This window comes from Pipistrellus hanaki (assembly GCF_964339955.1).
Source record: "Pipistrellus hanaki genome assembly, chromosome: 6".
NCBI classification, from domain to species: domain Eukaryota; kingdom Metazoa; phylum Chordata; class Mammalia; order Chiroptera; family Vespertilionidae; genus Pipistrellus; species Pipistrellus hanaki.
In genome coordinates, this window is record NC_140508.1 from 47,085,674 (window position 1) to 47,157,762 (window position 72,089).

Here is a 72,089-nt window from a genome sequence, read left to right on the forward strand (position 1 = left end):
TCAGATAAACCAATTTTAGAACATTGTTCTCCCTACTTTATTTTTGTTTAAACTATGAATTTTGAGCTCCACCTTAATTTGAATAGAATAATAAGGATCATTCTTAAAAAGTTGATTAAAATTAAGTTTTATTTTATGATCTAATGTTACCATAAAGCTTTATGTCTAGCTGCTTAGCATCTATTCTTCATAAAGTTACAATAAAAATAGCCACTGCACCTAATTCTATATTCCATAATAAAAAACACCTCAAAGCACAAGTTATACTCTAAGTTTTTAATAAAAAGGAAATGCTGATAATTTTATTGCTGTGCATGGTAGGATTCACTGCAGTTGATCATATTACTTAGAATGAAAATTAATTCAAGTTTGGACACAGTTCTTTTATTTGCTTCTCTCATTTTAGTAGCAATAAAAAGTTACTTATATTATTTTACACTTTCCACCATTTTTATAACATTTAAATTTAATGATGAGTAAATGTTGACAAATATTCTGTCATTGCATTGTGACATAATAAAGTTGCATTTTGGTTACATAAGAACACAAATTATGAAAAACTTTTAAACAAAGTAAATAAAATTTATATACAAAGCTGTAATATCAAAAATAATACACACACACACACACACACACACACACACACATATATATATATATATATATATATATATACTATATTTTGATTAAATAGCATATGCCAATTAGCTGTCTAAATGTGAAATCAGTTTTAAAACGTGGTCTTGACAAAGATTAAAAAATATCAAACTAGAATGAATCATAGAATCCATGAAATAAACTTGCTTCTTTATGTAAATAAAATAGGTTTTTTTTCAAGTTTTATATGATTACTCAGATTCTCTTGGTGTTTCAGTTTATCTGAGTATAGTATCAGGAACTTAACACACATGTATACTTTACTCTTACTTGGTAAGATTTAACTAATGTATAAATGAAATACTATTAAGATACTCTAGGTTTAGTGCCTTTCCCACATTAAACATTCAAAATGTTGAGAATTTGTATTGGATGGTACGAGGGAAATGCTAGGAGAGTTTACCAGCGCTGTACTTGAGGCGCCTTGCACTGGCATTTTTCTCCATATTATTATTCAGTGACAACATGTGGCTAGCTTGAAATAACCATGAGTATTTGCTCCAATGAAATCAGAAAACACTATTAACACAGGTCTTATTTTTCTCTCAGAGAAATGGAACCTACAACTCTTTACCAAGAGACTTCCAGTTTGCCTCAAAGCACATTAGCATTTTAAAGCTTTTATTTTGATAAAATAAAATAAAAAGTTTTATTTTAAAATTAATTGGGGTGACATTGGTGAATAAAACCATAGAGGTTTCAACTGTATAATTCTATAATACATCATCTGCACACTGCATCATGCCCTTACCACCCAAAGTCAAGGCTCTCTCTGCCACCATGTATCCCCTGTTCTACCTTACTCACCTTCCGTTTCCCCTGGCAACCATCATACAGTTGTCTGTGTTTCCCCCCACTCTTACTGCCTTAACCTTTTACACCCAGTCCTCCCCCTCTATCCCCAAGCCCTAATTATTTGACTGCATAGCAGAACCAAATGTACGTGCTTATATTTGAAAGGGAAGTTCCAAATCATGAAAGCAATCAAAATTTTCATTCTCACCAGAGACTGATGATTCTAAAGAGCTCAGGGAACCAGCTAATGACCCTGTTCCCTCAAAGGCATAGATCTGCAGGGAGTCCAAAGGATGAGCGTAAGTATCAGTGTTAGCTTCTTCCAGCTTTTCTAAGATGAATTCCTTGATTACAGCATCATCTGGACCAACCTGCCATGACATCCTGCACAAACTTCTAATCTCTGCAGAGGTGGTTTTCCGAGTCCGAGGTTCCCTCATGAAGGTGCTGCACCTCAGTTCTCCAATAGCAGAGGCCTCTGTATCTTCTTCTCTTGTCCCTCCATCATCATATCTGAATATACTCTCTCTGCACTCTTTATCTTTCTCAGGAAAAAGAGTCTGTTTCTTTCGTTGTTGTAGAAGTAAGATCATAAAAATAAACCCTGACAAATAAAGCATACCAAAATATTAATGCAATGTGGCATAACATAACAAGACATATTATGATAAACTTCACAATCCTTGCTTTTGTGACAAAATAAATACATGATTTTATTTTTTTATTTTAAGACAAAAAAGATATATTTGTTGTTGAAAATTTACCAAAGGGGCTTGCAGAAAGATGTGGGATGGATAGCAAATTCCCTGATTGATGATTTAGAGTAGAAAAACATCATGAAAATATAGTGAAATGTTTTTGATGATGATCAATTTAAAACCCCTAAAATTTATTTTTTTTCTTATATATTGAAAATATAACAAAGCAGAATATAAGACTATTTTCCAATCTATTTGCATTTGTCCATTTAGTAACCAAAGAGGCAGGTTAATAGAAATTAAGCACAATAGACTAGTTTAATAGTTCCCATCAAGGCAAATTTGGTGGTATAATTATTTTCTAAGTTAATATTTACTGCTTACAAAGTGTACACTGAGCATTTTTCTGAAAGCTTTTAATCTATTCACTAATTTAATTGTGAGACTCATATGTTATTCTTAATTCCCTATTAAAGTTGAGGAAATGGAAGCCTGGGGATATTCAATAACACAGCCACACACCAAGGAAACAGAAACTTGGCACTCAGTATCAGATAGTTGGTTCAAAATCTGCAATTTGTGATACCATATTAATTTTAGAAATTCCAAACTATCAAGTCTTTTAATCAGAACACTAGTATATCCAATTGCGATAATTACCAATAGGTAATTTTAACAACATGTAGAAACAGAATGATTTTAGTACACTCTAGATTTTAAAGAAAATATGCATGTGTGTGCAGGTGTGTGTGTGTATGGGTGTAACCAATTCTTACACAGTCTTGGATCTTAAGTGGCTGTTCAGAATTTCATAGATAGAACTAGAACAAAAATTGAAGCAATACCATTAACATTATCACAAACATAAATTCATTATGTGATTTTTATATCAAACTTACATTTCAAATATAGAAACACTGCTCTTGACTCAAATAAAGCCATCATGTTTAAATGCAGGTACTATGGTTTAAAATTTATCTGAGCCAGTTGGCTCAGTTGGTTGGCACATTATCCTGTACATCAAAAGATTTTGAGTTTTGTTTCTGGTTAAGTCACATATCTAGATTAAGAGCCTGACCCCAGTTCAGGATCATAGTGGGCAACAAATCCATATTTATCTCTCACCTCTCTCTCTCATCTTTTTTTTTTCTTCTCTCTCTCTTCAAATAAATGAAAATATATTGATTAAAATATATTTTAGGTGGGGATTAAAAAACCTAAAAAAAAACAACCAAACACAGAAATCTCATTTGAGATATATGCATAGTTGAAATAGAAAGAGGTCTAGTAAATAATTTCTAAAGTTATGAACTGGAGACTGTCCTCATGATACTCTCAGAGGAAACTACCATTGGTGGGCCCCACCTGCCTTCCTCTAAATATTATGTCTGTGTATGGCTACCCTTGGTTTACCTGTGGAATTTCAAGACTAGGCTTAGGTCTAGTAATTCAGGACCTGCCAAAACTACACTGTTTTAACTGCTTCTTGATTCTGACGTCTAGCTATGTAGCTCTAAATTCATTTTTATGATTCATGATCATTAAAAATAACAGGAAACACTGAAGCTATGTATAAGAGAATGTTGGGTGGTAAAAGAGGGTTTTGAAGCTTTGAGAAAGTTGAGGAGAGCAAAGGCACAGCGAGTCTTGAAGCATATTTTATGCCAGTTGAGCCATAAGTTTGGGGATTTAAAAACAATGGCTGTTATAATTGCTTTCAAGACTTTGTAAGGTTGTGTTGGCTTTAATACATAGTTATGAGGAATGGAAGAGAAGGGTTTAGATTATAGACACTGATAGATGATGTAAAAGCTTATGCTAAATGAATCATTTGTTGTCTTAAAAGCCTGACTACATAAAACATTTAGGGGCTCATTTGCCTCATCAGTAAAATGAGTATAACTTATCTTCTTTTGAAAACAAAAATAACAGCAACAAACAAGAAATAATGGAGTTATTTGACAGCAATTTCTTTTGTGTTTAGCACATTAAGTAAAACTCTCTTGTTTACATCTGTCCATGCTAACATTTACTCTCTTTTTAATACTCCAAAGCTGAGAGTGAGCTGCAGTGTATGATTGAATCGTGGTTGGTTGTGGTTATGGAATCTCAAAACCTCATTTAGGAGCTATGGCACATAATTCTTTGACTTTCACCCTCTGTCTGTTCAACACAGGTGATAATAGTTACTATAATACTTCGTAAGTTATTCTACGGATCAAATTGCAATATATATGCAAAGCATTTAAGACACTCCCTGGAGTGTAATAAGCACTCAATAGAAGCTCATCACTATTGCTACTAATTTTTACCTAACTATGTATGTTGCAATGTGTGTGTGTCAAAAACATTCCAAACAGATGAGCACATACATACGTACTCATATAATTCAAGAATTGTTTATTTTCAGCTTGAAGTGCATATTCATCATTTTTAAATTTTACTCCACTTGATTTAAGAATTGTAATACATCCAGAAGAGAAATTAAATATGTGAGCACACACAAAGCCATGTTATATTGCTATCATTAAAATAGAAATTATCTATTTTCTATATTTATCATCGTATTTTCAGTAAATGAAGGTATGTTCAGTTCAACACTACTTACCAAGTAATAGCATTATCATAGCGCATATCAGAATAGCAGTCATGATCTCTGTTCTGGATTCCATGAAAAGCATATCTTTATTGTGGCAGATCTCTACACTGCTACTGTCACCGCAGTCACACACTTGGATGGTAAGCATGTTTGTACTTGTAAGGGATGGGACACCATTGTCGGCAATTAAGATGAATATGTAGAAGACAGTCTCTTCTTGAAGGCTAAAACCAGTTCTATTAGTCAAAATTACAGCTGTGTTATCTAAAACAAAAATCCATGTGCATAATTTTTTCAACAATACATAAGAAATTCATACCAGGCATATGTACTAGAGGCAATAGTATAGAAATACCTAAATAACTTTTTTCAGTTCAATTTCTTATGCCTCAGTACTATGTTTTCTTTTTTGTTGTTGTTTTTTTGTATTTCCATCTCCCAAAAAAAATATTTTCTGTAGCAATCAAACAAACTTTATAAGGTAATCTACAAAACTTAAGCAAATGGAAGTCGTTTGAAATGTATGCCTACTTATAACTTTTCTCAAATCATCTTTTTAAAACAAATTCCCCATCTTGCTCTTGAAGTATATAAAACGCTTTTGATTCTAGTTACTAGACAGATATCATGTGATATAATTTACATTTTTCCCAATATATAGTTTATTTGTGATCACAAGTGTTAAGCCAAATCAATTATTTTCTTTGTTTCAATATCTATATTTTGCCCCAGTACATTATTTGTATTAATATAAACAAATCTAAGCTACATATTATTTCTTATGTTGATATTTGGGTTTTCTATCCTACGTTCATTTGAGTTCCCTTCACTGGGGAATTTGATCAGGGCTAAAGGGAGATGTCTGTATTTATTCTCCCAACAAAAGATCACCAACATTAAAGATTAACCTCTGTTTTCTGGAAGGACAGCTGCTGGTATTGGTTACAGATTCTTGAATAATAAAGGCAATGTTTCATACCTTTGGAATATAAAAGAGAATTAAAACAGAAATCCATAGGATGATAAAAATATTTTACGGAAGTTAAAGAAAATATAACATAGTGACTTTATAAAGCTAGTCACTTACATATGGTAAGAAAAGAAATTTTGTCTCTCCACATGAAATCCTTTAGAATCTTTTGTCCTTAGATTGATATATTTATTTAATTTAGAAGGAAATATTATAATATTAAACCTATTTTATGTAGTTAGAGCCAGAATTAATGACACCAAATATCTTTGAATTAATCGAGCTAACATGAGTACAAGTTAAGTATGTATCACTCTGATCCCCAGCATAGATTGAAATTTGAGTTACCTGATGACATGAAAGGAACCATTCTGTCAGAATTGCAATTATACTGCAAAGCTATTCAGACTTTCTAAGGACTTACAGCCACTCATGACTTGAAAAAAGTGCTTCTAATTTCAAGACATCCAGTAGAAGATGGGGATAGTATTTTCAGAACTTGACTTTGGGTTTTCTTTCCCATTTTCATTTCCACTTCTTAGTGCTCTACTGGTATGTCTCAACATTATCAGTATGCAGTTAAAGTGTAAAAAGCAATGCTGTAAGTTCGCTTAAAATCAACCACAATGCTAGGAAAATGGGTCAAAAGCCATCAAGAGTGAAAATAATTACCTTGATTATCTCTGATTGTAAACTTAGAGTTCTCCGTGTCTTCCACAGATAAATTAAAATAAAAATTTGGCCTTTCTATGGAGTCATCTTTATCCACCGCACTGATAGTCTGAATCTCCTAGGGGGAAAAATGTTTTGTTTTGTTTTTTATTCAGGAAAAAGATCCCTGTTGTTGTTGTTAGACTTTTTATTAAAATGGTTTTTACTAAAATCTTTATGGACAATGAACATTGCAGAGGACAACTATCAAATGGATATAGATATTAACATATTTTCTCAGATTAAAAATATCTTGACCTGATCAAAACAGTGTTTTGCTATCACATAGTGAATATATTTTTGTTGATGGGCCAGATGGTTTTCATAAGCTGAGTTTGTTAGAAGTTCTCAAAGCCCTGCAGCTCTGTGTCAGGACTTCCTCCCATTCTCCCAGCCTAGATTTCTCCCTTTCCCATCTGAATGCCAGCCATTATGATTTGCTGCAAGTATATGTTCCCTGCTTGTATTGAGAGCGTAACTATGGAGAAGTTATTCCTTACTAAAGTGGTTGCTAAAGTAATGAGTTTGTTTAAATTTATTTCAGGAAATAGTGCATTTAAAGCTTAGGGACAATGTACACGATTTCCTTTGACCCCTAAAGATTATAGGAAAAGTGTTCCACCTAAGATAAGTTCCTCTATCTTGGATCATGAGAAGTTAAGCAATGCATCTGTGAACAAATCAGATCTCTATTAATTATTTTCTTTAGACATGGATGTGTCAGTCAAGTAGCTCTGTATTGTCAAAAAAAGGAAAAAAAAAGATATGCTGTCAGGGTCAGACAGTGAGATTGTGATTAATTCTGGAAATGAAAAGTTCATTATGTAAATTAACAGTGTGTTTATACTTATGAACACGCAATTTCTAAGTTAGTACCTTTTAATATTTTCAGAAATTACTTTTAATTATAATTTACATCTGATATTTACAGATATAGGCTTAATAACTTTGTTGTGTTTGATTTTATGTGTGCAGGTAGGTGTTTAATTATGGCTTCTTTTTTTATGAGTCATTTGAAAAAAATGATACAACCTGTACTCTACAATTCCTGACTTAAAAGGAGTTAGTAAATTTCAATACCATTAGATGAGTACATGGGCAGAATTGGCCTTTATTAAAAGTAATTTCATTAATATTAGCAGTGACAGTTAAGACTTGTGTCATACATTACAAGTTCTTCACATGGTGCCCATTTCCTTCTTAAGAGATTCTGAATGAGTTATAAGATGTCTGTTACACTCAGCATTGCAGAGAAACACTGTCAAAGTGTGACATCTTTAAAAAGAAATGTAAGTTATACAGAACCCACAACATAAAAGCATGGGATTAACATGTCAGCAATTTCTTATGAGTTCTTACCTGACCAGAGCTTGCATTTTCACAAACATAAGTCTTATAAAGTTCAGGGAACTCAGGAGCATGATCGTTAATATCAAGAACTTGTACATACACAGGAACTTCAGAAGTCTGTTCTTCATTGTCTACAACAAACAGAATACAAATAGATAATGCTATCTTTAGGGGAAAATTTTTTTTTTTTTAAATTAGTATGTAGTATTTCATTTGAATATAAGCTAAATGAAGACAGGTTGTCTATATCATTCATATATTTATCAACAATAAAAGTGGAAAAGAATGTTATCAACACATTTAACTCAACCAATATTTCAAGTACCCTGTACTTTCCATAGATGTAAGAGCTGATGAGAAAAAGTACTAGAGAAATTAGTTATATGAACATCTTCCAAAAATCCAGGAAATTTAAGAAATATTGATATAAATTAATCTAATCATGATGAATATGTGCTATTATCCTTCCCAGTTCTACTGATAAAAGTCATTGAGAAACTGTTTAATTTTACATATTATAGATAATTGACTTTCCTAAGCTCATAGCTGAAGTAGAAAAAGCAGTTAAGAAGCCACCATCCAGTAGTCTCAATGAAAAGCATCATTCAGTATACTTTTAAAAATAAAATATATTTGTTTTTAAATATACTTTTAAAAACAAAAACAGGACATAAGATATAATCTAAATACATGGTAAAATAAGATAATTAAAATAATATCTAAGTATGCATACATTGAGTTGAGAGGATTTTCTTAAATGAGCCAAGAAATACAAAAACCATGAAAGACTGGTAAGATATGATTAAATACATTTATTTAATGGCAAAAAAAATAGTTTTAAAAAAAAAGCCAAAACAACAACCAAACAATAATGATCAGAAAACGTGTTTGCATCACAAAATGAAATATCAATAGCTCACATTTTCAAATCCTGATAAATGATATGAAAAAGACAATTCATTCCCAACCACAAATTCACAAATGAGAAAATTCTAATTATTCATACCAGGGTTTCTTAACCTCATCACTGTTGATATTTTAGACTAGATAATTATTTCTTTTGAGGGGTTATCTATACATTGTAGGATGCATAGCTTCATTTTTTAGTTTCTATTAAATGTTAGTCATGATCCTTACATTGTCAAATGTCCTAAGAGGAAAAATAGCCCACAATTAAGAGATGCTGCTCTACAATAACAATATTCACAGAGATTTTTGCTCACCAGAAGTAAGGAGAATGATTATTTGGCCTATGTAATTTACGTTAAATGTGCAAAACAGACCCAGTGATGGGGGAGTAATGATAAATAATGATGGGAGTGTCCACATTTTCTAGAATGTAATCTGGCATCAGATAGTAAAGTTAAATTACACATAATTAGCTTGGGCACTGTCACCAGAAAGAGACTGGGGACCAAAGTGGGTCTACCCACGTTCGATCTGGAATGTGCAGGTTCTTGGCTTCATGCAGGACCTGAGTGATTTTGAGAGTGCCTTCATTAAAGCTGGGGACACTGAAATTAAGAAAGGGCTTAAGATAGAGGAGGGAAGATCACGGCAACAGGAGTGGGCCTCGGCAGAGCAGCCTTAACCCTTTGGAAAGTGAGGGAGTCCAGACTAGCCTAGACATGACTGCTTTGGCCCTTTGCAAAGAAAGTCATAAGGGGCAGAAGAAGTGACCCAGCTGGGCTGTGTGGACTCAGGAAAACCAAGCTACCAAGGCAAAAGCAGTGCCCTTAGAGACAGGTTCAGGGGTTAGTCCAGGACAAGCTGCTGCTGCCCACTGCTTCCTTGATTGCAATTCACCTGGGAACCTTTATTACTTAGGAAAAAAAAAAAGAAAAAGAAAAAGCAAAGTTGCCCACTTGAGGACAGAAGGAGTGGGGGGACGAAGGCATGGGTATGCTCAATGGAGAGAGCGTGCATTGGGTTCTTTGTCCTAAGGTTTTTATCTGTTTTTTAAAAGTGGGAATTTTATGGGAGTTCATAGGGAAGAATCTAAATAAAATATTCATCAGCTTTCCATGTATGTCTTCTAATATGCTGATTCATCCAGATGAGCATATCCAGGGGTCATGGTCATTCTCTGGTCAGTTTCACCTTCAAAGAAGGTCACCAGCTCTACCCAGTTTGGCTCAGTGGATAGAGCGTCGGCCTGCAGAATGAAAGATCCTAGGTTCGATTCCATCCAAGGGCACATCCAAGGGCACAGGCTTGATCCCCAGTTGGGAGCATGCAGGAGGCAGTCAATCACCTATTTTCTCTAATCAGTGAATCAGTGATGTTTCTTTATCTCTCTCCATCTCCCTTCCTCTCTGAAATTATATATATATATATATATATATATATATATATATATATATATATATATATATTTTTTTTTTTTTTAATGTCACCAAAGAGGGACCAGATGAGACAGGGTTGCCCCACCAGTGTCTGGAATGTGTAAGCCATTTGCTCCTGTGTCCTTGGTTAAGGAAGATAAGACTTTGTGACTTATTATCTGGCTATAAATTGCTCAGCTTTTAAACTATTTGTCTTAGTTTCCCCATTCCACTTGCCAAGGAATTTTTCTAGCTTCTTACTATCCTGCCTCAGCAACAGTATATAAAAATATAAGATTCAATTAATTTATTCCAGAATTGTTTGCAACACACTGAAATAATAAAATAATCCAAATGTATATCAAAAGGAAATGGGCAAAATAAAGTATAACCATACTATGAAATTCTATGTGCTTATTAAAAATGAAAGAGTCAATGTAACAAATGAATTAATATAATGAGCTTTAAAATGGATTTTAATCTTGGTTCTCAACTTGAAAAAAATATTTAACTACTGTTTATTTCAGTTGATTCTCAGTAAAATGCAAATTATACTAGTAACTACTAACAGAACTTTATTTATTTAATAAAGATTAAATAAATTAATGCATACAAAGCATTTAGAAGATCAGTTAGCATATAAAGGAGCAATAAATATAAAATATTATGTTATTTATATACTAACCAGAAGTGATATACATGATTTCTTTTGTGAAATAAAAGTTGCAGGATAATATGTTCTATATTTGTATAACATTATTTTAAATCTTTTCTCTTTTTATTTAAAATGCTGTGGAAAAGGTTCACAAATTAAATAGGAAGAGTAAGGTTATTTTGTTTCCCAATGTTTCTATTTATAACTTACATGCTCTTTTGTTTATGGAAAAGCATTATATTTAAATTTTTAATTTCAATGCAGACATTTTTTAATCTTTATTGTTGAAAATATTACAGATGTCCCCCATTTTTCCTCCATTGCCTCCTTCCATCCAGTTCATTCCAGGCCATCACCTCACTATTGTCTGTGTCCATAGATTATGCATATATGCAAATACTTTTTTGGTTAAACTCTGCCCACCTCCTTTCCCCTCCTCTTTGAGCTCCATCAGTCTGTTTGTCGCATGCTTCTATGCCTCTGAAACTATTATGTTCCTCGGTTTATTTTGTTCTTCAGATTCCACATATGAGTGAGATTATGTGATACTTGTCTTTCTCTGATTGGCTTATTTTGCTTCCCATGAAACTCTCCAGGCCCCTCCATACTGTCTCATAGGATAAGAAATCCTTCTTCTTCTTCTTCTTCTTTTTTTTTTTTTTTTTTTTTTTTTTTTTACAACTGTATAGTATTCCATTGCTTTTTTATCCACTCACCTACTGATGGGCACTTGGGCTGTTTCTTAGATATTGTAAATAGCACTAATATGCCTATATTCTTTATGATTGGTGTTTCGGGGTTCTTAAGATATATTACTATAAGTGGGATCACTATGAAATGGCAGTTCAATTTTTTATTTTTTTAGGAAACTCCATACTTCCACCAGCAGTGTACAAGGGTTCCCTTTTCTCCAAATCCTTGCAAGTACTTATTGATTTATTGATGATAGCTAATGCAAAAGGACCCACCCTCAAAAATGCAAAGGGAATGCACTGTACAGGAGAACATAATTATCATGAGACATAGAATAAGGTATTAATTTCCAAAATATATAAAAACCTCAACAAAAGGAAGACAAATAGTTTGATTTAAAGTGGGCAAAGAAGCCGAAATCGGTTTGGCTCAGTGGTAGAGCGTCAGTCTGCGGACTGAAAGGTCCCAGGTTTGATTCCGGTCAGGGGCATGTATGTTGGTTGCGGGCACATCCCCGGTAGGGGGTGTGCAAGAGGCAGCTGGTCAATGTTTCTCTCTCATCGACGTTGCTAGCTCTCTATCTCTCTCCCTTCCTCTCTGTAAAAAATCAACAAAATATTTAAAATGAGCAAAGAACATAAATATACACTTCTCCAAAAAGGACATACAAATGGCCAATAGTCATATGAAAAAAATGCTCAAATTCACTAACCATCAGAGTGATACAAAAATAATTTTTTTAAAGAGACAATTCTCTCTGTTGAAAATAAGAGAAAAGACTGTCCCTTCTTCCTCTTAGAACATTTACCCTAGAAAACTTGTAATTTCTCTGCTTCTTTTATATATATAAATGTAAACCTTTTAAAAGTTAAAGATCTATAGCTGGTTTGGCTCAGTGAATAGAGCTTCAGCCTGCTTGTTTAAGGGTCCTGGGTTCAATTCCAGGCAAAGGAACATACATGGGTTGCAGGCTCCGGGTGCGTGAGGAAGGCAACCGATCAAAGTGTCTCTCTCACATCAATGTTTCTCTCTCTGTATCTCTCTTGCTCCTTTCAATCTCTCTAAAAATAATGAAAAAAAAATATCTTTGGTGAAGGTTAAACATACATACATTACATACATATACATACATACATACATACATACATACTAAAATAAAAGTTAAAGAAACCTCTTGCCAACTTTGCACTCCAGGTTTGTATTTCTCAAGTATTGGAAACCAACTCTTTGGAATGTAATCATCAAGCAGGAAGCACTGCTTCCTTCCAGTTTCTGTGAGACGGTAGGAGTTAGTTTGGCAAAGGCCCGACCCACCCAACTTGGAAACTTCCTCTTGTAATATAGGAATGAGAAGCTTAATTTTCATTTGGATAAAGTCAATTAGCAAACACAGATGGTCACTCTAATAATTTAGTGAATTTTAAATAACTATGTGTGACACCTGATGTGAAGTCCTCCTAATGGTTTTACCTTGAGAACTTGCTTGCAATGGGCTGTATCTGCCTGGGTGTAAAAGATCAGATTTATTTCTCTCTTGGCAATCTCTTAGTGATTTCCTTTAATGGGCATCACGTTCTGGTCTATTATAAGACTGATCAATGACTGTTTTCCCTCTATTCTACTGTTATAGAGAGGGCTTCTGTGTTGGGATGAGATTTTTAAAAACTCATAGCTTTTAGAAAATACATAAACAATTAAGATTTATTTTAAGACTCTTTTCTATCCTATATAATAAAGAAGTAATATGCAAATTGACAGTCATGCCCTCACACAAGATGGACACTCCCATGTGGTCACAAGATGGCCACCACAAGGTGGTCAGCAGAGGAGAGAAGTTGTGAGTCATCAGGCCAGCAAGGAAGTGTAATTGAGGGTGACCAGGCCAGTAGGAGAGGGCAGTTGGGGGTGACCAGGCAAGCAGAGGAGAGCAATTGGGGGTGACTGGGCCTGAAGGGGAAGGAGGGCAGTTGAGAGGACCAGGCCTCCAGGGGAGAACCATTGGGGTCACCCAGGCCTGCAGAGGAAGGCAGTTGGTGGGGGGAAGGGCAGGCCTGCAGGGTAGGGCAATTGGGGGTGGTCAGGCTGGCAGGGGAGGACAGTTGAGGGCAATCAGGCTGGCAGGGGAGCAGTTAGGTGTCAATAAAGCTGGCAGAGGAGTGGTTAGAGGGTGATCAGGCTGGCAGAGGGGCAGTTAGGGGCAATCAGGCAGGAAGACAGGTGAGCAGTTAGGAGACAGTAGTCCCTAATTATGAGAGGGATGCCCAACTGTCAGTTTCACCAGAGGGGTCCTGGATTGGAGAGGGTGCAGGCTGGGCTGATGGGATCACCTCCCCCCATGCACAAATTTTGTGTACCAGGCCTCTAGTAATCATGATGAATGGATAAAATAAAACATTAAAATATTTTAAAAGTATTTCTAGAGATTTCAAGATAAAATGACTCAAAATTTAAGGCTCATTTTTTAATGGTTTAAACATAATATATCACCATAGAATCACTTTTTGCTTAAGTAAACTAGAAAAAAAAAGTATTGCAGGCACAAACAAATTAAAGAAAAATTAGCAAGAAATTCATTTCAATATTGTATTCTTTTTTTCTGAAAAAAAATCTGTTTAAAATTAAGATCAAATTAAACCTCTGACATAACTATATAAAACACACATATATCTCCACAGCTTCATTTTAATGTAGTTAGTGTTTTTATTCACTTAGCTGACATGCTGAGAAATAGCTTGTTGGTTCACTTGGGAAGTTTTCCAGGAACCAGACTAAACACAGTGAACTTCATTTGCTGGTAAAACAAATGTTACAAGGCAACATCTCTTCCCTACAATCAACAGAATTGTTGTGCTGCAAGCTTCTAGGTAGTGAACACATACAGCAAGCATTTTTATAGCACTTTTTTGGGATGCCCTGTTTTTCATGATTCAGGCAGTTTGTTTACATTATTACTGAAACTTCAAAGGTGAAATTATTTAAAACCTATAATTGGAATGAGCAGGCATTGTTAATTAAAAACAATAATAACATACATGTATGAAATGACATATAATATACCACTTAAATTTATTCCCAGTAACATTCTAAGCTAGTTTCCCCCACCCCCCCCCCACCCCTATGTTCAGAACTTATTGAATGGTTTAAAAAATATAGTGAACTGATAAGTGGTTCCCAAATGAGTACTTACATAGTTCTGTGGCTGTAATGCTGAAGTTCCACCAAGCTCTCATCTCTCGGTCAAGAGGGTGAGTTGTGGTGATGGTGCCATTGTCATCAATTTGGAACGTGTTACTTTTGCTAATAGAATACCTGAACCAAAAAATGTGTTCCTCAATTTTATTTACTCTGTATAACAGATACATAACACCTCTTTAAAAGCAACAAGAAAAAAAAAAACTGTTAAGTGCATGTCCACATAGATAATTAAATTCAGACCAATTTCAGAAAGGTTTATTGATACATTTAAGATTCAACTCAGAGTAGATAGAGGGAAAACACTAAAACACTTAAATTGATGTATGCTCAATCTAAACTCACACTCATTTATTTCTAAGAGAGAATTTTAATAAGTGAGTAACTTATTTAAAACAAAATGGCAAAATGTCATTTATAAAAAGAAATACAAAAAATGGGGATAATATTAATCTGTGTGAACCTCTTTTTTAAAAATTTAAAGCAAGAGAAAACATATTCTCAGCCTCGACTGTCCTGAGTCTCTTTCCAACACTACATAATTGCATGTTAAATCTGAACATCATATTATAATTACTTGATAGCTGACCTATGGGAAATCACTTGTTTTTGTTTGCTGAAATAAAACAATTTTATAATATTTCATATTTAATAAATAAAGCATATATACAGGGGTGGGCAAAAATAGATTGATGGTTATCCATACGGAAAGTAATACAATACTTAATAAATTATAATACAAGGATAAACTTGCATACTCACAACTGTAAACCAACTTTTTTAATTCATGATATGATGAAAGTGGAATATCAAATCTCTGGGGAAAGTTAAATTAGCTTTTTAATAATAAACTGGTATTGTAGGAACAGCCATTTGAAAGTTATAAACTTAGATCCATACTCCAGCCTTCCATTAGAATAAAGTTCAAAGGATACCCGGTTACAACAATACTTCACTCAGATTACAACATTTTTGGATTGTCTGCTTTCCCTTATGATTAGTGTCAGATTATACTTTGGCAGAAATACTACACAAGTAAGAAAATATTCTCTCTCTCTCTCTCTCTCTCTCTCTCTCTTTCGCTCTCTCTCTCTCTCTCTCTTTCGTTCTCTCTCTCTCTCTCTCTCTCTCTCTCTCTCTCTCTATATATATATATATATATATATATATATATATATATATATATACAGATATATATATATATATATATAGATATACATATAGATAGATATAGATATCCCAGGAGTAAGATTAGTAGATCTAACATACTATTAGATCATACATGGAAAGAAAATAGATCATAAAATTCTCAAAATCCCCTCATGTAGAAGCCTGGAAATTGATCTCCAGTTCCACAATGAAAGAAAACTTTGAAGTGCTCAGCAAAAGCTTACGTGCCTGCAAATGATTAATAAAAAAGGAAAATTAAAAAAGAGTAATAACTAGGTATTGGTGATGGCTTCTCATTGCACATGTATTCTAGATTACTCTGATGAAACATCAATGAGGTTTGCCAAAAACCATGTGGTAAAAGATAAGAATATTTTAATCTTGAATTGATAGATCTCTAAAAATATCAGTAATTTTTAGGTTGGTGTTCCAGGAAGAATTAGAATAAAAATTACAGAGAACTAAGCTTTAGAGGAATTCAGTTTTAGCTCTACTCACTTTTAAACCTTTAAAAGCAATTTATGTACAGGCCCACAGATGGTCACATTTCCTACTTAAGAGATTTTTTGACTAATAAAACATCAGTTTAACAGTTAATATTTGTTTTGAACATCTAGAATATCCTTTTCTTCAATACACCTTTTGAAATAAAACCAATCAAATGTTAGAGATTATTTCCAAATTAAAGTTTTTAAAATTATGATCCCGAGTCAACACTAATATTTTAAGTAACAGTCTATAAACACATTTTAGAAAGAACACATGTCTACAATATATTTCGTAAAAAGCTTGAGCTAAATAGCTTAAACAGTAGAGTTTTGATGCTTAGAAAAATAATATTTGGTTCACTTCAAATGTCCTTTTATAGACTCTTCATTCTAATATATACAATGATGTACAACTCAGCCATAAGAAAGTATTAAATACTATCATTTGCAACAGCATGAATGAATCTAGAGAATAACATGCTAAGGAAAATAAGTCAGACAGAAAAAAATAAAAACCATATGATTTCATTCATATATAAGATATAAAACTGAAAGCAATAAATGAACAAACAAGAAAAACAAACAAAACTCATAGACACAGACAACAGTATGATGGTCACTAGAGAAAAAGGGTTGGGGGAAGCAAAGGGTAAAGAGGGGATATAACATGACAGAAGATGTGACTTTGGGTGTTGGGCACACAATGCAATATGAAGATTATGTACCATAGAAATGTACACTTGAAACCTATATAATATTATTAACCAATATCTCCCCAATAAATTTATTTTTAAAAAGCTGAAAGATTAAAATGTGACAGTGCAATGTTTTCTCACTGCTAATGGCTCTTGAAGGAATGACATAAACAAATGGTTCTTCCAGGCTTTCTCCTGCAGATGCCTTTATATCTTGTTCTTAATGTTTGTCCGATCACTAAAGTTCTATCCCCACTTCACAGAAGAAACTGAGACATGCGAAAGCCAAGTCTCTATACATTTAACTTTGTTTTCATGATATATTTTGAAGTTTTGCTATTCTACATAGGAAAAACAACACTTTTGAAAGCAATATATGAAAAGCAATCTTACTTATAAGATACTTATAAATGGCAGAATGTCTAGAAATGGCATTGAAAGATATTTTTAATAGGGGCTCACAACTATTTTTAAAGGTAATTAATTTCAATGTAAAAAATAGCAATTGTTACTAAAAATATATTTTGTGTAGAAAATAAGGTAAATAACTACCAGAAGTGATACTATAAAACACATTATCTCTGCTATTATTTGGGTGTGTCTCATATATACGCAATATTTTCACTAGTAGTAAACACATGATTCTAATAATTTTGTATTATCTTTTAAAAGCATACCATTTTTTATCAACATTCACAGGCATTGTAAATCATTCATTATTCTTTGCCTAATTTACATCACTAAGATTCAATATTTAGTTTTTTCAACAAGTTCCTATAAATTATAAAATAATGATGAACTTAATCATTAAGGCATTTTAAAAAAATTAAATAGTCAAATATTTTAAGGGAAAACAATAAATAGGTTAACATGTCTTACTACTTTAAAAATCTAAACAATTTACTATTATAATTATATATATATATATATATATATATATATATATATATATATATATACACACACATACATATAAAAGGCTAAGCAACCAGGCTGGTAGATATGATGCGCACTGACCACAAGGGGGCAGACGCTCAATGCAGGAGCTACAAAGCGACAGCAACTTTGCAGAGTACTCTCTGGCGCTTCGGGGCCCCTTGGGGAATGCCAGACTGCTGGTTGATTTTGGCCTGATTCCCATAGGCCAGGCTGAGGGACCCCACCTTCTGGAGGGAACACGCTCACTCCACAGGTGCCTTTGGAGCCCCAGTGCCACCGCAGGTGCAGCTGGCTGGGGAAGGACCACAGGAGGTTGGCTCCAGGGCATGTCTGGCCCGTCTTACCCAGTCCAGCCCCACTGGCCACCTTCTAATTAATTTCCTTTCCATGTGCATGAATCTGTGCACTGGGCCTCTAATAGACATATTTTTCCTAAAATTACTATAACTAAATAAGAACTATATCTACAAATTAGGAGGTGGTTTTTATTAGTAGTTACTGTGGAAAACTGGGAGCATTGCTCTGTCTCACAAATGCAAAGAAACTCTTCCTCTCTGTATCCATCCCACCTCCCATGCCCCAAAACGCATAGCATAGCCAGTATTGTCATACATACAGGAAAGTTTGTGAAATTTTCTAAAGTGTGGAAAATAGATGATTAAGAAAACATGTAATAGATTTTGCTTTTATATCTAATCAGGCCTACAATGTGAATACTAAAAAAACTAAAGAAGAAAATTGAGTACATGAATGTAACAAACTAGTTTAATAGTGGCAAGTACAGTTTACATCTAACACAGATATTTATTTCTAACCAATTAGACTTATTTCATTTTTACTTCTTTAAGTGATATCCTATAAAAATATTTCTACATTTAAAAAATATATATCTTTATTGATTTCAGAGAGGAAGGGAAAGGGAAGGAGGAATAGAAACATCAATGATGAGAGAGAATCATTGATTGGCTGCCTCCTGCACGTCCCCTACTGGGGATCAATCCCACAACGTAGGCATGTACCCTTGACCAGAATCTAACCTGGGACCTTTCAGTGTGCAGGTTGCTGCTCTATCTACTGAGCCAAACCAGCTAGGGTGCTTTCTACATTTTTTGAATATTATTTTATTTAAACAATATTTAAATACACCACATTTAGATCAGCGTTGTTTCTTCTTCGACTGGGCACCCTCACCTCCTTACCCCACTTAATGGAGTTGGTTGCATCCAATTTTAGATGGTGACAGCCTATTTCTTGCATGTTTGCAATTGCTTATTTAGCAATAATGAGGTCACTTATTGTACATTGTCTAAAATGTTGCTAAATTTGATAAGTACTATGCAGAGAAATATATACATATCTTTGTTACATTCACATCTTATATTTAAGCCAATCTGTGTTCATTCGTTCATTACTGCAACATTGGCCTTCCAGACATACCTGATAGGACATCTGTTTTCATCTGGATCTGTGGCGGAGACCACGCCCACCAGCGATCCCTGTGGGCTTTCTTCAAAGATCTCCAATACGTAATACGGGAGGAGGAAGACAGGAGGTTCATCTTCATCTTCCACCCGGACCCTAATAAGAGTGGTGGAAGCCACAGTGTGATACTTCTTGAGCTGCTCGTCAACATGGCGGTTTTTAACTTTTGCTCTAACATGATAGTAGGCCTGTTGCTCATAATCCACTTTCTACAAAGAAATACAGTGTACAAAAAGAAATGACTTCAGTAACCCACCACATTACTTAGAAAAAGAACGTTTTTGTTGTTACATAATCTCAGTTTCAGTTGGGTTACACTTTTTCACCCCCTTAGGTTGTTCTTTTTTTTTTTCCTTTTATTAAATTTATTAGGGTGACATTGGTTAATAAGATAATGTAGGTTTCTATGTTTCATGATCTGCATATTGGTTTTACTTTTTATCTACTGGATCCCACTGATATTATTATTAAGCAGTTGCACAGCAATTCCCTACTTGTACTTTGCTATTTTTATCTATTACAAAATATTTCAGGATAATAACTATATATATTTTTAAAATTTAGGTTAAAATTATACATTTCTGGGCAAATGTATCTTATAGAATTAAGAATTAATTTCCTGCATTTTAAGATCTTTTCAAAAAGTTCGTCCTCTATTTGAAATTTTGAAATATGTTCTACATATAAATAGAAGCAATATAATAAGTAAATCTCGTCACTAAATACCTTGTCTCCCTAAATCATAAAGCACAGGCTCTCATTTCAATTACCTAATAAGGCAAAACTAATTGCCTATCCAATATAATCATGTTTTTCTGATTTGATTTTACACTATTTTGCAGAGCAAATAATTTTAATATATCTACCTTTTTCAGTATAACGATGCCTTCTTGGGTCTCATTATTGGTAATGATGTCGAATGTTTGTGAATCATCATTTTCAATGCTGTAATCCATTTCTGCATTCTCTCCTATGTCCCTATCTTGTGCCATGATTATTCCTACAGAAGTACCAATGGGTGCAGATTCGGAGACATTCATGCGGTATAAGCCTTTAAAAACAAAATTCAAGGTACTTTGTATTAACATAAGACTCTCCCAATTGTAGAAAATTCCATGCATATCTTTCCACATTCTATTTTTATAATCTGAAGTTCCTTAATAATATAATTCAGCATCTATTATTGTCCCTTAAATATATCTTAGAAAGTTCTATTACTATTACATATAACTTTCAAATTTCTATTCATATAAATACTTTCTTAATATTCATGGATTTATTTTTTTATTTTACCCTTCAACTATCCCAGATTAAATTTGATAAAAAGAGTTTTCAAATTTCACTCAAGCATTCTGATACCTAAAATTACCCATAAATGTAAGCATGAATTAAAGATGGGAGAGACTAAAAGAAAATAGTTGAGTTCTAAGTGTGATGGTTTGATTTGGAGATGTTGAGCCTAAATTCCATTAAACATAGTGGAAGTGAAAAAAGAAAGTTGGATCCTTAATATTTTGGAAAGTGGATATAGTGGAAAATCTGGGTTTAAATTAAATGACCCTACTGCTTTAGCCATAACAAAATAATAACAATTATACTTGGAATGCAGAGATAATAAATAGAAATAACGAAGCTCTTTTCCTTATCTGACAGAACAATCTTGCAAAAATATCAAAAAATTAAAAACTGGTAGTGAACTAGCAATTTATATATTATTATTTGTAATATATGCTTAAATATAGGAAAGAATCATATATGTTAATATTCTAAAGAATCAAACTTCTTAGAATTAAAAAATAACCTATGCAGTGTAATTTTCTTTAAAGGGATTCTTGATCTTCTTAGAAGCATAAGGTAAGTCACTTCATACATCACCTTGTAATATGTCCCTTTATTTTTAAGCAAAGGAAATGTTATTTAAAAGTTGCTAATATTTCACTGGGGAGGAGATAACAGTTTAACTATACTTCAGTGTTTATTTCATTGTGGGGAAATGAAAATAATTTTTATTTGATTGCACAAATTAAAAAATTGTCAACAAATTAATCTAGAGACCAGAGTGACACTGCACTAAACCTGCAAGCATATGCTTTAAACAATTTGATAACACATTGTGCTGTTTTTCATACTTTCAAAAAATATTTTGGACAAAAAATGCTTTACAAGGAGTGCAATGGGATAGCAACAAAGGAGAGTAACTCAAACAAGAGTAAGGAGACCAGCATGTGTCTCTTTTGTAAGAATAGTCAATACACACATTTTCAAATGATTATGGTGTGGGATGGGAATAGGGAAATCATTTTGAAGAATGAGGTGACTTTATGGCATTAGAATCATACTTCCACACTCACATTCAATTGAAGTTACTAAACTATCATTGCCCCTTAGGATTCTGGGTAACTAAGAGGATTTAAAATGATTATTTCAGTTTTTTAATAATTGATCAATATTGGTTTAAAAACTAAAAAATCAGCTGAAGTTTGGAGGATTTTCTGTCGTAACATGCTTCATTGAGAGCTCTCTTCCGTCTAGTCTTAAACTTGCTTTTTTTTACCCATAAATAAATTAAATGTAGGCAAGATTTATTCAATGAATTCAGCCACCATTTCTCTACATTTATTATACGCCAATTATTTTATAAAGTTCTCAGCATTTCAGATTTATTTGGACATTGTCTTCTTGCCTTTAGGGCATATTCATGTTGTGGAGTCACAACACAATACAATTCATAATGAGGAGATGAAGGTCACAAACTGCTACTCCACTGCCTACATTCCATCTGAAGAGGAGCTTTTATTGACTCATAAGAGTGAAAACTTGCAAAGGGTGAAAACTTGCAATGATGTAGGATGAATAAATTTTAAAAATCTAGAAATGAGCTTTAGAAATGTAGATCATGGTGATTATAGTTAACCAGGGGCCCGATGCACAAAATTCATGCACTGGGGCGGGTCCAGCAGCCCAGCCTGCCCCTTCTCACATACTGGGAGCCCTCAGCAGATGTCCTACTGATGGCTTAGGCCTGCTTCCCATTGGGAGCTGACCTAAGCCACAGTCTGGCCTCTTTTTCCAGAGACGACTGGGCTGGTCAAGGGAAGGTAGCAGCCCCATCACCCTGCTGCTGTAGCCACTGCCAGTCACCACAGCTGCCAAGGTATTTTCATCAACACAGACTCCATTCTCTTAACCATGAAAAAAAAATGACAACTTTCTTTAAGCATTTTCAAGATGCGTCCTTCATAGAATATGACATTTCTTTCTTTACTTTTCTTTTTATCCTCACCTGAGGATGTTTCCATTTATTTTTCCCCTTCCCTCCAATCCCAGTCTTGGCCCCTTCCCAAGCCTAAAACCTCCACTAGATGGCCAGCTGGGAGTGACCTGGGTACCAAGAAGGTTCCCCAGACCCAGGTATGTATGCAAATTAACTGCCATTTTTATTGGATTAATTTGCATACTCACTCTGATTGGCTATGTGTGTGGCAGAGGTATGATCAATTTACATGTTTCTCTATTATTAGGTAAGATTATATTGTACTTGGTAACTAAATTTTATGAGAGTATATATCTCTCAATTGCTCTCAACACACAAGCACACACACACACACAAGCACACGCACATGCACACGCACATGCACACGCACACGCACATCCACCAGTGTGTGGAGATGGACAGGTTAGTTTGCAGTAATGATTTCACTACATATATATCAAAACATCATGTTGTACACCCCGAATATGTATAATTTCCATTTAAAAGAAAACACAGTAGCTACATTTAATAAACACAATTTAAAATTGGATGATGGCACAGAAATAAAAATTCAGAATTCTAATATTTCTCAAAAGTTCAGAAAATCTGTTAACCATGGACCTGGTGCAAATTATCTTCACTGAGTAGTGTCTGCATTATTTAGGAGTGTGTGTGTGTGTGTGTGTGTGTGTGTGTGTGTGATTTTCTCATGATTTATGGAAATGCTTGCAAATTTATTTCTGAGGCTAAGAAAGTATTCACTGAAAAAGAAACTCCTTAGAAAATAAGTTCCTCCTAGGAATGTCATAAGAATTTCTTCTGAAGTACACCATGTGATTTAATTTGTACTTACTACTTAAATTCTTAGAGTAGCTGTGATCTTTTCTGCTAAAAAAAAAAAAAATTAAAAATAGATATACTCATTTTATTTTATTTATTTTTTTAAAAAAATATTTATATATATATATATATATATATATATATATATATATATATTATTGATTTTTTACAAAGAGGCAGGGAGAGGGATAGAGAGTAGAAACATCAATGAGAGAGAAACATCAATCAGCTGCCTTATGCACATCCCCAGTGGGGATGTGCCAGCAACCAAGGTACATGCCCTTGACCGGAATTGAACCTGGGATCCTTCAGTCTGCAGGCCGACACTCTATCCATTGAGCAAAACCGGTCAGGGCGATATACTCATTTTAAATTGTTCCTGGTAGTAGGTAGAAGAATGATTCCCAAAGTTATTTGTGTCGTAATACCCCCGAAAACATGCAATAGGGAATTAAGGTTTTAGATGGAATTTAGGTTGCTAATCAGTGAACTTAAATGTGAACAGAGTCTTGGTTTATCCAAGTGGTCCCAATGTACTCACATGTGTTCTTAAAAGTAGAAAAAGAAATAAAAGTGTGGCAGCAGTTAGAGGAGGATATGACACCCTTTGGTGCTTCCGAGATCTGTGGCCATGCACAAAATCCAAAAAAGGCGTCTAGGAGCTAAGCATGTCCTTCAGTTGACAGCCATTAAAGAAACAGAGACTTTTATCCTACAAACACAATAACTGAATTCTGGCAACACCCATATCCAAGGAAATATGTTCTGCCCTCAAACCCACAGAAAGGAGGGCAGCCCTGCAGACATATTTTGCAAAATCCTACTTGGCCTGCTGACAGGCATATTAGACATCTTAAAAATAATAATAATAATAAGTTAGTGTTAAGACATGAAGTTTGTGGTGATTGGTTAGAGAAGCAATTGAAAAATAACACATTACTTGTTCATTTGTATTTGACTTTTGATGCTAATTAAAATAGGCATGTCTTAGAACAATTAAATTTATTTCATATAATCTTAGTGCTGTAGCAGTGCTTTTAGAATGCACACTAATACCTGTATATATTCAACAGACTTAAATTATGGTATAATAAGAATTCAAGATGCTTTCTGCTTACCTGTTTTAAATGTAGGTATGTTGTCATTAATATCCGAAAGTGTAATTAATACCCTCGTTGTTCCAGACAGTGCTCCGGGCAGACCAATCCTGTCTTTGGCTTGAACAATCACCCAGTATGAATCTTGCAGCTCTCTATCCATTTTAGAAGATGTTCTTATAACTCCTTTAAAAAATGTGATAAACTCCAATTATTATTTTATTAGTAACCATGATATATTCCTAGCTAATTTCAATAATTCAACTATATTATCATTCTTTTGACACATTTTGAACTTCTACAATGTTCCAGACATGGCTCTAGGTAAAAGAATAACAATAATAGTAAATTAAACAACAATTCTACCTAGACTTTCATGGGTCATCACAATATTAAGGAGAGTAGTAGACCCTTAATAAAATTCCATTGTATGGTAACCCACAGGTACAGAAGAAGACTGTATTATTTTTACCTCAATCTATTTTCTGCTGCCTTCTCTAACATAATATTAGTGTGCTACAATTAACTTTTCTGCTTAACTTGGAATAAGTTAGGTTATTATGGATAAATGTGTAAATTACAATACCAAATGTATGTAAAACATATTGTGCACCTGTGATATCTATTTTGAGTCATGTTGAATAAAGAAAGATTGGTTTCTGACTATTATTCATAATCCAATAGAGATGAACACACGCACAGCTATTCAAATTCAAGATGAACCATGATGAATATGGCAATACATGTCCACTATCTAGGAAGGCATTTAGTGGAAAAAAATCATCACTGAATAAAACCTAGAAAAAAATGTCAGCAGTTTATAGGACAGGGAATGCAGTCCTAAAGATTTGGGGAACATGTAATAAAACTCAGGAAAAAGAATGGCCAAACCTCAAATGAGTCTGGAAAAAGGAATGCTTTTAAAAAAAATTGTGATACCAGGTTTTGTGTGTGTGTGTGTTTGTGTGCCTATTTTTTTAAGGAAGATAAATAGCTACATTGTGAGAGGATTTAACTGTGGATAGAGTATTTCACATCCATAATCTATTACGTGAATCAGTATGAAAACCAATGAATATTTAAATAGATGCTGCTAGTATCTCCCTATATGTAACTCAAGAGAGAATTGTTTCATATCAGCAAAGGAGAATAGTATTTGAGCTTCTCATGTATGCTATGATATATCCAAAGATGTAGAGATCAGTACATCAGTGAGTGAGAGGAACATATAGAGGCCTTCACTCGCCATGTGGGGGGCTTCCATGAACTTTGCCTTTATTTTCAATTTTTCTTCTCACCTTCAGACTGCAGAAAGTATATATAATATATACCCAGAGCCTCTTATCCATGCTGAAATTTACAGCTTCATTGTTTTTGGCTCTCATCTGTCTTGCTGACCATTCCACCTCTGCTCCTTTAATACAATCCACAGCTTTAGCTAACTTGCTCAATATATTTTTAGAAAATAGTGAGAATTGGGAACAAAGACAGTGCTTAACATGGTCAAGAAGCCCCAGTATGACCCAGCACATGTCTGTTCTTCAGACACCTCATTTTCTACTCTCCTGCCCTGTGCTTTTCTACACTGGCCTCTGGACTAAGAGCTTCAACACGCTCCCATCTCAGGAATGTCTCTTACATTCCATAACCTGGAATGCCCTTCCATGCCCTTCACACTCTGCCACAGGCTCAGCTTTGCATTCTTGTTTCAGGTTATTCTGTCTTGACCACCCAATATAAAGTAGTCCTCACTCTTTCTTATTGGATCTTGTTTGTTTCACCTAATAATAATATTCACAAACTGAGTGTATGTATTCATGAGTATTCAACATATTTAATATACATTTGTAAGTTCCAAGGAAGGAATTCATGTTCTTTCCCTGTCTTTGTTATAATGTTTCAGGGTGTAATATCATAAATCCAGTATATTGCACAATGCCTGTTAACACAGCTGACCCTCCTCAACCAAAATTGTGTTAGGGAATTAAAACCTAATGTCTTTAAGGAATCCACTGAAAGTATTAAAATAGCTTTTGTCGTGTGCATCCCAAAGACTAGAAGCTAGGTACCATCCCTGATAGAATTAAAAATAGAGTCACTCAAGTGGTTTTTCTGAATCTGATTCTCTTAAGAAACCCTGACTGAGAAAGAAAGGCTGATATATTTAATATTTGCTAATTGAGTGAATTGATAAGATATGTTTAAAAGTCCAATAGAATGCTCTAATTCTTTTAAGCTTTTCTTGTTACCAAATGAAAATAATAATTTGCCTCTTACAACAAGTATAGAATTTTCCTTCTTTTGAAACTTGCCACATTCCTGGCAGTAAGCTATGTACTTGTTTGTTTTATTTTTGTTTCTTGGTTTTCTATTTTTAGACACTATAAGCTCTTAAAGGCAGGATTTATATGAGCTTAATCTTTGCTTTGGACATGGCAATCAATATTTTTAAAATAAATTAGTGTCATATAACTCTTTTGCATTCAATTGACATATTTAAAAGAAGAGAAAAATGTCTTATTTATTTCATAAAGTATTCAATTGATTAATGAAAATTGGAAAAGCAATCTTAATATATAAATATTTAAATCTAAATAAAAATACATAAAATGTAGAAATAAATTTTTGAAAGCAAATGACTTATATCAATTCCTACAATCCAGCTGTAAATTCATGCTTAATATTAGTCATTCTGGTTGGGTTTTTGGTGTATCTCATTGAGGTTTTAGTTTGCATTTCCATGATGAGTAATGAGGTGAGCATTTTTAATATGATTGTAGGCTTTTTTATATCAACATTTTTTTCAACTGCTTATAAAGTTCTTTTCCTCATATTTTGAATTGTGTTATCTGTCATTTTCAAATTGATTTGCAAGAATCCTTACATATGTCTTATGCCCCACACACAAACCATTTGTGGTATGAGTGTGTGGAGTCCAATCTTTCAGCCTTAGAAAAATCATTTAACATACTAGAAAATGACTAAATGTTTAAAGTACAACCCATTTATTTATTTTATATTATTTTTTGTATAATAACAGGACTGCAATACAACATGTTTGTAAGCTGAGAATTTTTCCTGTTGTATTTGCTATTTAGAATTATGCTGAATTGCACTTGGTTTCATGTAGAAATACCTGTTGTTGGTTCAATGGAGAAATATGGTTGACCTTGTAGTAACTCATACACCAGACGAGCATTATTATTACATAAAGGATCATCAGCATCACTTGCTGTCACCTGGATGATTAATGTCCCTAAAGAGAAAGTAAACAGTTAGTACAATGATGATATACAACCCAAGACTAGTCTACATCGTTGTTCTAAATTTCAAAACCATGTATAATTTCTATATAGACAAGAGGATATAATCTCATACAATGTAGAATTTTAAACACCTATGCCTGTGACATAATTAACTGCAACCATTGAACAATACATTATAATGTGTGAGTCAGGATTTTCAAAGGTGTGTTATTAGCAGAGAAATAAAAAACAATTTGGAAACACTTCCCTTCAAAAATCATGGTGTGATCAGCACCTCAAAAATTGGAGAATGTTGATGGAATTTTAATAAATATTACTTAACTAAGCTGGAAATATCAAGTTGAGGACAGGTATAACTATTTTGCCTGTTTAATTTCCTTCTATAAACTCCCTACTTGTTTAAAGAACTTCTATTTTTAATGCAAAGCAAAATCTACTAGATACTGATAAGTAAGCATTATCATTAAAATCCAGTAGTAATTAACAGATATATGAAAAATAAGTACTTGTATATTTAAAATTAATGCTCAACTTAAATTTGTTGGAATCTAGCATTATGGGCCTTTTTGAAAATTTGCATTTATTGATTTATGATGTTCTGTGTCAATAAGAATGTTAACACAAATAGCACAAAGTCAAGTAGTCTTTGTGATTTTTTTTTTTTTTTTTTTTGCGACTAGCATCATGTGTTTTTAGTTTTCTAATTTTGGAAACTGAAACATTGTAATAGAAAGCCCTTGTATTCTTCAGTAATAAAACTTTTGAAACTTTACCATATCCCTTAATTACATGTAACTAGAGGCCCGGTGCACTGGTGGTGGTGGTGGGGGTGTGTGGCCTGCAGGGAACAGCGCATGTGGGAGCGCTGCTCATCCCAGTTTGTAGACCTGCCCTCTGAGCAGCCATTCATCCTGGTCAGCTGAGCAGTGCTCCCACTATGGGAGCGCATTGACCACCAGGGGGCAGCTCCTGTGTTAAGCATCTACCCCCTGGTGGTCAGTGAGTGTCATAAAAACTGGTCACTTTGAGGTTTAGTTGCTGGGCTTTTATATATATATATATATATATATATATATATATATATATTATATATATATTTGCTGTTTTGTCTTAGTATTGATATTAGTTATTTAACACTTGTTTTATACTGTACAAGTACTCAAAACGTACACACATTTGTTTCAAGTGTTTTATTTTTTGAAATATATTTTTATTGATTTCAGAGAGGAAGGGAAAGGGAGAGAGAGATAGAAACATCAATGATGAGTCATTGTACATTTGCTGTTGGAGACCGGGTGTAAGCTGACATGGTCCTTGCACCTGAAGAGACTAGCAAGGCTTGGTCCCCTACCCACACAGTTTTCCCAGACTTGTTTGGGTGGCGACTATCCATAGAATGAGAGCAACCTTTGTAGAATGAGAGGAACCTTTCATGGCTTACTAAGAAGTCTAACTATTTACTGAGATTTGCTGTACTGAGAATTTGCTTTTCTGCTCTACCTCTCCCTTAGAGATTAAAAGGAACAAAGAGTACATTTATTTTGACAGACCTCCTATTCAAGTGTTTGTGTATAAAAGGCATTACACAGTTAATAAAGCTGCTGCAGTCTGTCAATGGCTCGCAACCCTTCTGATCCCACTTTCCTGTCTTTCTTTCTTTTCTCAATTCCCACCTCCCTACCTCAGCCTGGTTCAAGCATCAGGCTGGCCCTGACAGTATGCCTCCTGCATACCCCCTGGGGAATGAGCCTACAACCCAGTCATGTGCCCTGGACCAGAATTAAATCCAGGACTCTTCAGTCTGCAAGCCAATGCTCTACCCACTGAGCAAAAATAGCTAAGATTGTTTCAAATAGCTAAGAAGTAAGTGTTTTAAAACTTACTTCTTCCATTTATGACACCATTTATGGACCTTAAGAGCATTAAAATAAGGAAGAGAAGTCAGACAAAGAAAGACAAATATTACTTAATATCATATGTGAAATCTAAAGAAGCTGAACCTATAAAAACAGAGAGGGTTGCTGGTTACCAGGGGCTGAGAGTGGGGAAATTGGGGAGATTTTGATCAAAAAGTACAAAATTGCATTTAAAATATAATTCTGTAGAAATTCATAACATAGTGATTATCATCAATATATTATTTTATAAAATTCAAAGCTTCTGAGAGACTAAAACTTAAAGGTTTCACTATAAAAAGAAATGATAACTATGTGACATGATGCAGATGTTAGCTAATGCTACAGTGGTAAGTATAGGGGAATATATAAATATATGAAATCAACACATCATGCATCTTAATCTTACACAATGTAATATTAAAATTACATCTAGCCGAAACTGGTTTGGCTCAGGGGATAGAGTGACGGCCTGCAGACTGAAAGGTCCCAGGTTCGATTCTGGTCAAGCGCATGTACCTTGGTTGTGGGCACATCCCCAGTAGCGGGTGTGCAAAAGGCAGCTGATTGATGATTCTCTCTCATTGATGTTTCTAACTCTCTATTCCTCTCTCTTCCTCTCTGTAAAAAATATATTTAAAAAAATAAACAAAATTACATCTAAATAAGTAAATAATAATAAATTATTGTAGTGATTGTGAAGTTATTTCAACAAAAGCCTTCTTAGGAACCACCGATTCAGTTTTTATTGGGCAAGATGTTCTTTTAACTACTCTTTTTTTGAAACATCCATTTACTACCCCTACAGCTTCTCATTGTTTCCATTTCTTTTCTTTCCATGGGAGTTTTCTGTTCCTAGGTTGCAGAACTAGACTATATGTATGTGGCTTCAGAAATAATAGTCAAAATCATTTTATGGTTAGTTGTTGACCAAAATAAATTCTTTGTAATAAAGCCTTAGATTTTCTAACACACGATTATTTCTCATACCCCATGGAAGAAGCTACAAGCAAAAAGTAGATATCTGCCAAATTCACTCTAGCTTATTGCAGTGCACCTACTACTAGTATTATTTAAAAAAATAAAAGCTGGTAAACTTTGGGTGGTAAACACACAATGCAATATACGGATAATGTATCATAGGATTATACAAGTGAAACCTATAAACTTTTATTAATCAATGTCACCCAAATAAATTTAATTAAAATGGTGGGGGGGAAAACAAAAATAAAAAATTAAGGACAAATGTTTTCAGGAAAATTCCTGAAATAAAATAGGGTGAAGCAGAGCTGTTCTGGGTAAAACTGGACATAGAATTGCCCTACTTCAGAACACCTGTAACAATATAAAATGACCCCAGGATTATGTATAAAGAAAAGCAACAATTTCCCAGAAGAGATATGTGTATATTAAATTGCCTCACCCTTAACACCTACTATTTCATCCTAAGACACCATCCCATGATTAGAATTAAATCTTAAGAGCTTAGGTGGGCCAAGTCCTTGAAAGTGAGTTAGAAGTGAATACAAACCAGTCTTCTCTTGGAGAGTGAGGGTGCCTAGGGCAGCATGCATTTCTGAATGGAGTAGCATTCGCTTGATCAGCTATATCATTTGTAAGAGCAAACAATTGTATTTGCTGTCTAAAGAGTCTCTTAAACCCCTTTTTATCCATTAATTTTAGTGAACAAAAGTTTAAGTACAAAAATTATTCTCTAAGAATCATACAAATATTCAACAGAATAATTCTGGGTTCTATTATCACTTTGAGAGTTGCTATTGTCTGCCAATATTAACCTTGAGAGACTTCTTCAAAAATGCAAATTTAAAATCAGTTTTGCCTTTCCAGCTAGCTTTTGAATCTTCAGAGCTATTTTTCCGCAAAAAAACTTTATGATAATAAGTTTAAGAGATATTTGACTTCGCCTATTTTTCACACACTGTATTGCAAAAATGTATTGTTATGCATGTCACACAAGATGTACACTTGTATCCGTGCTTGAGAGAAAAATTATAGTCTAGTACTCTCAAAAATCTTCATTTGCTGACATACTTTTTATTTGTTATAATACAAATAGAAAATTATAATGAAGTAATGGTATGTTAATATATACTATGTATTCTATGTGAGCACTTACATATGAATTATGCTTTGTGTGATAATGCTAATAAGTGCTAAAACTTCTTGAAGATTACAAGCATTATTGATAGCATCAATTATATTCCCAACACTATAGACTTATTTATCCTTCAAGAATAAAATCTAACGTAAGAATAGTGTAATTCTGTCAATGTTGATTTATATGGACTAGTATAGACCAGAAATTTAATGAAGGATTGAATGATTCTCACTCAAATGTTGTTGAATGTTTGTAACAAAACTGTATTAGATGGTGATGTCTCATATTTCACACAGAATGCTTCATCTTCTAGTGATTATGGGGGGCATTCAAACATAAAAATAGAAAAGAGTGATAAATTTTGATATGCAGACTAGTTTAGACATCATGTAAGAAACAGAGAAGTCAGCTACCTGTGGCAAGAAAGTTAAGAAGTAAAGTTTGCATTCATAAAATATTTACTAAACAAACAGCACACTATAGTTTAATATAGTGCTTGAATGACAATATTTGAACTGTAGATTTCAAAATGGCTCATTTATTTTTATATGCAATGTTTTTGTTTTAAATTCAGTAGTAAAAATATTAACAACCTTTTCTTAGAATGAAGTTATAAATTGTCTAACAGGAAAGGTATTTTCACTCTCATTTTTAGTACAGGTACACTTTGATTAATCTGAAACAAATTTATTGAGAGCATATTGACTTGTATAATGGTCAAATTCCATGTAGCACAAATTAAACAATAGTATCTTGACATACAGTCTGAATCTGTGATTTTTGGCAATAACAAAAACAGAAATAAGATATTAGATGATATAGTAAAAATGCAATTTTCAGAAATCAAATCCATGATGGAAATGGTGGGTAATCCATGCATCTGCTCACTCTTTCTCACTGTGAACTCATTTTTTCAGTACAATAATTATTAGTTATCCGCAAGTATTAATTGGCCCATACTTACTGTGTTTATACTTGAGATGCAATTACTTTACAGCTTAGAATCTCCAAATAACACTCAAAAATGAGATGGCATTTCCTTCTTGTCCATACACACAATCATTTATTTATTCATTCCAAACCTCAGGTACTATATTACTCTTGGCCTATTAGATCTTATATTTTTGTGTGGAAGAAATATACTATTTGCAAACCCAGAATGATGAGTGAGCAACCAAAATGTTTTATCATAGTTCCGCCTGATAGTTCTAGTTTAAAAACACTGCATTTCAAAGGTAAATGTAATCAGCACAACCTATCATTACTTGTAAATGAATATTACTTGTTAAATAAGCAATACGTGGTTTATAATTTTCTTGGTTTTCTTTTTTTATTATCCTCAAATATAGATTCCTTTTAATAGTCTACCAAGTTCTAAATTTAAAGTACGGATTCAAATATAATAATTAGTGGTAGACTTTAATATAATACAAATCTACTTAAGAAAGATAATGTAGCCGAAACCGGTTTGGCTCAATGGATAGAGCGTCGGCTTGGGGACTGAAAGGTCCTGTGTTCGAATCTGGTCAAGGGCATGTACCTTGGTTGCGGGCATATCCCCAGTAGGGGGTGTGCAAGAGGCAGCTGATCGATGACTCTCTCTCATTGATGTTTCTAACTCTCTATCTCTCTCCCTTCCTCTCTATACAAAATCAATAAAATATATTATTAAAAAAGATAATGTAGAATAAGATTTTTCATGGGTTGTTTTACAAAAGATAAAATAGATATGTAAGGAATTTGGAAGCAAAATTAACACTCAGAAACATGTTAAATGGCAATGGATATGGAAAGAAGATATTGATATATTCAAATAAAATAAAGTCCACACTGTCCATTAATTAAATATTGAGATTGAGGGAAAAAAGAAAAAATAGATATAATATAAAGAGTTCCTTCAAAGCAAAGTTAATAACTAAGCATTTTCCAGAGGGAGACCATTTAAAAAAATGATTGACAGAGCAATAGAGGTGTTCCACTATTTCCATATTAGAAAGTATTTGTGGTTGTAACTGCCCATTATGCTATTGACCCCTTCCATCGTTGGACAGATATGAAAAGTGCTCACTGTTTTTGGTATGATTCCATACAAAGCCTGAACCCTGGATTTACTTGTAATGAAATATTTACTTGCACTTCTACATGCTACATTAAATTATACAGAATGACTAGGTTAATATGTATTCAATACTAGGACTTCTAATTGCAAAGTGTTAATAGCTACATATTGCACAACCAAACCCATGTTTTGTGATCCCATCAAATCAACCACACTTGGTGCCATGATACAAATACTGTATTGTACAAACTGGAATTCCATTGTGGGCTCACTCTTCAACTCTCTAAAATGCCTGTGTTGTACCTCTCTTCTCTATAAAATTCTGCCCCTCTGCTCTCAATTCCTGCCTTTGCCTCAGGCATCATTGATTATATAGAAATAACTATGTGTTATACCTAGTTTGTTAACAATCAATCTGTTATCCTATCTAGATATGTCCCCTCTATTATTGCTTTAAATTTCATCACTCTTTCTCTTCTCAAGAATAGTTTTCTAGCAGTCACATTCTTTTTATTTTGCCTCAAAAATACTCTTCTTTTGCATCATTTCCTATAATATATAACTATGCTACTAAATATCCCATCTTAATAATTAAACAATAATTTTTAAAATTGCCTTTACACTTCATATCCTTCTCCCTCCTGCCTCACATCTCTATTTTCTCCCTTTAGCACAGCACATTTAAAGTGGCTAAATTAACTGTCAACTTTCTTTTCTCCTTCCATTCATGCAATAGAATAATTTCCAACATAATGTAGTTACACAAATTCAACCAAATTACTCTTACTGAAAACACTAGGGGTCTTCAACTTGTTAAATCAAAACCAGGGCTATCTTGATTTTATTCAACCTCATAGCAGCATTCCACATAGTTGGAGGATCTCTTCCATTACAACATCCCATCTCAGATCTTTCTCTTCTTCCTATATCACTGGCCAATCCCATTCATACTAATTTACGAGCCAACTCCCATTTGCTTAGCAGTCAATTTACCAGGTATGTTTTTCTCATCTCTGATTAATTGTCTACTACGAGGATCTCATCTAGTATCATGACCCACATGCTCACTATAGGCCAAGAACGCTCATACTCATAAAGCTATCTTCATCACACTGCTTTTCCTAGAACATGGCATGGTTGTCCTCTGTATCATTCTGTTCAAATTTTACCTGCTAACTTGTCCCCACTTCTTTCAGTCAATTAATCATCAGCATACTTTTCCCATACTGAACAGTTTTATAGCATACAGTATCAAATATTATCTTGTTTATTTCAAATAGATATTGTTTGTATTATAACTAAAACATGTTTCATACTGGTGATTAACTCTATATATCTCCTTCACAATTGAATCCACAGTTTCAAAGGAAAGTTCCTAGAACATGTTAAATTCATATGTGCTTATTGAAGAAGGAGGATGAGATGATTAAAGAAAAGAAAGAGAAAGAGGAAAAGGAGGAGGAGGAGGAAGAGGAGGAAGAGGCAGAGTAAGGGGGAATAAATAATGTTTCATTGCCTAGCTACCAAATGGAACAATAATAACGTGTCCTTTAAACCTATTGATAATTGGTTGTAATATATATTACACAACTAAAATTGTTTATGCTTTAATTAAAGACCTATGTTCTGAATACCTGTAGAAAGATGTTTTTAAATTGCTACCTGGAAGGTTAAAAAAACAAAGAAATCAGGGAAATATATAATGGAATGAACCTTTTTATACTCAATGGCTAATGAATCAAATGTTAAGGTAAAACAGTTTTTGAGTATGGAAGCAAAATGTTAAATTATCATTATTAAATCATATTTAAGTTTACCACATTAGTAAATTATATATATTTAATTTAATTATATATTGTGTTTTCAAAATTATCTGACTCAGTGAGTAGGTGAAACAATTTTACACATCCACACTATAATTATCCCCTATTGGAAAGACATTTCTGATTCCCAAGGTATCCAATACTTATATCTTTTGAAAAACATTCTTTTCTACATTTATTATTTTTGAAATATTTATAAAAGTAACATTTAGTTTAAAAAAGAACAAGTGTATAATGCTTCATAGAGGTATTCAACCTACTCATTTTATTTTATTTTATTAAATATATTTTTATTTATTTCAGAGAGGAAGGGAGAGGGAGTGAGAGAAAGAAACATCAATGATGAGAGAGAATCATTGATCAGCTGCCTCTTGCATGTCCCCTACAGGGGATCGAGCCCACAACCTGGGCATGTGTCCCTGACCAGAATCAACCTGGGACCCTTCAGACCACAGGCTGATGCTCTATCCATTGAGCCAAACCAGGTTGGGCATAACCTACTTATTTTGTTTGTAGGCTTTCTGTTCCATGATTTTGATGCACGAAAAATTTTTGCCTTATAAATGGACTATTCCTCTTTTTATATGCATATCTGTTAAGATTTTTTATTAGAATACAAAAGTATATTTTGTCTTGGAAAATAAATTCTTATATTGAAGAAACCAGAAAATGAACAAGCTAAGAAATTTCTTAGATCACTCAAATAAACATGTTTAAACTTTTTTCCTATTGCTTTGGAGACTGAGAATATATCTTAATAAGACAATTCATCAATATGTATTACCATTGTTTACACAATGTTAGTAGCTTCCTATTTCAAATATTTTACTTAACATGCTTGTAAAAGGAAGTACAAACGTAAAACTTTCAAATAATTCACTTTCAAATCATATCCTCAAAATCTCAAACTTGTTTACATTGCTAATATATGTTTGATGCCAATTAATATGTAATACCTTCTGGAGACATCTCTGGTACAACAGCCTCATAAGGTTCCTGTAGGAATTTTGGTTCGTTGTCATTGATATCCGTAACTTTGACAACAAACTCAGATTCAGATTCCACAGCCTGTCCAGTAGTGATGTCTATTAAATGGGCTTTTAGATTGTAGAAGGCCTGTTTCTCTCTATCCAGCTTCTGTGCCACAGATAAGACACCTGTCGTTCCATTAATGAAAAAAATACTTCCAGCTCCATCTCCTGAAATCTTGTACTTCAAAGAGTTGGATCCATTATGCATATTTGAGCTCAGCTGCAAGTGCAAAGAGCAATCATTTAGTTTCCATACATCTCAAAACGGGTAAGTCAATTGTAATGGTTTTATTTTCTAATCTGCTTATCATTCCCCAAGTTAATAATTCCATACAACTCCCATATAAAATTAAATAAGGTTTGGTATTAATTTTAAGATTAAATTATATCTCCACGTATATTCTACTCAATTCTCAAATATACCTGTTCTCTTTGCACTCTCATTATTTTTATCTTTTAAAAGCAAAGTAAATCTGTTTATCTTTGTGTTAATGTAATTTTTAATTTTAGATATAAAAAGGGTTATTATGATATAGGGTACATTGGTTGTATTTTTTTATATCTAAATTATTTTTACACAAAGAGGAAAACCTGCCATAAGTTCCTAGTTATTGTGAATCCATTATTTTCTTGTTTCATCACTTATGAATATGCCCTTCTTCAAAGAGCTTCTCTGAAATTTTACAAAGTGAACCAAAAAATACAATCCTAAATTCATAACTTTCCAATAGCTCAAGATATAATGTTTTATTCCTGACTAATTAATAAATTGTTCTATGTGCTTTGGGAGAATACCTGAGTATATCTAAAACAACCAATTTTAATAACTTTAATAACACACTGAGTATCATGCAATAAAAAAACAAATTGGTACTACTAATAAAAAGCTAATAAAAAAGTTCTAGCTATCTTAATTTGACAATTCATTATTGTAAAATAAAAAAGCTTTCATGACCTGATAATAAGAAATTAAGGAAAACAAATGTCCTATCAAATAAATATAGTATATGGAAATAAAGCATGGACCATGGTTTCCAAATATAATTTTGATATAGTTTGAAAATTTGATTCAATATTGGAATGAAAACAAGTAAAGTTTAGTAAAGTATACATGCTTTTCAAGTACATTGATAGAGTAATTTTCATAAATCAGTGAGCTTGTTCTTTTTAAGAACCCAGATTTAAGTTAAAAAAAAATATTTTCTCGAACATCTGCTTCTTAACTTTATAAGATGCATCAGTTATACACATTTCAATTTCATGGATTCAGGTATTATTAAATTTCTATATTCCCTTTCAAAAATATTTTCTCAATCATGCAGTTATTATCAATTTGTCAAGTCAACATGACTTTAAATTTTGACTTAATTGTGCTTTCCAAATTTAATCACTTTTTTAAAGTAGGTCAAAAAGAAAGTTACGTTGGACACCTCAGATACATTTTATTTTTACCATCTATTTACTTACAAGCACCTAAAAATTCATTACTGCTCTCTTTTAAACAAGTTATCTGTATAATATGATTTAAGCCTAATGAAGTTGTTTAGTGGGGAAATTATCATATTTTCATAAATATGTTTACAGAATGCAAAAATACGCAAAGCCAATTGCTATATGAAAGGGGTGGGGGAAGGAAACGTGTAGGGAGGAGAAAAATAAATTAAAAAAAACTGGAAAACGTGACAGTGAGCTGGGGAGGTGGTCTGTGTGGATTGAACGGATGCACTTCCCTGCAGAGCCTTACTCACGAGCCACAAGCCCGGGCTGGCTGTCGTTTTTTCAGTGAGTGGGGAGCGTGTGGAGTTCTGTGGAGTCCACTGCAAATGTGGTTAGAGAGACTCAGGTAAGTAGCGGACACTTAACTACGGACCTCACTATGGTATTCTGCCTGTAATTTACCTGCAGTTATCTGACAGAATGAAAAGGGAGGAGAAAGATTACTTTCAGGACACGTGTGCAAGCACAGTTTGAATATGTGCCTAAGATCCTAATCTAAGCCTTGGGGTTGAATGTATTCATACACATTTGGATTTGGACAATAGAATAGATGAGCTCCTATGGAATCTGGACATCAGGCTACTGCGACAGTTCTCCTGAAAGGGCTAGAAAAAAGAATTAATGAATTCTAAGTGCTTCACCCTTTGGGCCCAATTAAATTTTAGTGCCAGTTAATTAGCAGTTAAACTTACTTCAGTTCATTCATCTATAGAAAGAGCTTTACAGAACAGGACTTGATATTGTAATTACCTCTGTTTAAAGAAAATCAAAGAATAATAAAAACCAAAAGTATAAATAGGAAATGTTCTTTCTCATTAAGGAAATTCTCTTATAATATATTCTTATGAGAAAGTGAAAATAATATGTCTTTGTACTTCAACTTCACTAATCAAATGAATATGTAGGCTCTTGAAGCAACTCAATTGTAAAAGAATTTGGTATTAGCCTGCTTCATTAAAAATTAATGAGGTGTATATCAACACCTGCTTAGCATAATAGAAAGTCAGGCTAAATACTGTTGGTAACTTTATTGTTCTCAGTGTAGTTGCTTTGATCCATTACCAAAAATAACACCATCAGATTTCCAGATGTGGATAATGAGGGCTGGGTTTTTACATGGGAGACTAAAGTGAGATGGGAATATCAGAGCTTTCCCTCTTCTGCAAGCTTTTGTGGTTACTCTGGGTGTTAACAATTAATAATGCTGGTATTTGAAGTTTTCTAATGGTTCTACAGAGAAAATTTAGAATTCACGAAATACCAACACTCTCAACTCATCTATTTATAATAGATTTACACAACATTATTTCCTTTAACATTTTCAGAAAATCAGTACCTGGCCAATGTCCTTAGTGACATTCATTTCCTCTTCTACAAAAAAATGGTTCCAAATCCAGCCACTCTTCAGCCCCGGATGAGACCCCTGTGGGGGCTTTGCTTCCTCTGCCTTAGAGTTTTCTGATGCTGTGAGGCAAGGCCGTAGGAGGGAAACTCCCACCATAAAAGGTAGGAATAAGCAACAATTCATTCTGCTTCTTTGGTGCCAGCTGATGGATACTCGTTAGGACAAAGCATATGTTTCAAATGAAAATCTTAGATTCCTTTATAATACTTTACAAATCTGAAATATCATTCACATTCCTAAAGAACAAAACACAAAAACAAAATTTGCCATTTAAAAAATAGCACTTTCTCACCTAATTGCTAATGTAAGGATACAACTTTTGCATTCATAAAAATGAGACAAAAATACACATTTAATTTCTGTTTCAATTAGGCCCATTAATTATATTTTGTAGCTCAGCGATAACGTGAATGGAATAATGGCACATTTCTGCTCAGGCACTGTGCAGTTTAAGCTGCAGTCAAATCTGCCTGAAGGTTGGAAAGTTGCTCTGGAGTCTCCTTGATTGATAGCTGACATTCAGATAGACTTTAAATAAATTATTAGGGTAATATTGATGAATAGGATCATATAGCTTTCAGGAGCAGATTTCTATGATATAAGATTTGAATACTGCACTGTGTGCTCACCACCCAAAGTCAAATCTTATGTCACCATATTTTAGAACCCCGTCACCCCACCGACTTCCCTCTGGCAACCACCATACTGTCTTTTGTGCCCGCAGGTTTCAGTTTTATATGCCACATGTGAGTGAAATCACATGGTTCTTAGAATTTTTCTACTGGCTTATTTTACTTAGCATAATATTCTCTAGGTCCATCTATGTTGTCACAAATTTCAGTGTTTCATTTTTTCTTATGTCTGAGTAGTATTCTACATCTTTATTCAATACTCAATATCTTGTTAAAACCTGTGAATAAAATTAACATAGAATGTGAAAGACATATATATACTGAAAACTGCAAAAACAGTATGAAAAGAGATTGAAAAAGTCACAAATAAATGGGAAAATATCCCATGTTCTGGGATTAGAAGAATCAACATAGTTAAAATGGCCATATAACTCAAAGCAATATTTATATTTAATATATTGTTGATTGGTTCATTTATTATGAATTTCCTACTTACCATTTGTTTTAAAGTCTTACCAATTATTGATAATTGCTTATATTGACTATTTCAATTACCACATGGTGAAACACAACAGAGAAATAAAAATTAAAAAAGCACTAAAAGAAACTTCTACATAAATTAATATCTGAAATAAAAGCAACATTCACAGGATGGTTTTAGCAAAAGATGAAACACTACAGAAGATAATACATTGGTTTTGAAGATTGTTTAATAGAAATTATTAAAATTACAATACAGAGATAAAGTATAATAGTCATTTTTTAAATTAAAAAAATTAGTAACTGAGGAACGCTCTTAAGTGATATAATAAATATGTCATTTGAGTCCTAAAAAGGAAGAGAGATATTGGCTTAAGAAATGATAATGGCCAAGTGTAAAGAGCAAATAATAAAATTTCATCAGAAAAATGAAACTGTAAGAATATCCAATAAATGTTCATCAGAAGTAATGTAGGACTGATAGAATGGCATTCATAAAGTTATGAGAGAAAAACTTTTAACCCATAATTATATAACCTTCAACAAAAGGGTAATATAAAGCAAAGTAGAAAAATTAATCAGCAATATCACTGAACTCTAAAAATACTAAGTAAAAATTCTTCAGAATTAAGGGCAGGTGAATTTACACAACATAATAAAATATGGAAATCTAAAATATAAAGGTAAATACAAAATATTATTTTGTGTTTTATTAATATTTTAAAAATGAATTCACTATTTATACATTAATAACACTGAATTGCAAATATGTAACATATGTAGAAATAAAATTCATAATAGTGGCACAAACAACAAGATGTGGAAAATAAAAATATTTGGTAGTCAACTTCTTATAAAGATATATTATAACAATCATTCAAGTAGACTGCTATGACAAGTGACTAATATACATCAAAATGAACTACTGATACACACATCTCAAAATAATTATGCTGAGTCAAAAAGTTCATATTCTATATTTCCATTAATATGTTATTCCAGAAAATTTAACCTCGCACAGAACAGAAAACAGATGAGTGGTTCAAAGAGAATAAAGGTGAGGAAGGAACAGAAAGGAAGGATGACCAGGGTCATGATGGAACGTTGTGAGTTGATGGCTATGTTCTTTATCTTAATTGAGATTATGGTCTTACAGGAGAAAAATATGTTTAACCTATAAACTAATGAATATTTTTTACTCCTTTATACATGAAGACACTTTCAAACTTGTCCACTGGGAGGCAATATAGATCCAATTAATTGGAAAAAATATATTAAAAAAGAAAGTTCAGATTGAGGAACTACATGATACCAATTGTAGAAGTGTTTCAAAATTAGAAAATAATACCCTACAAGACAATTTTCATAAATAGATTTTGTAAAATAAAAGTAGGTTAAAAAAAAAAAGACATGCAAAATTTATCATGATAATTACCATGATAGTAGGGAAAGAAATTGGTTTAAAGTATGGACTTTAGAAATAAATATAACTTTTTTCTCCCTCTAAAACAATCTAATCATATATATCAAACAACAGTATTCATTAAATCAGGGTGATTCCTCTGCCATATGTCATATTTTTATATGATTCGGATATTTTACAATTAAATTTAAAATTAAGTCAAAATATAATTTTATAATCTTATATCATAATAAAATAAACATGGGTACCCTTTTATTTGAACCTTTTTGTATAAAAGTACAAGAATGAAATAGTAGCAGAAATGTCTGAATGATGAAACAATGTGGCTTTGTTTATACTCTTCTACATTCTAAACTTTCTGTAATGGTAAAAATATACCCTTCTATTTAAGGGAAAGAGAAAACATTTCAAATAATGGTGCACTTGTGATTGAAGAGTGTTGGCAGCTGTCAACATGCCAGACTGAGAAATACTCAGGGCTGAGTCCAGGCTAATAAGGAAAAGTGCTATCAATTAGCATTCTGAAATGGTCCCTAGAGAAACAAGCAGTGACATTTTCACCCTACATCTGCAATCCTTGTTATAGTTTCCAATCAGGTGAGTAGCTGAATAAAAACTGGCATATTACTTAAATATGGAAAAAGAAATTCATGCTAATACTGTCTCATATTAGTGTGTTTAAATTTAATCTAGTAATTGCCAGAATCTAGGTATAATTTTTTATATTTATTAAGTAAGATATAGAGTATTGTATAATTCAAAATAGGTTATGTATAATAATAAAATAATGATATTAACATAATGTTATATAGTGAAACAATTTTACTACTACTATATTTAACACTATTTCATAAATATTAAATATTATGTCCAAATAGAATCATATAATTTCAGTATTGAAAATGCCAGGCCAGTGTAGCTCAGTGGTTGAGTATAGGCCTATGAATCAGGAGGTCATGGTTTGATTCCCAGTCCAGGCACACGCCCAGGTTGTGAGCTCTATCCGCGGTGTGGGGTGTGCAGGAGGCAGCCAATCAATGATTTCTCTCATCACTGATGTTTCTATCTCTCTCTACCTCCCCCTTACTCTCTGAAATCAATAAAAATATATTTTTAAAAAGAGAAAAATTTATTTCATCTAATACATTGCATTCACATAGAAGAACTTTATATCTAGAAAACTTAAGGGATCTTAAATACCCAGTACCAAATAGTTACTTAGCAGTAAAGGTAGGACTGGAAACCTAATATTCAGGCACAGAGTGAACAATATATACTATGCTTTACTGAGTGGAAGAAAGAAATTTTATAGATATCTGGCATATCATGCAAAACATCTGTCACCTTTAAAAATTGAATACAGATCTATAAATTGCATTATACTGTTTGGACAAGTCTTGAAACTAGACATAAAAAAATGTTTTCTATTACCATTTTTTAAGACACCTCCACCCCACTTATTCAAAAGACCCATGAGATTAATAAAAGATGGAAGAATAAGTCAGAATGATGGATTTGGTGGTTGTCGGGGGGAAGATAAAAGTTGAAGCTGGAGAAATGTGGATGGTTTAAATATAGAAACCTAATCCTATTTGTGATCTCTTAAAAATCAAAGGAAACTTGGCAGCCTTCTAGAGTGATACTCTCCCTCAAGACTCTTAAATGGCTTTCTCAGAACTGCTAATAGGAAATAGGGAAAGATATATGAGTGATAGAGCCTGCATACATAAGTGAGAAGAAAGCAGCATTTCTGGACTCAAAATTGTCATTGTCCATATGCCAACTCTTTCTCCACAGAGCTGGAATATAAAAGATTGTTCTTTGTTCCATTTATGAACTCCCATTAAATATACTGTGCATATTTACTGTCATGGATAAAAGCTGTGTGCTACCGATAAAGGAACAGAAAGTCAGACTGCCTGTAGAAGGATGTTTCTAGTCCTCTTTGACAGAATTGCCTTCTTTTACTATGTGTGTGGTGTCCTAAGATACAGACTAACATGTGCCTTTCTCCCGGGCTGGCCACCAGGAACTCTGTTTTTGAGCAGGTGAGGGGGACTGCAGTTTAATGAGCACCCCATTCGAAGTGCTGAGCATTGACAACATTTAGCCTGGGTGGGCAAACTATTCTAGAATGAGAAGAGACAAATTCCAATTGTGAAATACACACTGCAAAATCTTATTAAAAAAAAAAAAAATCAGGTATCTCAACCCCAACACACACCCCCCTACCCTCCACAAGATACCAAAACATGATTTCTCATCATTTCAAGGCTAAATCTTTGTATGCTTCTGTCCTAATGATCTGTCTAAATAAAACTCCTTTTGGACCATATTCTTAATTATATGTTGCCAATTCAAGTAATCTGTATAGAATTTGTGTCTTTGCCATTGTGCAATATGATATTAATTTAGCCATTGCATGTCCACAGGCTATTTCTTACAATTATTTTTGTGTGTGACTGCTGTCAAACCTGGAAAGTATTTTTCCCCCCCCCAGAAATATCTTTGTCTCTTAATTTTCTTTTAAAAATAAGTAACAAGTACAAATAAAGCAATTCTTTATTTCTAATATCTGAAACATTATTCTAATGTGACTTTCATTATTAAAGAGGTAAATCCATGTACATTTGTCTCTATTTTGATTGTCATTGTATAATTTAAAACCACTGGGAATTCCCGGAAAACTCCAAATTTATTCATTTGGAGAGAATACATAAAACTAGTCACAGAGTTGTTTTTATTCTCTTGCTGAAAAAAAAGTGAATAAAAACAAATTTCAAAATTCATATTCACACAATGTCATTCAGCCATTGAATGTGACACTTTAGGTCATTTTATGATATGGGAATATGGTTGTAATACTTGGCTAGATGGAAAAATAAATTAAATACATTTAAAATTATCCCATTCATTTAAGGGAAAAAGGTAGACAAATGCGGAGAAAGTGTAGAAGATTATGCCCTCCTATGCAGACAGTAATCACCTCCGAATTGAGGAATTATAAATTGATTTAAATTTCCTCATGAGCATTTCTATATTTCAATATTTATTCAGTTAATACATATATACATCATGTTATACTAAATTATAACACTATTTTACATAAATAATGGCTATTTAGCACTATAGTAAAGATCAAGAAATTATTCTTTACCTACTATGGTATTATTCTCCCAAATATGTTAGAGGAAGTGTTCTGAAGACAGTTGGTGAACTGAAGAGTCCACCTCTGCAGCAAGGATGGCTGAATGGCTAAGGCAGTCTGCCACCCACTAGCTGAATGACTTCAGGAAATGACCCAATCTCTGGGAGCTTTAGTTGTCCCATGTGAAAAGGGAGGACAATAATAGCTTATCCCCTAGGGTTGTTATCTTGATTAAATGAGTTTAGGCATCCACTGTCTGACACATACTGTTACCTGTTTTAAACTAGCTCTACAAATATCTACTTATAGGTGAGTGGTAAGGATACGATCATTTCTTTACTCCAAAACTTGGAAATATTCAGCTGCTGTTATTTCCACAAAAAATACACACAGACTTCAAACTTTATAGATGACTTCTGTACAAATAGTGTAAGATACATTGTCTTTGATGTATGTGCTCTACACGTATTTTCAAATGATTTGAATGCCATTATATTTTTCCCCCCAAGCCTGGCTAAATGACTATGACAAATAAAAATTGTCATGCTTGAAACAGTATATGATATTGCTTGGGTGTATATAGACTGAAAATGACCCCAATGAGACACAGAACAATTATGCTTTCAAAGAAGGCTAATTATGACTTAATGGATAAAAATATTATAATCTAGGCACTTATATCATTTGTAACTGGATCGGTTTAGAAATTGTCTTTTCTATGACCCCTTCTTGATTACATAAAGATAATTATTCCATCTGTGAAAACTTACCAAAATATAATGCATTATGGAAGGCTTGTGGAAAGCTGAACTAAGCTCAGCTATACTAGCTTCTCATAGAAAAAATCATGGCAATTAATGTAATGTCTCCATCTTTAGGAAACCATTGAGTAGGCCTGACCAAAAAAAAAAAAAAAAAAAAAAAAAAAACCTCGTAAAATAATGGTTTCTAAAGCTATCCCTAAAAATAAAATAAAAGTGCCTTGGCAATTTTTGCTAAATAGATAGATCGTCAGCCCTCAGGCTGAAGAGTCCTGGGTTCAGTTCTGGTCAAGGGCACATGTTTGGGCTGCAAGCCACGGTGCATGTAGGAGGCAGCCCATTGCTTTGTCTCTCTCACATCAATGTTTCTCTTTCTCTGTCTCTCCCTCTCCCTTCCACTCTCTCTAAAAATCAATGGAAAAAATACCAAAATATCCTCGGGTGAGGATTAAAAAAACAAACAAAATAAATAAAAGAAAATAAAGTTTTATCTTCATCAATTTAAAGAACTATGTCTAACTTCTTACAATGAGGTTGAAGCCAGCAAACAGAGTGCAAAACACATATTAAAATGTGGCACTTGGGGCTGTATGTGGCAATATTATAGTAAAAGTAGTTAGAATTTTTTTTTCTTCTCTCTTTTAATTTGAGGGATTACTTATAGGAGAGGAAAACCAGGTCCTTGAAATATCTATTAACAATCTCTATTTAGCCCATAAGCACCTTTATAAAACCTTTAGAAAAGTTGCATGGATGGTTGGTTGCCAGTTATAGAATAAACCTCAAAGTCTAATTTTTTTAATGTTATAGACACTGCTCATTTTGAAGTAGGTACTCTGTATGATATGAATCTACTTAAAATCTTGTCTACATAAACACCGAAGCAAGGATATTTTAATGAATGTTAGCTGTTTCCAATAAAATGTTAGGTGTTTAAAGCTGAAATACCTTGGAGAAATCTGTGTTATCTATTGTCTCATTTCCCATATAATTAGATATAACTAGATATAGAAATTATATATAATTTCTATTTATTTTTATTTTAATCATTAGTTGCAATACAGTGATAGTTTTCAATGAAATAATTGGAATCTTCTATTCCAAGCATGTCAAACTGGCAATCCATGGGCCCCACGCAGCCCACAATTAATATTTTTGCAGCCCAGCCTATATATCGGTAGGTAAGAAATGTTTTTTAAAAAATTAATAACTTAATTTTTACAATATTCTCTTATACATAGTTATTAATAACAAACTGTGATGCTCGCTAATGACTGATTACTATAATCATGCTGCATTCATTTCCCTTACACACCTGACATGCAGGCGCACCATTTCTCTCTACATGCTCAAAGTCACTCACTAATGAGTGCGGGAGGGTTCTTTTTTCTCTGCATCCTCACCAGCACTTTTAATTTGTTGATTTGTTGATGATAGCCATTCTGACAAGTGTGAGATGGTATCTCCTGGTTGTTTTGATTTGCATCTCTCAGATGATTAGTGACTTTGAGCATGTTTTCATATGTTTCTTGGCCTTCCTTACTTCCTCTTTTGAAAAGTATCTATTTAGGTCCATTGCCCATTTTTTGATTGGGTTGTTTATCTTCCTTTTGTTAAGTTGTCTGAGTTCCCTGTAAACGTTGGAAATTAAATCCTTATCCGTGATAACATTGGCAAGTAGATTCTGCCAAGCAGTAGGCTTTCTTGTTGTTTTATTGATGGTTTCTTTTGCTGTAAAAAAGCTTTTTATTTTGATGTAGTCCCATTTGTTTAGAGAAAGATAAATATCACAAGACCCCACTCATTTGTGGAATATAATTAAAAACATATGCTGATGAATAAAAACAGATCCAGAGACAGAGAAGCATCAATCAAATCATCAGACCTCAGAGGGAAGGTAGGATAGGGTGGGGGTAAGAGGAAGAGATCAAACAAAGGACTTGTATGCATGCATAAAGCATAACAATGGACACAGACACCAGGGGGATGAGGTAGGAGTAGGTGGTTGGGAGGGCAATGGGGGGATAAGTAAACATATATTTTTTTAAATATATTTTATTGATTTTTTACATAGAGGAAGAGAGAGGGATAGAGAGTTAGAAACATTGATGAGAGAGAAACATCGATTAGCTGCCTCTTGCACAACCCCTACTGGGGATGTGCCCGCAACCAAGGTACATGTCCGTGACCAGAATCAAACCTGGGACCTTTCAGTCCGCAGGCTGACGCTCTATCCATTGAGCCAAACCGGTTTCGGCAGGACACATATTAATATTTTAATCAATAAAGAAAAACAAAAAGAGAAAATAAATAGGCAAAGAGAAAACAATTTCTTAGAGAGCTCTTAACAGGAAAGTGTCATTTAAAAGGAGGGTTAATATCTAACTAAAAAGTGATATTATGGAGCTTTTATTTTGCATCTAATACTACAGGAAAAGGGTTATACTATGGTCTACTAGTTCATGAGCAATTTCAAGAAGTATTTGCTTAATGACAAACAGCATTACCATTAAAACACAAGCAAAAGATGCATCTATATTCTTTTCTCTTTATTATTTTTAGTGTTCTACTTATAGTTCATGTTTATCTCTGAATTGGGTAGTGTCATCTCTTTATTAAAGGATTTCATATAATCTTCACTAAAGATTTTAAAGAATAAAATAGATGGCAAGTTTTTTGAAATAATTTACTAGTAGTTATAATTCAACTTTAAAACAGAAAAATGGTGGCATTTTTCTGTCCTATTTTTGATGTATAACTTGCTCATTTTCATAGGAATGACATTTCTAAGTTTTCTTCCTAGAAAAAAATTGCTTAGGTTATTTTAAACCATAACTCACGTGTCAAAATTATTTCCACTTTAATATATTATTTTGCAAATTTACAATTATCCTTTATCATGTAAGTTCTTAGAATGAAAGCACAGAAAATGTGGATATACTAATCCTGCATGTTGATAAGTCACTGTTCTATAATAACATATAACATTTTTAATTTTATTAAGGCACCATTGGCGCAGATTATGATGTAATTTTAAGGTGTACAATATTAAAATTCACCATCTTATGTACTACAGTGTGCTCACGCAAAGAGTCTAGTTTCCACCTATCACCACACAATTGACCCCCTTTGCCCATTTTGTCCTCCCTTCACCTCTTAATCCCTGAGGTAACCACTCACCTGTTGCCTGCCTCTCTGTTGTTTTGTGTTTGTTTGCTTGGTGTTTTATTATTGGTGGTGGTGGTGGTGGAGTGAATATGACTTGGTATACCAAAGTAGGGTCTCTGAAAATTGTGTTTTGCTTTCATATTAAGACATTCTTTGATGATTGTGAATATCTTCTTTCGAGCAGTTAATGCAACAAATTTCTAAAGCCAACATTTCTGCTTTACTAAAGCTAGAACTGTTTTGAAACTGAGATGAGAATTCTCCTACTGAATCATATAATTATCTTCAAGACGGCATGTATCATTTCAAAAGGAAATTGACTAGTTAAGTTGTGGAAAGGCAGGTTTTAGAACAAGTGCTGGGTTCTCTCAGATGAGGGGTGATGTGAGCTGCTAACAAACTTTCTAATAGTGTGGATTTTTTTTTTAAAGTGTCAAACATATTTCTAGTCACTTTGATAAAAGTAACTCATTTCTCAAATATGTGAACTGTAAGCAGATTTGCCAGAGAAAAGGATTCATACAAAGTTATTAAATTCCATATTTGTTTATGTATCATCCTCAATTTGATATGCCAAAGCAAAGATACAGGTATTTGAAGATCATGGGCAGCAAAGGAATTCACCATGACAACAAAACAGAAAAATTCTATTTCCTCTCATTCATCAGCAGAGTTCTCAAACATGAGGTCAGTGGCAATTAAACCTAGTCAAGAAAGGTATGTGAAAAGAACACTATATTCTTTTAAACACAAAACACTAATTTATATCATAATACTGTCAATAACATGTTAAATACTACTTGTTAAATACTACTGTATAATATCTGAAATCCTATCTAATAAAAGAGTAATATGCAAATTGACCCTACCTCTGCTATACCCACAAGCCATGCCCACCATCTAATCAGGAGCGATGATGCAAATTAACCCAACCAAGATGGCCATGGAGTAAGCCAGGGCTTGGGTATCCCTGGCAATGGAGGAAACCAAGCTTCCCACACACCCTGGCCAGCAGAGGCCTCTACTCAAGGCTACAAAATTTCAATTATAGAAGATAAATAAATCCCAGATACCAGGGCCTCTGTTTGGGTCGCTGGGGGGCATGGCCAGCCGGCAAACCACCACAGGACCCTTGCCCAGGCCGCCCCATGCCCCAAGGGAACCCCCACCCTGATCCAGGACACCCTTCATGGCAAACCAACCAGCCCCGACCCAAGCATCAGGCCTCTATCATATCTAATAAAAGAATAATATGCAAATTGACTATCACTCCAACACACAAGATGGCTGCCCCATGTGGTCAAAGATCCTGCCCCCATGTGGACACAAGATGGCTACCACAAGATGGCCAGCAGGAGAGGGCAGTTGGGAGGGACCAGGCCTGCAAGGGAGGGCAGTTGTGGGCAATGAAGCCTGCAGAGGAGGGTATTTAAGAGTGACCAGGCTGGCAGAGGAGGGAAGTTGGGGGCAATGGGGCCTATAGGGAAGGGCAGTTGGGAGGGACCAGGCCTGCAGGAGAGGGCAGTTAAGGGTGACCAGGCCTGCTGGGGAGGGCAGTTAGGGCCAATCAGGCTGGCAGGGGACAATTAGGCATCAATCATCCTGGCAGGGGAGTGGTTAGGGGGAAATCAGGAAGGCAGGCAGGTGAGTAGTTGGGAGCCAACAGTCCTGGATTGTGAGAGGGATCCCAGATTAGAGAGGGTGCTGGCTGGGCTGAGGGTCACACTCCCCCATGCACAAATTTCGTGCACTGGGTCTCTAGAATAACATTATATTTAAGGGGTACATGTTAAAAGAATGGGTGACAAACAATGAAGTATCAATTTATATCATAAAAAATTCCTAAAAGAATAACAACAATTCTTAAAAATGCATAGGAGGCATTTGTGCATATAATTTTAAAGCATCCTCAATTTATGATGATTTAATTGAATTCATAAAAAGTCTCCTGGAGATAAGTATTCTGGAAACATTCCAAAGGAGAAAACAAAACAAAAATATAAGCAGATAATATGTGCTTTAAGACTTCTACAAATTGTGTGTGTGTGAGGAAGGAAGGGAAGTAGGAAGTGAGAGAGAGAGAGAGAATAAATATTTCATTAACACACAAGTAAAGGACTTATTAAAACTGAGGCTGTAAAATGCCAATGTAATTTACATAATCTGATATATTTCAGTCATCATTAAGATTTGGGAAATTAGAAAATACATCTAATAAATTATATGATTTCTAGATACCATAGATTGGTTGTTTTTAAAAATTGAATGATTTCAGACTTTTAATTTTGTTATGTTTATTCTTTTTAGGAAATAATTTATTGATTGAAAATTTTGGTAAGGAGAAATATTCAGATTATATTAAAATTTAAATATTTTTTACAATATATTTTTAAATTATGGTTGATATACAATATTATATTAGTAAGTTACTATGATTTTATTGACTATATTCCCTATATTTTATAATATTTCTCAGTAACTTATTTTATAACTGAAAGTTTGTAATTCACCCCCTCTAGTTTTTCAAATAAAAATTTATAAGCATGCATATTTGTATAATTGACATACTTAAACATCCAAAGTATTTAGAATTTTAATAGAGTATTATTTGAACATATTTTATAATGTTATTTGATAGTGTAAATACTCCCAAAATATCCATATTACTAAATTTGCAAACATTTTATATATTAAATAATGTCTTCTATATAAATATAGTAAGTGAATTCAAACAGCTCAAGTTAAATTTATATAATATAAAGAAAACATTTACCATCCTATTTAGATATTTTTTGTTGTTTACCTCTTCCTGTGTTTGTTGTTGATTTTTTAAATATGTTAGTTACAGATTTACTAAATTCCTTTGACAAAACTTCAATGAACATTTTTTCAAAATTAGTAGCCTAATTAAAATTAATTTTAGGAAATTACAAATTAAAATTGAAACAATACTAAATGTCAATATTAACATTTTACATTTTGTTAATTTATACATTCAAGTGATTTGTATTTGATAAATTAGCTTTTTGTTATATATAATGAATATAATATATTGCAAATTAATATATATGCATGTTTTAATATGTATGTGTTTATATTCATTATATACTCAGTAGTTTACTTTTATTAGTATTTTTATTATAACATTCTTAGTTACTTAAGCTTTTTGTTTTCAGAATTGTCTAATGTTAATGGCAAGTTTGATAGAAAAAGAGGAAGAAGAGTAAATAACTGTATATTTGATTTGATCATAGATTGTCCTTCAAAAAATATTTAGATTTATTTTGACATGCAGAAAGGACCATACTGAATATCGTTTACTAAAAATAAATTATTTATCATATATTAAAATATTCACTCTGTAAATAAATATTTCCCTCATATATTTAAGGTTGACAACTTTATTGTTCATAACATTTGATAGTACAGAATAATGTATGATAAATCAAAAACCAAAGTCTATAGAAAGTAAAAGATGCAGTAGGCCAGTGGAACACACCTCCCGGGAAACAAAGTTTGGAACGTTCCAGGTGTGAGGAACTTCATTTTCCTCAGTCTAATGGAGAAGATGGCGAGTTGCTCTCACACATAACTGTGTTAGAGAAAGTCCAATATACATGCCACAGGTTTAAAATTTTTATGTAATTTTTTTCTTTCCTTTATGAAGTGCAAACCAGCAAAGCGCATTTCAAAGTACTTTTTGCCCCTATAGTCATTAAAGAAATAACTTATATAGTTCAGTATATGCCTGATTAACCCATTCTTACCTGCATCTCCTCACGTTCAAGGAATTCTGTGGAAATTAGCATTCAAAATTCATGTTTGCCACATTAGAAGAGATCGTTCTCACTTTGCTTCTCTGGCTCCTCATCAAAACTGCATGAGCCACATTGCTCTGAGCTTGGGCTTTATGTACTCTCATGTCACTGCTCAATACTGAATGCTATTTTGGTTTTAGTGTGTAAAACCAGACACTGAGCCCTTTGTGTGAAATAGCAGAAGGTCTCTCTGGTGTCCACTCCCAGTCTGGAATTCAAATGCAGACAGCTCCAGCAAGTAGTATGAGCTGATTACATATGTGTTCTTCCTTTTTTCTAGCAACAAACAAAAAGAGGGGGAAAAAATAAAGTACTTATTGGTTTGAGGTGATAAAGGGGAGATGCAACTTATGTAAGAGAATTCGGCAAGTGGAAAAGGTCATGTCCTCTTCTTGGGGATTAGCTGATGAAACAAGTGACCAATTTAAAGTTAGCAGGAAAGTTTCTAAAAAGAGAAGAGCTTTTCCATTGTGTCTATGCCTTCTGGCTACTTCTTAATTCAGTCTTTCTGCTCAGAAATCAGTAGCAGAGAAAGAGAAGGCAGTGCCTAAATTGTAATCCTACTCTTTTCCTGGGCCTATTTACTACCTAAACATACTGATTTTATGAAATGTAAAATTAGATTTTGTCATAAATATTACTTATTGTAAAATACATAATATTAAGTTTTATGCTGTTTTCTCAAGTTGTGTTCAGTTCAAAGTAATTTGTACCAGAACTTGAACCGTTTCCTAAGGTCAATAAGAGGTAACCACTGAAAATTCCCACATGGTAACCAATCACTGAAGAACATACAGCCTCTGACTCCTCACTCTATCAGCGGCTGGATAACAATACATCCCTGAGCCACATGCATGTTTCAGTCTGAGTGCTCCCAGTTTACACACTGTCTTTTTGGTGTGTGCACAACAAACTTAGATTAATTCCTAAAAATAACAATAATTCACAAATCAATTCAGAGATAGGGTAAAAATATGAACAGTGTCTAAAACTATGAATGTCTATATAACTTAACATTCTAAGGTTTGTATGTGCAGTTATTGTAAGGAAGACAGCATCAATTCGAGTCCTGCAATATTGGGACTATTAGCATGTACATTGCTTTTATAGCCTAAGAAGGGAAAGATGGTAGCAAAAGGGTTACAACTAATGCTGTGAGAATGAAATACAATGAAGTCTGATTTTTCTTATTTCGTTGTTTGTTTTTTTTAATTCACAAAAAAACCCACAAAATTTTTAGTTACTGTTTGTTAAATAAATGTTCCATTCCTCTGTGACATGTGACAAACCTAACAGAAGTTAGCTTTTTTTTTTTTCCTTCTTTTTTTTTTTTCTTTTCATGGTTGGGACACAACATAAGATCTATCCTTTTAACAAATTTTAAAGTGCACAACACAGTATTGTAAACTACAGGCACAACGCTGTACAACACATCTCTGGAACCTACTCATCTTGCCAAACGTTAAACAACCATCAAACAACCTCCCAGTCCCTCGCTGCCTGGCTCTGTCCACCAGCTTCTCCTCCATGCATCTGTGAATGTGACTAACTCAAATGTCTCATGTAAGTGGAATCATTCAACATTTGTCATTCTGAGACTTGCTCGTTTACTCATGATAATTTCCTCAGGGCTGTATCTACGTTCCAGAATACACAAGAGATGTGAGGATCTCACATTTTGCAGGATGTGGCTTCTTGCTTAGATACAATTTCCAGCCCCACTTTGGATTGCAATGACACTTTCGAACCTGAGAGGTCACATTCAACATCATGTCCTGAGAGTTTATTTTATGGCATAAGGGAGCAAGTGTGGGCCAGACTGCTACACTGATTGTTATAATACCTATATCATCATCAGTCTTGAACATAGTATTGATATTTCTCAAATTAAAATTATACTCAGTCATTTTTTTTTAATGATATATTGCGCTAGCCAATTTGGCTCAGTGAATAGAAGTATCTGCTGGGGAAACAGACTGATTTCATCAAATAAGGGTCAGATATTTGACTCTAGTTATAAACCAACAGTATTCACTCTAGGTATCATTGGTGGGAGAAGTTTACATCCTCACCAGTTGTTTCTGGTGTGCCCTTCTTGCCGTATCCTGAGAAAAAAAATTTTCTGAGACTCACATGGGAAGATGAAGTATTGTTGAAGGCTTTATATCTGTGGAATGACAGCCCTTGAGTGCCTAAGGTCCCCTCTCTCACCTAACAGCCATGGAAGAAGTGTAGCTGTGGCTTCAATAGGGCTAAAGGAAAAGAGAGAGAGACATCAACATGAGAAAGACACATTGATTGGTTGTCTTTAGCACTCACTCCTACTGGGTCTGGGATCAAATCTACAACCCAGATATGTGCCCTTGACTGATAATCAAATCCAAGACCCTGGGGAGGGTGTGTGTGTGTATGTGTGTGTGTGGTGGGGGGCTAACCATTGAGAAACACAACCAGGGCAAATTATTCTATCTTAATATAGTGTAATTTTTTTTTTAATACTCAACCGATGGTATTTTTCCATTGATTTTTAGGGAGAGTAGAAGAGAAAGGGAACACAGAGAGAAGCATTGATGTGAGAGAAACACATCAATTGATTGGCTCCAGCATGGGTCTGGCACCAGGAGGAGCCTGCAATCAAGGTACGTGCTCTTGACCGAAATCAAACCCAATTGCCTCCACACTTCCATTGATCTGCAGGCTGACGCTCTATTCACTGAGCCAAACTGGCTTCACCTCTTCTAGCCAATGAGTTCTGTTCCAAGGTTTGACTGACAGACATATTCCCTACTTATCCCAATTCACTGTGCTTGCATTCATCTCCCTTTTGTTGGACCCCTCCCCACGGTGACCTGCAGGGAACGGGCTGGCGGTTCTCTGGGGAGTGAGAAATTGCACTCCCTGGTGAAGCCCAAATGACATGCCTACAATGTCTGGCTTCCCTTTTGCTCCTTTCCTATTGTTAATAACTAGCTAATTACAATGGCACCATAGGCATGTGTAAAATCACTTTTTAAAAAACTGAAAACAAAAAATAATTTCCTCTGTGGATAATTGTTAGATGTTATTTTTTCTACTAGCCCAATTTGCTGTATTTTATTTTTTAAGAGTGAGCATGTATCACAGTGATAAATAGGAGAACATAAAATGCACTGAGAACAAAAACAATAAACAAAACACTAGATAATCAATATACTTCAAACCAAGGCAAGTCTTTTTTTGTCAGACTCAGTAAAACATGGCTCCTAGTTTAAAAAAAAACAACACACACACACACAAAAAAAAAAAACCACATTCAATTGAATATGGCAACTTTTGTATGGCTTTAGAATATTTATCTTTTAAATTCTAATTGTAACAGCATTGGTTTGATATAATTAAAATGTATCTGTTCATAAAAATCCACATTTCCTTCTCTTAGTTTTATTTTGTTATAGTAAGCAGACCATTCTCTGGAGTTCTGCAGCCAAGGAAGACTTTTTTTTATTAAATAATAACATAACCTCCATGATAAATAAAACTGTGATGGTACCTTTCATGATAAATAAAACTGGCAATAAATAAATACATGAATGACAAAAATGTCCATTCAATAAAAGTCATCCTTCAGCAATTGGCAATACAAAGACATATAATTTAAAATATTAGAATTCAGAAATACATCCCCAGAAATGCAGAATTATTACCCTTGACCCCTATCTATCATCTATCATCTTTACTTTTGCAAGACATTATGTCAGAAATTAGAGTTATACAAAGACACTTTGACTCTGACCTACCTTTTTTTGAAAATGAAATAATTTTAAATATCATAAGAAGTAAAAAAAAAAAAAAGGAAATTCAATAGAATAATTTTGAAAAAGAGGAATGTCAACCTCCACTGAACATGTGATGAAATGTGAAATGTGTGTTATTGCTTCCAGAGTGATCCTGGGAGAACTGTAGATCAGAACAGCTTGGTTTCAAACTATGTTGTATTATATAGCTAAAGGTCCTACATATTGCTTAAGTTGCCTGAAATGTGATGGTACCTCTACAACTTGTTTGCATTTTATTAAAATTTTGCATATACCTATAAAAAAGAAAAATTCTGCTTAAATGATGTATTTTTAAATTAATGAAAAATTGGTCATTGAAAATTAGTAATGTTTTAATATGAATTAAATGACAATCTTTCTCTCTTTCATGACCTGCAAACTAAGAAGCACACATGCAAAATCCACCTGGCCTTCTATTTACGTAATAAGATTCTATTGGAACTCAGCCATTCCATTTGTTTTAGCATAATCCAAATTGTCTGGTAACTTTCATACTATAATGGCAGTCTTGAGTTTTTGCAACAGAGACTGGACCGGAAAAGCTAAACTGCTTTCTATCTAGCCATTTGCAGAAAAAGTTTACCAATTCCTGCTTTGTATTTATGTGATATCATGACATTTAGTTAATATTTATAGCATAATTTACTTACAGAAAAGTTCATATCACCATAGTTCTCATCAGGAAAAGTTCAATTGAGGAGATAGTAGGTACAAACATTAATGAGATTAGGGAGTGTGCTCTGAAGCTATCTTGCCAAAGAACAGCTTAGACCATATGAAAACTGTTAGCCTTAAATGTTCAAGAAACATCCAGGAATCCATTCTGACTGTAGCATAGAGAAGTAGAAAGTAGGAGATGGAGAGGTGTGTTTGTGAGGATGTGATCACTTGTTACCCGAGGGGGGGGGGGGGCACACGGCACCTTGTTGTCAAATTTAGGTAGTTTGGCTTTTACAAGTAGCGAGATGGAAAGCTATTGGAAACTTTTGAAACAAAGAGAATGTGACCTAACTTATGTTTAAGAAGACCAATGTAGTCTGTGTCTTGAGTTTGGAATTGGAATGGCACTGGTCATGTTGGAAAAGGGGGCGAAACATGTTAAGAACTATGGTATATTCACTATCCAGCTTCTTGATTTCAGCAAACTTATTGAGCAAGTATCATTGTAGTTATGCTAAAGCAGAGTTTCATGGAAATAAAGGAAGAAGTTGGCATGGTTATAACAGATGCAGTGGTGTCCATGGTGGGAGCTCACAGTTGTCTCCTTAGGTCTCCAGAAGCTATTTGGCTACTCTCTCTCTTCATCTAGTCCTGTCCCACTTAATACCAAAGTGGGTCATTACCTTCTTCTGTCTAAGAATGGCTTTTCTTTCCCTCAGAGTTGTTGCTTTTGTATAACTTATCCTTTTTATGGCTGAATGTTGCACCTGTAAATTCTTAGTCACAGATTTTAAACTTCTACTAATAAATGCTTATTCTCTTCTTAGTATAGACCTATCTCAACTAACAAAGGAAAAATCAAGTAAACAATCTAATATTATACTTTAAAGAACTAAAAAGAGGCAAAAGCATCCCAAAATTAGAAGAAGGAAGGAAATAATAAAAATTAGAGCAGAAGTAAATGAAATAGAGGACAAAAAGAGTATACAAAATTATATTGCTTGATGAACTGTTTGTTCATCAAGAAATATAACAAATAGGTGGTTCTTGGAAAATATTAATAACATTGACAAAACTCTGTCTTGACTCACTAAGGAAAAAAAGATGAGAATCAAACAAAATAAAATATAAAAGAAGAGAAGTTATCATAGACACCACAAGAATACAAGAATACTATAAAGACTAAATTCAATATTCTAGCTCTGGCCAGAATTGCTCAATGGTTAGAGCATTGGCCCCTGCACAGTAGGGTCTTGGGTTCGATTCCCAGGCAAGGGTGCATACCTGGGTTTCAGGTTTGATTCTATTTGGGATCTAAAGAACAAAGTAAACTGATGAACAACAAAAAAAAATTAATAACCTAGAGCCGTGGTCAGCAAACTGTGGCTCGTGAGCCACATGAGGCTCTTTGGCTCCTTTAGTGTGGCTCTTCCACAAAATACCACAGCCTGGGCAAGTTTATTTTGAAGAAGTGGTGTTAGAAGAAGTTCAGTTAAAAAAATTTGGCTCTCAAAAGAAATTTTAATCGTTGTACTGTTGATATTTGGCTCTGTTGACTAATGAGTTTGCCGATCACTGACCTAGAGGAAATGGATAAGTTCTTGGAAATATGTAACCTTCTTTGAATGAATCCAAAGAACTGGAAAATTGGAGTAGACCGAATCAACAGTGAAGAAATGTAAACAACCATTAAAAAAAACCCTCAAAATGTAAAAGTCCTGGACCAGATAGTGAATTCTATCAAATGTTCAAAGAAGATTTAATACTTACCCTCAAACTCTTCCCAAAAAATGGAGAGGCAATATTTTTCTGTTAACACTTTCAAAGGGTAAAAGTATTCCATGTATATTAGCAATGATCCTCTAGTTACATATCTTTTTGATTCACACCTCTAGTCCAATTTTCTATGGTTATTCTCCAGGGCATCCCTCCAACAGCAGGAAAAAAAAATAAAAAAAAAAAATATATATATATATATATATATATATATATATATATATATATATATATACACACACACACACACACACACACACACACACACACAGAGAGAGAGAGAGAGAGAGAGAGAGAGAGCATGCATAGCCTTTCTAAGTGATACCAAGTTCTCAGACCTTGTGATAAATGTTGGATGCTATTATTTCATCCTCACACCAGACATGAGGAAAGTAAAATTCAGAAAATGTCATGCAGTTAGGATGTTTTGCAGCCAGATTTCAAGTTCCTGTCAATCTGATGCCAAAATTCATACAGTTTCCACTCTATCATGCTGTCATATGTTTAGGAGTGCCAGTGAACGTACAACACTCATTTATTCAAAGAATGTTGATTGTTACACTGTGTGATGCCCTGTGCCAGAAGTAGATAAAAACAAACAAATCAAAAAGTTCCACTATAGTCTTTCTCTACAGGACTCAAGGCATCCCTTAGTTAAAGGGCCCTGCAGTTTTTAGATTCTGGTAAATGCTATGATATATTTTTATCACAGAATACTATAGGAACGCAGAAGGATGTGGCTTAATCTGCCCATGCTTTGCCAATGGAAGTGTGGAGGCAGTTGGGAAAGTTCCTAAAAGAGGTGGTGCTCATATTGAGTCCCATGAACAAGCAGTTCATCAACAATGTAAGCCTAGTGCAATATCATTAAGAATGGCATCTTCATGGAATGCTTAGAAAAGCAGCAAACTTGGATTTTAAGGTATATTTAGAGAAATATTAGGAGTTAAAGCATGAAAATATAAGCAGAATAAGAGCTAGAGGTGTCTGATTTAGTTGTGGATATATTAATGTCTTCTGGGAAAAGAGAATTTGACTAAACTGGATTTTAAGAAAGTAATTTTGGCAACAGTAAGGAATGGTGTCTAACAGCAAAGCAGAATATCCGGTCATGAGTCTATTTTAGTAATTCTCACGCATGTGTATAAAACATAAAGTCAAGGACTAAAACACTGTTAAAGGAGATGAAAATGACTTGTAAAGATATTTGTATGTAGGCCCTTCAAGATTTGCTAATTGTAAGTACATATACGGGAGAAATAGAATGTTTCTTCCATAGGTTCCTAGATTGGCCAATTGTGAGAAAAATGGCAAAAGGAAAAGGTATAAAGTAAAACAGTTGCGGGTAATCTGTTTGGGGTATGAAGAGAGGAGAAAATAAAATGGAAGCAACAAGAGATGAGGAGAAAAGGGAATGGTGTTTTAGAGACATGATGTCCTTGAGTTTATAATCAATATGCTCAGGTGGGGGGATGGGTACTTTGTGCCAGTGTCAAAGTAGTGGTAGCTTTTCAAACTATAACATCACATTTTCCTCCCTCAGAAGGACATAGAGAGGAACTCTATGTTCACCTCAAGTTATATATTTAAGTTATTACATTATTCACACATAATACAGTTTGGCATCATGGGATCAAAAGAAGCCAAAAATGCATAAATTATCCTATATAATAAAAACCTAATATGCTAAGTGTCTGCTCATACGTTCAATCAATTAAAGCATAATATGCTAATGATATGTTAAGGCCTCTCAACCACTTGCTACAAGGGGTCTTCAAACTACGGCCCGCGGGCCACATGCGGCCCGCAGAGGAGTCTGATCCGGCCCGCCAGGTTTTTTGGGCAGTGAGCGCAGCCTAGGTGTTACAGTAGGAATTAGTAGTTCATATAGTCCAGTCCTCCAGCTCTCTGAGGGACCGTGATCTGGCCCCCACTTTAAAAAGTTTGAGGACCCCTGATTGTACTGACCACCAGGGGATGGATGCTCTGACTGGTAGGTTAGCTTGCTGCTGGGGTCCAGCTGATCAGGACTAAGCAAGATGGGCCCGACACACCCTGGAGCTCTCCGAAGGTTCCTCCCCAGCTGGCCAACTTCCTGCATCTCTCCCCAGCCCCAATCTTGCACCAGTGGAGTCCCTTAGCTTGGCCTGCACCCTCTTGCAATCCGGGACACCTCGGGGAATGTTGGGAAGCCAGTTTTGGCTAGATCCTGCTCAACACAGGAGCTGCCCCCTGGTGGTCAGTGCACTCTTACAGGGGGAGCACTGCTCAGCCAGAAGCCAGGCTCAAAGCTGGCAAGTGCAGCAGTGGCAGTGGGAGCCTCTCCCACCTTCTTGACAGTGCTAAGGATGTCCCTCTGCTGGCTCTGATGTCCCTAAGCCATCAATCAGACATCCCCTGAGGGCTCCCAGACTGCGAGAGGGCAAAGGCCTGGCTGAGAAAAACCCTCACCCCCACCCCAGTGCAGGAATTTCGTGTTCTCTTATAAAGCACAAAACGAAATTTTACAGATATCTATAATAGCCTCCCAAACTTTGTTTTCTTAGTGGAAGTGAGTTCTGTCTGCTGGGTGGCTAGTCCCACTGATTCATCCCCTTTGGGATAATTTTAGAAGTCTTTATCCAAGGTACCAGATAATTTTCTTGAGTATTTCTCATAGAATCAAACTAACTCCCCTCACTAATTCTGGTCTGCTTATTACTGTTACATAATTTGCTAGAACACAGTTGAGACACTCATGGGAAACAGTAGTGAAATGAATTTCAGTATCAGTTAATCAATAAGTAAGCAAAGGTAAAATCCAAATACAATGGCATTACAGGTTCTGTTTTATACTCGCAGCATGTTTTTTCTCCTCAGATTAAAGCCATGGATGTCTCCCACTGTAGAAAGAACACATGTGAATGCCTTGGAAACATATTTTGCACCAGTAGGCAACATTCATGTTGAGAAATTGCCTTGCAAGCCAAAACCGGTTTGGCTCAATGGATAGAGTGTCGGCTTGGGGACTGAAAGGTCCCGGGTTTGATTCCGGTCAAGGGCATGTACCTTGGTTGCAGGCATATCCCCAGTATGGGGTGTGCAAGAGGCAGCTGATTAATGACTCTCTCTCATCAATGTTTCTAACTCTCTGTCTCTCTCCCTTCCTCTCTGAACAAAATCAATAAAATATATTTAAAAGGAAAAAAAAAAAAAGAAATTGCCTTGCAAACGGATGGTCACTTCTTCCATGATTAGTGACTTATCAAAGAATTTCTTACTAACAATTACTTTCTTTTCTCCAAGAATGTGTCATTTCTATGTATACACATTTCTCTTAGTGGCAACTCCACGTAAACAAACCATGTGAGTCATCTTTGGAAGAGCCCCTTCCCTAATTAAGCCTTCAGATGACACCACAACTCAATCCCAGCCTCATTAGAGATCCTAAAGTGGGGTGCCCAACCAAGATATATCTGATTCTGACCTATAGAAATGTGAGATTATAGATGCATGTTATTTCAAAGGACCCATTTTTGGTGTAATGTATTCTGCAATGAAGGTAAGACAGTAACAGTCCAGGAACCCTATGTCTACTGCTTTACCAAGTGACCACATGAAACATTAAGTTTAATTCACAAAATGAGCTATACTGATGCTACTTATAGGTGCATCATCTATAGTTACTAAAGCATAGAAGATAAACATAGGAATTAAGTCATTTCAATGTACCCTTCTTCTATCGATTATTCAAACCTTTAGTGAATGTTATAAATGTCAGTGGACTTATATCTTATTTTGTTTTTAATTTGAATTATAAGTACATTTTTTATTATAAACTCCCTTTCAGGGGAACTCTGCTTTTTGAGTTCTTACCTCGAGGTCCAGTGATAGTGCCATGGTTAGCGGGAGTCAGTGAGAACTGAAGGAGTCCCTGTGAAAGGCCATCCATTAAAAGCAGCAGTAAGTGTTTTTCAGTCCTGATTGTGCTTCAGAAGCAGTTCGTAATGTCAGATGTTTGGAGTGCTTCTCTAAATAATGTTAAGGGGAAAAAAATACATAAAGTGGGATCTGAGTTTAGGTTCTAAAGGAAAATGTTGTAAAGTGCAGCAAAAGTTATTCTAGTTTAAAATTTTGAGTTTAGTTCTAAAATTTAAAATTCAGAACTTTCACATGATAATGTGTAATATCAACTTTCCAAGGCAACTACCACAGGTAACTTATCAAAGGACCTTTCTGTCCTCAGGGCACCAATAAATGATTGACAAAATAGTGCCTCCTGTGACAAACACTTCACGGAAATCATTTCTGGTAATTCTGTGAAAGTTGGTAACATGTGAAATTATTTCAAGAAACCTCGTTATGACCTCCTATTATCTTCTCCTTTTAATAGTTCTATGTAGGATTTTTTCTTCTTTAAAAAATATGCAAGCTATTTATCCCTGCCACACTTGTGAAGGAAGAGGGTCAGTAAATTTTCACACATAGCCCATTTCGCATCAAGTAGCTAGAGTGGTTAAAAGCCTCTAGACTTTTTTATGCCTTTTTTTTTTTTTACTATGGAGCTCATGAAACCAGCATTTTGTCTACTTAAAGATAAAGTTGGTATATGGAACTACAACGGAAGAACTGACTAATGGCAGGTTAACCAATTTCTGAAATGCAGGCGAGAAAAAACACTGGAATACGTTTCAACTGTGGCTCTTCCACATTTAAGTTGTGTGACAAAGAGTAACATTGTTCTTGTTTTTCTATAAAATGGATAGCATTGTCATGAATATTCAATTACATAATATAAATAAACTTGTTATAGGCACCATGCTCGCCCTTAAAAAGTATCGCTTTTTGCTTCTGCTAAAAGCAAATATTTTGCTTGCTAACACTACTGTGAAAGATTAGACGGTGTTGCAAATTGATTCAAACCAACTAACTTTAAAACTTTGTAAGGCTATTTTTTAATAATTATCTTTCAGTGAGAGGGTTAAGATAAGAACACTCAACCTAGACTGTATGCCTCCAATAACAGGACCGAAGAGGATACCTGGAACTCTTCGTGATTTGGGTAAAAGTCCCTCCCTTCAGTCTCCGCAGCATCTGTCAGGAGGGAAGATAATTGCAGATATCTGCATGGCCTGGAAGGACCTCAACCCCTCTAGTTTCTTTACTAACAGCCCCAGGACCACCATTTGCCTGGATCTAATCCTGATTACTATCTAACCCTATTTATAGCATAAGGATCCAGAGACTTCCAGAGTCATCCTATTACCTGACATTCATCACCACAGAGCTGTGCCCATTATTGTCCTTTTTGGAATAGTCAGTCATCAACAAAATCCCCCCAGACATTATTTATAAGCATTTTACTCATTTTCTTGCTGCAATCAAAGGTAGCTCTCCCTGAGCATACTGCTCCCCCAGCAGCCTGCCATGTTTATTCCTCCTCATACTTGTAGAAGTGAGAGCCTCATGAAGAGATGGGCCATAACCTTAGCTGTACCATGCACAACTTTTCTTGACACAGTCATCTAAAGGAGCTGGATCACTTTTTCTCATAATTTGAGTATTTTAACTTATTATACGGCTACTCTCTCCAAGATTTTCCAGTTCTCTCCCAGAAGACACTATAATTCTTAACAATTTATCCACAGATGACATTAGTACTTTGAAGTCCTCTCCTCCAGTAGCCTTCTCCACTTCATGACAACCATTTTACCCAACCCTAGATTTTTGTCTTGACCATTCTAGGATCTTATTTTCAAACTTCACATTTATCTTTTCTTCTCACAACCCTTCTGGCCTAATGTTTGACCACAGAGGGAGGATGTATGATTTATTCAGATACTATTCCTTTCACCTACTACACTCCTGTTTGCTCACCTCACTCCACCCCAACTCCACCACCCTCTTGCTGTTTATCCCAAAGGCTGGCACTCTTCTTCCTCATGGTAATTCGGATTTGCTGTTTCATCTGCATGGGGTGCTTTTCCACTTTAAAACCACATAGTAACTAAAAAGTAAGTTTCACACCCAAGCAAGCTCAATTATATTGTAATGAATAAACGGGAGATACTCTATTAAAATAAGAAAGGATTCCTCCATTAAGTTTCCTAGGACTGAAAGGTCTTATAAGCAAGCGTTAGTTCTCAGAGGCCATTGACTTTCTGGGCAAAAGAATAAGGCAAGGACCCATGTACCTACATACACCTATGAAAACAGATTTCTTGAATGACATTCACTTATTTTAATTTTGCCAAGCTGATAAATGACTTTACTCATGCAGACCCTGATAGCTATATTTAAGGCACTGTTTGTGACTACCTCTGTAGTCTGGCTCTGTTTTAGAATGTTTTAGACACTCATTAAGCATGACTAAACCATTGATTCCTAAGTGATATCTCAAAGGTTAACTAAAAAATATTAAAGTATTGATTAAAGAGACCAACATACAATTAAGTTACACCATGTATCCTGAAGTATTTGATCGCAAATAAATAAGTCATTTGGATCTATGCTACCATTATTTGAATCAACAATAGCCAATGAAGAGTTAAGAAAAGTGTCACCTATCAGATGTTTGCTGAGGATTTACATAATGAGCTGGTTTGTATGGAAAGGTGGGATAAGGTGTGTACTAGCTTATTGGGGGAAGTACCTAGGATTGATGACTGTGAGAAATCAGAAGTAGCCAAGGAGAACTCTCAGGCCATAAGCCTGATGCTTATGAAGAGGCCTGGAAAGGAAAGAGGGTTGGTTAGGAGAGATTTAAGGCTGTAGCAACAGTATTTTGGTAAAGTTTTGATTTCTTTCCTGTGGGTCATTGACTCAACACAGCCTGTAAAGGGAGTCTCCTAGAAATGGGCCTGTGCCAGCAGCTCTGCCATCCTCAGTCTCTGGTGGCAGCAGCCTTGGGGCATCATGATCTTGGCATCAACATAGTGGTGGATCCAGACTCCAGACGGGTATTAGTAGGAACTGCCAGTCACCTATGCTCATCAGAGCAGCAGTTCATAAGGGGATTTTCATGGTGACCACAGTGACCATTTTCATAGTTTGGATGAAGGTTTTCTTTTCCTTTTTTGCCCTAACAAAAATGTATGCAGACTTACAAATTAAATATTAAACACAAAGTAGTATGTTTGATAGATATTTGTAATATCCAGTCATCTACTTGATCATTATTTGACCTATATGACAGGTAGAGTAATTAAAATAATCTCATATTTTCACCCGAAAGCTGCACCAGGACAGTGGGACTTGCACCATTCTTGGCTCTCTGCTGGTGCTGATTATACCTTCCCATCAAAAACTCTGGTGTATCAACAGGGGTTGTCACGCCTTTTCTGGGGAAGCATGAGGGGAATTAGCAGGAAAGGCTGTTTCCTCATAAGCCTGCTTTAAGACTAAAATAAAAGAAGTCATGGATGTGTCTACTTAAAGGGAAATTTTACTATGGAATTCAAATTAAGGCATAATGAACTTAAACAATATAAAAACCTTGAACTTTTTCTTGAACCTTGGAAGATGAGCACTCAGATTCCCCTACATCATCTATCCTATACCCAGCTCTTCTGAGATTTTGCTTATCAGTATGCTATAATACAATGGTATACTTGCTATTTTGTTTGATAGCAACAATTGTCAAAGCACTCTTTCTATAGACTAGGGGTGTCGAACTCAATCAGAGAAGGGGCCAAAATCTAAAATCCAGCCTAAATCGCGGGCCGAATGGTTTACTGAACAGTCATAAACTGACAATGTCATAAACTGACAGTGGAGTGCAGTGATGACAGCGCAGTGCAGGCCACATTGCAAGGCCTGGCTGGCTGGATTTGGCCCGCGGGCCTTGTGTTTGACACATGTGCTATAGACAATGGTAGTTTTATCAACTTAACTTGGGCTTCATACTAACAAGCACTTCACAAAGGTATGCAAACCAAAAGTTCTGATTATGAGAATAAATTTCTTCTTTCATTAGTTTGAATGTTTGTACTCCACTCTAAAATTAAATAAGAGACCCTTGACTTAGTTGCATGGCACAAAGAATCAAATTAGTCTAATGGCAACCAGGATATTCAATAAAGTATCAAAAATATAAAGCTTACAAAACATGATGGAAGCAGTTCTGTATAACAAGCTATGATAGTACTCTTGATAGGGTAGGCCATATGAGTCTTCCCACCAGGAAACATGCAGAAAAATACAATATAATGAACTATGAGGCTTTCTAACATTCTGGGTTTGTTTTCAAGTATGTTCATGTTAAAATTACATCTAATGTAAATAGTAGAGATAAAACAATGAAATTAGTCTTCAGAAAGTTATTTCAATTGTGTGAAGAAAAAAATTTATTCATGTTCAAATAGATGTTTATACAAAAAAATACAAAATTTCAGATATAATTCTATTCATAAGAGTTAATTTATGCAACGCTACTGAATCTCATTCACATGCAACTATTATTCATACATAGTAAATGGATGGACACTTGAAGAGTTCTGAATGTTAAATATATGGTCAATTCAAATATTGTTTGGGCTATTATTTTACTGGAGGAACATGTAGCACTATTTTAATTAAAGAGCTGATTGTCTTTTGATAAACTAAAGTTAACTTCACTGCTCAAAACCATTTTGATCTGTCTTAGTAAAATTTTGCTTTCACTAAATATTTTAAATAATAAATTGAGTTTCTAGGAGCAACTTACTTGAGGAAACTGATTTATGTCCAGGAACTTACGTTTCTCTATTTCAACACATCTTCTAAAAAATCCCAAGAACATTTCCATGTTAAGGAAATGGGTAGCAAAAGGATTTCTAATCCAAGTCAGTGAATAGCAGTTCTTTTCTTCACCAATAAAGTGGATAGCTGACATGAAGCTGTATTTTCTGTTCTGTACTCTATTGGTAGGTATTTTTGCAACAGGCTAACAATTGCTTCACTGATTGCTTCTCACTGGGAAACACACTTAAATAGGAAATGCACTATCCAGGCTGGTGTCTAAAAACAACATTGCCACTGGGGAAAAAGTATGCAAAATGTATTACTTCAACATTTTTGCACAGTTGTCCTGGCATCCAGGGTATCATGGTTGCTTTTTTACACTTAAGTCCACAGTGCATTCTGCTTTGTCTTTTTTGCAACACAATTTTCCTATTCCTATGACTATATTTTTCTTAATATAGACTATTAAAAAAAACAGATCCTGTGTTAACAGTTTCTTCTACAATTAATGATAAATAAAGGGATATGTATGGATAAAATTATTACATTATGACTAATGCTTTAATAATTAATATGGAAAATAAGGCTGGGTAAAAATATGCACTCCTCACCACAATCTTGAGTGATTTTCAATAAATGGTTGTATCTATCATGATAGAATAAATCATACTGTAGTTAAAAAATACTAATAATAAAAAATTAAACTATAGTGACTAAAAATAAGTGATTCTTTCTCCTAAAACAATGTTTTCTAAAGCTTAGCTGGGATTCTGCTTTGTGTGTACTTTCTTGAGAACTCAAGCTATAAGAGGGATGTATAGGCAGACTCTATATTGAAATGATGCCTGATATCAAGCTGGCATAAAGACTGATGGGCTGTGTACTGTTCATTAATATTACAACTGGACCTGACAAATGTCACTTCTACTCACATTTTATGGATCTTCAATGATGCAGGGCAGTGAAATCACATAAGCTTCTCAAAGGGAGACCCAGCAATATTAAAGGGACATTGCTAATTATAACTAACACCATGGTTCTGCTGCCTGCCACCATAAAAGCCAAACTCGTGAGACAGGTGCTGGGGAAACAAGAAAGATGTCTATTTAAGTGTTGGCCGTTTGAGAAGATGGGGAACTCTTGTCACAAAGCCCATCTCTCCACCCTAGTGCAGGCAGAGATTTTTATAAGGACAGAGATGGAAAATAGAGCAAGAAGATCAAGGGAAGTGTCTTCAAAGTTCTCTTCATGCAGACCCGTACCATCCAATCCTACAAGGATCTTAACTTGGTAAAGTGCTTGTCTGGTGTCATTCTGGTCTTTGTCATCCTGGTTCTATATCTTCTTGGTTCTACGGTTGAAGGTCAGCAAATTCCCCAGAACTGGGATGACTGAAGGTCAGAGTCCGAATCTTCAGTAGTTAGTTTCTAGGAGTCTTATACACACATGCTGTTTGTCTACAAGCTGCATTAGTCAGAGTCAGCACTTACAGAAATAATGTCAAAAAGAATGGCAGGGTGGGTTATGATTCCCTTCTGTTACATAATGATTCGACAGGCTGTCTACCTATGCTTCAGTTAGTAGGTTCTTCTATTTACTATATGTAGACACACTCACACACTCCTGTAGGAAACAATGCAAACATCTCATGAAGTCTCTGTGTTCCAGGTCAAATTCCAGGAGCTTGGAATGATATATGGATGGTTTTTGTTTGTTTGTTTGTTTGTTTGTTGTTTGTTTGTTTTGCTTTTATCATGTTTAGATATCATGTCCTCTTGGTTTAGAGATCTACACACTGAAAAGACAAGTTTTCTCAAATCTCAAACACTATGCAATAATAAAGTAGTTATGGAACACACAATAAACTCCTGCATTTGGAAAGACAGAACTTTAAGAGCATAGAGCAGTCACAATATGCGGCAATTCTGACTTCCTTGCAAGCATGGCCAATGTCTTGACCCCCAAGGTGGAAAATGCTCCAGGGTCATGCCTTAATTTTGCACATAGGGGAGTTGCCCAATCACTTTTTCTCTGTAAATATTGGTATTGAGATAACATACAGATGACTATTATAAATACATTCATCATAACAGGATGCTCAGAAGTTTGCTCTGTATCCTTCCTCTGTTAGAATAGTTTTTCGTGATGGCTTATTTTTAGGAGTCTAAAGGGAAGAATTCAATGTGACCTTCCCTATACCATGTGTTCAGAAAATATGATACGCTCTAGGGAATTAATGACATATCATCACCATTACCCTAGCAAACACATCAGTGCTGTAATTTGTGCTAACCATAAACCGGGTGTGGGAAGGATACTGAAATTAAATTGACATTGAGTGAAAGTTAAAATTATAGCCCCCCTCAAATATGCCCATGGGGTTTCCTTCATTTTAATAAGGTATTATAAAGGAGCATTCTGATTGATAGGTGTTTGGTATTCATGAACCATCTAAAAAAGACCACTTTTAGAAATGATAAGGTTGCAGACAACCTTACTCAAAGTGGTCTTACTGCTCTGACCAGGTGGCTAGGTTGGTTGGAGTATCGTCCTGTACACAGAAAGGTCGTGGCTTTGTGAGGGCACATACCCAGGTTTGGGGCTCATTCTTGGTGTGGGAGGCAACAGATAGATGTTTCACTCTCAAATAGATGTTTGCTTTCTCTCTCCCTTCCACTCTCTCTAAAATCAATAAAAGCATGTCCTTGGGTGAGAATTAAAAAAAAAAGTGGTCTTAATAACTTTTCATAACTTATATTCAATGATGCACATGTAAAACTTTTCATTGTGCGTGAAACCAAACTGTCAGGATGTCAACTGCATATCATTTGTTTGTAAACTTTGGGATGATATAAATGGGCTGCAAGTTCAGTTTTTAATTCCATTGTTACTATTATATGATGTTATATTTTACTTAATTTTGCTTTAAAATGCTACTAAAAGATAGGAATGTTGCTAATTCTTCTCTTAGTAAAAATACAGGAAATAATTTAGTCTAATGTGAGACTGTCTTGTCACATACTCATGCTCCTCTGAGAACCACTATGTAAACTAGAAAAATACATCATATAAATATAAATATGATGGAATCATCTAGGACTTTAAAGTTCAAAATTCTGGGGAGAAGGAGAGTTGAGTACTCTGTTCACCTCTTTTTCCTCAGGGCACTTTCAAACACTTAGTATAGGTAGAGAGTTTAGAAAATTAGTCACATGGTGATTTCAAAAAGAGCAACAAGCAGAGCTCTCTGCAATCTGGCAAACTGTAGTGATAAACACTGGAGTTCATGGATTGCAAGAGAAGCAGGGCTTGGAAGGGTAATAAAGTGGAGAAGAGAGAGGTTCAGAAAACTGACCTTGACATTTGACATTCCTGAGGCATTTGAGATTAAGCTGTGTAGGGAGAGGGACTAAGAAGCCAAGCAGAAAAGAAATAGAGAATTGTTATTAATGTCACAGTGCTGAAAAAATAAAATGAATCCAGCACCTTCTACAAAGATGGATGCTAATAATTATTCTAGATTCTCAGTTGATCCTCTGAAAGGGCTCTTTGTTGAGAAGGTGAATCAGAGGTATGTTTGCATATACAAAAAATGCATATTAGCCTGGAACAAATGTAAACCCCAAGTCAATTGAGAGTTGTCCCTTTTTTGGAGCCTGAACCCAATTTCAACATTTGTCAGTTGAGAGGACTTGTTCAAATATCACTACCAACTAATTCTCAGGAGACTATCTGGGTGTCCTATAGCTTAACTCATTCTTGACACTATCTACACTGTAGACAACAACAGATCCTACATAGTAAGGGTTCAGTCCCACAAGGCTACCATCCATTTCAGATGTCAGTCATAAGTCCATGTCATCACCTGAGCACCTGACCTGCTGGATACAAATTGGAAGATCCCATGGACCTCATCCTTGCATTTCAGGGGTCAATGGAAAACTCAGGTTGCCACCTGTACTCCTAGCTGACTGTCTATGAATCAGAGGTTCCCAAGACCCTTAT

The 72,089-nt window shown here is 34.5% G+C and overlaps 1 protein-coding gene across 1 annotated transcript; it reads right to left on the reverse strand.

The window, feature by feature from the left end:
* Window positions 1-718: 718 nt before the first annotated feature.
* Window positions 719-53,198, reverse strand: CDH19 (cadherin 19). Its single transcript, XM_084888531.1, has 12 exons — window positions 53,083-53,198; window positions 39,635-39,939; window positions 36,727-37,021; window positions 27,745-27,864; window positions 24,630-24,794; window positions 20,285-20,469; window positions 19,374-19,627; window positions 14,640-14,761; window positions 7,790-7,911; window positions 6,392-6,509; window positions 4,759-5,013; window positions 719-2,056 (listed from the first exon to the last, which is right to left on the reverse strand). Exons 2-12 carry the CDS (start codon window positions 39,824-39,826, stop codon window positions 1,605-1,607), a joined length of 2,280 nt encoding a protein of 759 aa, XP_084744657.1. The 5' UTR covers window positions 39,827-39,939; window positions 53,083-53,198; the 3' UTR covers window positions 719-1,604.
* Window positions 53,199-72,089: the final 18,891 nt, after the last annotated feature.

Excerpts from the sequence above, each read along its gene's own strand:
- CDH19 (XM_084888531.1), bottom strand. The coding sequence starts at position 39,826 with ATGAATTGTTGCTTATTCCTACCTTTTATGGTGGGAGTTTCCCTCCTA. Across the intron at positions 37,022-39,634 it reads TCACTAAGGACATTGGCCAG|CTGAGCTCAAATATGCATAA; the intron begins GTACTGATTTTC and ends TTGCACTTGCAG. Across the intron at positions 20,470-24,629 it reads CATACCTACATTTAAAACAG|GCTTATACCGCATGAATGTC; the intron begins GTAAGCAGAAAG and ends TTGTTTTTAAAG.